This window comes from Dromaius novaehollandiae, unplaced genomic scaffold (genome assembly GCF_036370855.1).
Source record: "Dromaius novaehollandiae isolate bDroNov1 unplaced genomic scaffold, bDroNov1.hap1 HAP1_SCAFFOLD_63, whole genome shotgun sequence".
Lineage (NCBI taxonomy): Eukaryota > Metazoa > Chordata > Aves > Casuariiformes > Dromaiidae > Dromaius > Dromaius novaehollandiae.
Window position 1 is genome coordinate 476,955 of NW_026991442.1, and position 71,394 is coordinate 548,348.

Consider the following 71,394-nt stretch of genomic DNA (forward strand, 5'->3'; position numbering starts at 1 on the left):
CTGCCATGAGGAGGATCAGTTCGTATCTGTGTGCCCGTTGTGGCCATAATGCCTGGGTCGCATATCGTTTAATAGTATCTCCACTTTGTGCGGCACATAAACTGTGACAGGGTGCCCCAGAATGAGAGGGCGGCTTCTCTCTCCCTATTGCCGCTGTTGGCTGCCACCGATTTGGTGCAGGATGGCGCCCCTGCTGCAACCAAATCTAGCTGAGCAGAATATGCTACCGGTCTCTGGTGGGGTCCTACTTTTTGCCTCATTACTCTGCTGGCAATCCCCTTACGTTCATGTACCTATAAATTGAAGGGCTTTGTATATTCTGGGAGCCCGAGAGCAGGCGCGGATGCCAAAGCTCCTTTCATAGTTCTAAAAGCTTGCTCTCTTTCGAGGCCCCACGCAATGGGTTCTGCTTCTTCATTTCTAGTGGCCTCTGTCAGGGGTTTCGCTAATTCTCCCAAACCACTGTTTCTTGGGGCACCACGCAAATCCCTTCTGCCAGCATGAGGAGGAAGGTGACCAGCCCAGATCTCATAGAGGGAATGATGGGGAACTGGAAAGAGGATGGCGAATCATCCTCAGAGAAGGAGGGTGACAACTCGCTGGAGATACCCCCAAAAAGGTAAGTATGGAGCAAGTCGTGCCAAGGCCTGGGGCAGCTGAGTAGCACTGACCCATCTGCAGGGTCAAGGACCCAAATCCCTGATCCGTGGCTCTCCTCTGAGCTGTCAAGCCATGGGGAGACCTGGGGTCAGGAGCCCCCAACTCCAGGTGCCTTTCTGCAGCCCAAAGCAAATGCCTAAACCTCATGCTGTGGGCACCAGTGAGACTCTGTGTGCAGGGCCTGGGGAAGGTGAGAGGCAGGAAGGTTTCAACCAGAGCATGAGAGAGGGTTTCTCCCTGCTTTTGCAGGCACATTTCTCCTAGGAAAATGCAGGCATTGCTCACAGCAGTGACATCTCTGGTGGAGAAGGTCACGCAGGGACAGACAAGAGAGATCAGTAGACAGAGGGATCATGAAGAGGCGGCTCAAGTGAGTAAAGAGCTATCTGCTGCAATGGGGTGTCCCTCTCTCCTTCCACTTCCAGCAGCACCTAGAGGGACTTCTCCTGGCACCTCCCGTGGGAGGGACAGCAGCACACTTTTGAGTCTGTGGCCTTGGTCAGACAGTCCTTAATTCAAGGGGAAGTTGCTGATGACTCAGAAGAAGATTTCCGCTTTGGACATAGGTGGCTGAGGACATAAGGATTTGTCCAACGTTCGGCTCTCCATTTTCAGACTGGCAAGCCTGTCCTACCCTCTCAGAGTACAGACACCAAGACCCTTTGCCCTGGGGGTTGATACCTATTCACTCCATCGCAGGTACTGCCTGACTCAGTTCCCACTTGACTCAGCCCCCGACTGATTAGTTGCACTGGGGACTTCTCACTGGCTTGGGCAGGAGTGCCTGTGCCGTATCACAGAGACCACTGAAATGCTGCTCAAAGCGGCTCCATTAATACCTGGCCTGCATTAGGCCTGCTGTATTTCCTTGCTTTCTTTCTGTACCTAAAACTGAACTTCTTTTCACTTCTCAGGGCTAGAGAGCCAGTCCAGCACAATGTGAACCAGCAACTGCCAGCTGTGCTGCCAAAGCGTTCTTGTGTTGAATAAAACCAAATCTCCAAATTGTTGTGCATCTGTCCTTGGCAAGGTGTGCATTGCTCTGCACTGAGCAATATGCGAGCTTTGCAGGGTCAGGAAAAGGACAGCTCAGAGACAGGGAATGTGTTTCAGTCCCTGCTCTGGGGGCAGTTTAAAGGGTCATTACATAATTCTTCTGCTGGAGCCACATTCTTCGTGGTTAAGGAAAATCCCTCTCTTTCCTGCTCCTTTGCCCCAGAGAGGGGAGGAGTCGAGAGCTGCAACTGCAGTAGTGCAGGAGGGACTGTGAGGTTGGCATGAAGAGTGTGTGCGTGGAGGTTTCTTCTCCCCATACCTTCCTCAGCAACTGAGCTCAAAGCGGAGCGGTGTCACTCGAGCTTGTGCAGGATGGGGCTTTCAGACCCAATGAAAAGGGTCTCTCCTCATGGCCTGTTCTGTGCCCCAGGAGAGAGCTGGAAGAAACATGAGCTTCTAATGGGAGTCAAGGCAATACAGATTGCCCTGCTCGGGGGCTAAAGTCCAGCTTCAGGAAGATAACCCAGGCTTGGAAAGGCTCTGGCCTCAAACAGCATGTCTTGTTTGACTGCAGCATCTACTTTGTCCCTAACATGGCAGTCCTCGTGTAGCATCACATGGCAAAGTGTGGACATAGCTTTCCACAGCCTTATGGGTTCCCTTTTCTGGACAGCCAGCTGTGGAGCCTCCTCTGCTTGCCTCAATGCCTCACTGCCTTGGGAGCGAAACAGAGGAACTGAGGGTGCCTCAGACTAACACCATGGAGTGCTGAGGAACACAAACATACCGCTACCATAGGGAAGCTGCTTAACTAAATCAGCAGGTGTGTTACTGACACCACTGATCTGCAACTTCTCTGTGTTTGAAAGATGACGGAGCATCACTGGTATTCATCCTAGAAAGAGGTAAACTTAAGATTCGTGCAAGGCCAATAAACCTGCTGTTTTCATTCATCACCTGCCCAGCGTGCCGGGAGATGGTCTAGACAGTCAGAACAACAATCTAGAGGTAGAGATGGACATTACCAAACCGGATATACCTTTCACCATCAAATCATGCAGTGAAAGATCAGCTAACTTGTCAGCACTAACATCAGGAGCAATATGGATTTCCAGGTGGCAAGTGAGCTTAGTAGAACTCCCAAGGGGTAGGAGTGCACTACAGGCAGACTTGAGCGGCTGATTTCTGAGCAACAACCAGAAAAGTCCTGTCACACTCCATCTCTCAGCCATGCAGAACTGAAGACAGAGAGGCAAGCAGGGTCCTCACATGTTTCTCCCCATGCTTTGATGTAAGCATCAACATTTAATAGGCTTAAAGGTTCACCTGGTAACAGTACCCGTGTGGCTGTGTGCACATTCTTGCTACAGATGAAATGGTAGGCAATGATGGAGAATACATAGGAACAGAAGAAAATGATGGGAAAAGAATGATAGGGAATATACTGGGAATAGGCAGGAATGATGGAGAAATCAGAGAGTAGAAATTATGGGGAGAAGAAGGCAATGATAGGGAACAGATGGTATAATAGGGAATGGCAGTGAATAGATGGGGAATAGAGACAGAAGTGCATCTGCTTAAAGCAAAGATAGACTTTATTTTGCTATTCCATGCCCCCCACCAACAGGCTGTTCAACATCTATAAACAATAAATAGATGTGCTCTCAAAGTGTTTAATGACCCTCAGTCTTACTTAAAACATAAAAAACTATGGCACAAAAGAGCAGGCTGAAAGAAAGACAATTCTAAATCCACTACTCTGTCTTTCTGGTTCTCACTTTACAGAGATGGCACATGTTTGTTCATTTTCTTCTCTAGATTATTAAGCCCCAACAAAAAACCCTTTAAAGAAATAAGAATTTTAAAAGCAAAATACCAAGAATCACCATCCTGAAGCAACTGTTCCTTCCCTACCCACTCCTGTTCCCTATAACTTCCCTTCAAAGCAACAAATCCAAAGCAAGTGAGAATCCCTTGATACGGCACATGGCACTCAATAAGAGATTTCTGTGGGGCAGGAACTGTTTATCATGGAAAGTGCTCAAGTAGGTTAATAGCAAACTCTCTGCACGAGAAGGCAATGACAAGGACATTATTTCTGAATCTTTCTGCATGAATCTGTTTGAATCTTTTCTATAGCAAAATATTGACCGGAGTAACTTTTTTCTAACTCCAAATCTCCGTTTCCCCCCCTCCCCCCAAGAAGAGCTTTAACGCTCCTCTCTGTTTTGCTTTTGCATGCAAGGTTTCTGTGGAGCTGGTTGTGGTAATCATATAACCACAGAATCACAGAATTGTTGAGGTTGGAAGGACCCTCTAGGAGTCTGTAGTCCATCCCCCTGACTCAAAGCAGGGTCAGCGAGAGCTCAGGACCTTGTCCAGTTGGGCTTTGAATATCTCCAGGAATGGAGACTCCATGGCCTCTCTGGGCAACCTCTTCCCATGTTTGATCACCCTCACAGGAAAAAAAGATTTTTATTATGTTTAAGTGGAATTTCCTGTCTTTCAATTCCTGCCCATTGCTTCTTGTCCTGCCACTGGGTGCCACTGAGAAGAGTGAGGCTCCAGCTTGTTTACTCCCTCCCATCAGGTATTTATACACATTGATAAGATCCCCCTGGGCCTTCTCAGAGCTAAACAATCCCAGATCTCTCAGCCTCTCCTTGCACGAGAGATGCTCCAGTTCCTTAATCCTCTTTGTGGTCCTTCGCTGGGCTTGCTCCAGTAGCTCCATGTCTGCCTTGTACTGTGGAGCCCAGAACTGGACACAGCACTTCAGATGTGGTCTGACCTGTGCTGAATAGAGGGGAAGGATCACCTCCATTGGCCTGCTGGCAATGCTCTTTCTAATGCTGCCCACGATGCTGTTGGCCTGCTTTGCTGCAAAGGCACATTGCTGGTCATGTTCAGCTTGTTGTCCACCAGGACCCTCAAGTCATTTTCTGCAAAGTTGCTCTTCAGCAGGTTGGCCCCCAGCATGTACTGGACTTCTGGACTCCTCTTCTCTCCAGGGCTGCATCCCATGGGTTTCTTCCAAGCAGGGCCCTGAACAGGCCAGAGTCTGCACTCCTGAAGCCCAGGGTTGTGATCCTGCTTTTTGCCTTGCTCCTTCCTTGCAGGATCCTGAACTCCATCATCCTGTGGTTGCTGTTGCCAAGGCTGCCCACAGCTTCCACATCTCTGACCAGTCCTGCCTTGTTTGTAAGTACAAGGTCTAGCAGACTGCCTCTCCTCGCTGGCTCCTCAATCACCTGAGTCAGGAAGTTGTCACTGATGCACTCCAGGAACCTCTTGGCTTGCTTGTGCCCTGCTGTGTTGTTCCTGCGGCAGATATCAGGGTAGTTAAAGTCCCCCATGAGGACCAGGGCTGGTGAACATGAGGCTTCTTCCAGTTTTCTGAAGAAGGCTTCATCTGCTCCACAGAATCACAGAATGATAGAGGTTGGAAGGCACCTCTGGAGATCATCTAGTCCAACACCCCCCCCTCGCCCGCTCAAGCAGGGTCACCTACAGCACGTTACCCAGGACCCTGTCCACACAGCTTTTGAACATCTCCAAGGATGGGGAATCCACAGCCTTTCTGGGCTACCTGTTCCAGTGCTCAGTCACCCTCACAGGAAAGAAGTTTCTCCTTATGTCCTGACGGAACTTCCTGTGTTTCCATTTGTGCCTGTTGACTCTTGTCCTATCACTGGACACCACTGAAAAGAGTCTGGTCCCACCCTCCTGACACCCTCCCTTCAGATATTTAAACACATTCATAAGATTCCCCCTCTGCCTTCTCTTCTCCAGGCTCAACAGGCACAGCTCTCTCAGCCTTTCTTCCTATAAGACACGCTCTAGTCCCTTCACCATCTTAGTAGCCCTTCGTTGCGCTTGCTCCAGTAGCTCCATGTCTCTCTTGTATTGGAGAGCCCAGAACTGGATACGGTACTCCAGATGCAGCCTCACCAGGGCTGAGTAGAGGGGGAGGGTTACCTCCCTCCACCTGCAGTCAATGCTCTTCCTAATGCAGACCATGATGCTGTTGGCCTCTTTTTCTGCAAAGGCACACTGCTGGCTCTTGTTCCACTTGCTGTCCACCAGGAACTGCCAGGTCCTTCTCTGCAGAGCTGCTTTGCAGCACATCAGGCCCCAGCCTCTACTGGTGCCTGGGGTTATTCCTCCCCAGGGGCAGGACTCTGCATTTCCCTTTGTTGGACGTCATGAGGTTCCCCTCTGCCCATCTGTCCAGCCTCTCGAGGTCCCTCTGAATGGCAGTGCAGCCCTCTGGTGTATCAGCCGCTCCTCCCAGTTTGGGATCATCAGCAAACTTGCTGAGGGTGCCCTCTGTCCCTTCATCCAGGTCTCTGATGACTAAGTTGAACAGGACTGGAGCCAGTATTGACCCCTGGGGGAACACCACTAGCTACAGGGCTCCAGCTAGACTTTGCGACACTCATCACAACCCTCTGAGCTCTGCCTTTCAGCCAGCTTTCAGTCCACCTCACTGTGCTCATCTCACCCCTACTGCATCAGCTTGCCTAGAGGATGTTACGAGAGACAGTATCCAAAGCCTTCCTGAAGTCAAGGGAGACGACATCCCCTGCTCTGCCCTCATCTCCCCAGCCAGTCATTCCATCACAGAAGGCCATCAGATTGGCTAAGCATGCTTTCCCCTTGTGAACTGGCATCCCCTTGTGCTGACATCTCCCGATCACCTTCTTGTCCTTCATATGCTTGGAGATGGTATCCACAATGAGCTGCTCCATCACCTTCCCAGGGATCGTGTTGGGTCCCTGGGCCCTCCTTCTTGCCCTTTTTGAAGCTTGGAGTGACATTTGCTTTCTTCCAGTCCTCAGGTACTCTCTTGTTCTCCATGTCCTTTCAAAGATGGTTGAGAGTGGCCTTGCAATGACATTGGCCAGCTCCCTCAGCACTCATGGGTGAATCCCATCAAGGCCCATGGACCTGTGGATGTCAAGTTTGGTTAAATGACCTCTAACCTGATCCTCCTTAACCAAGTCTTCCTTTCTCCAGACTTTCTCCCTTGTCTCCAGGGTTTGGGATTCCTCAGGGCTGGTCTTAGCAGTGAAGACTGAAGCAAGAAATACATTCAGTATCTTTGCCTTCTCTCTGCTTCTTCCTGATCAGGTGGTCTGTAGCAGACACTCACAACAACATTGCCTAGATTGGTCTGCCCATTAAACCTGACCCATAAGCTCTCAGCTGGCTCATCTCCCTTCTGTAGGCAGGGCTTCATGCATTCCAGTTGTTGTCTCACATAGAGGGCGACTCCCTCTCCTCACTTTCCCAGCCTGTCCTTCCTAAACAGCCTGTATTCATCCATTGTAGCGCTCTAGTTGTATGAGCTATCCCACCATGTCCTGATGATCCCAATGAGAACATAGCCCTGTAACTGCATGCACACCTAATTCCTCCTGCTTGTTCCTTATGCTGCATGCATTAGTGTAAAGTTCCTTCTGAGAGGCACTCAGTTCAACCTACTTCCCAGGAAAAGGATAAGAGCTTCCCCCGCAATGCTGTCCTTTTTGTACTTTCTTACTTATGTGTGTGCACTTGGGGTGAACCTCATTCTGCCATGTTCTGTTAATTCTGAGGATTCTCATCTACACCACCCTGCAGCTTTTGCTTGCCAACCCAGTCCAGCACTTTCCCACTTGACTGTGGGTTGTCATCTCCCTCCCCCATCTTTCCTAGTTTTCTCACCAGGTTGGTCAGTCTGTTGGCAGAGATGGAAAACATCTTTGCAGGTGGATTCCATCTCGTCTTATCAGTCCTCAATTCTCAAAAAGGGTCCTGTGGTTTCAAAGCCAAATCCCTGTCATCAACACAGCTGCATAACCAGGTGCTGAATGTCAGGATCCATCCACTCCTCCTTAAGCCTCTTCCCTTCACCAGTAGTATCAAGGAGAAAACCACCTAGCCCCCCATGACCTCACTCCTCCCCCCCAGAGCCATGTAGTCACTCTTGGTACATTCAAAGACTCCTGATAGGATCATCAGTTTGCATGTGAATGAGCAGAAAGGGTAATAGTCCAAGGACTGGACAAGCCTCAGCAACCTCTCTACAGCATCCCAGATCTGAGCCCCCAGCAAGCAGCGAACCTCCCTAGACAGCAAGTCTGTTTTGCAGATGGGCCCTCCGTCCCCCACGGGAGGGAATATATGTAATGAAGTTTAATTATGGGCCATACTGGTTTAAAAATAAATATACATTGCATTAGACCAGTAAAACCAATGGGGAGTTTGATACATTTTTAATAGTAAATATATCTACTTAATACCTAACTTGTATGTACCCCCCATTCCCAGGTTGGTTTCAATGAATCTAGTAGAATTACCTGTCCTTTAGCTCATATGTAGCATCTTGGAAAGACTTTGGCTTTAGTTTCTCAAAACTTGTCAGATTAGGTCATTTTTAACCTCACTAGAAGTGGAGTACAAGGCAAAATGTATACAATCCTATAAAAATGTTGCCCATACAATAGTAGGTGTGACTTGAAACAAGTTAGTCATCCTTCCTGTGATGCTGTCTTCCACCCTTCCTAACTTTACTTTTTCTTCTCTTTCGCCTTTCATCTTTCTCTTCTTTTTCCCCCCTTTTTGCCAATGGCATCCTTTTTGCATGCCGCACTGCTTGCATCCAGAGGTGCTTGACCTCTACTCTTCTCTGCAAAATAAGCCACCATAGTTGTGTAGGTGACCTTTGTTTTCCTAGGAACAATAAACTAGATATAGGTACAAGACTTAAAATGTTCCTATTGTGGCTCAGTTTATCAAGTGTGATGTCAACAGACAGACCAACTCTATCTTGGACAGCAGTGGCTACCTACTTACCTACCTATAACTTCCTAGACAACAATGACCACATACAGGAGTGTAAGGGATACTTGTTTCTTCTTGTAAATACATTTAAGAGTGTCTTAATACTGTGGTTAAAGCTGACTATTAGTTACTTCAGGACTCAATTAACCATTGAGAGTTTTTCTCCTGGGGCACAAAATAAATGCTAATTACACTGCCATCAAGTCAAGAGGAAGAGGACGAGGGAGAAAAAGTAAAGAGAAAAGAGAAAGGAACTGAAAAGGAAAGGTCCTGAAAAGGTGGGGTGAGGGGAAGTTCAGAGATTCTCAGAGTAACAGACTGAACTGCTCAAACTGATCTGAGTTGGGGAATTTCAGGTCATTTTCGATGAAAGACAACCATGGGAGAGGAAAAAGAAATAAAACAACCCCCACACCTCCCCTAAAAATCCCTGGCACCTTAAAATTAAAAAAGAAGGAAGACACTGGTTAAAAAGAAAAGTTTATTACCAAGAAAAAAATCTTGGTACATGAACACACTCACACTTGTTCCACGAATTCTGAAAAATGTTTCCTAGCTGTACTGCTGACTTTATGCTGAAAAACGGACTTAAATTGTACATTACATAACAGTGCCCTGACGGTTCGGTCACAGAGCTTCTGTACTGCTCCACTGAATGCAACACAACAGGCATATGCACAGCTTCAAGAGGACGACACAACTGTGCTTGAAAGGGTGTCACCCAGAACTGCCAAAAACCAGGAACTAAGGAGGAGCAGTGAGAAGACTGAAGAGAGACAGTAAGGCCTCTTAAATTTACTGCTATGCCTTCTGAATAGATACAGGGCATAAAAGATGCCAAGAATAGGTTCAACAGTTTAAAAAAATGTTTCACAGATTATCTGGATAACCTTCCGATGGTACTTATATAATACATACCTTGGGGTTAATAAAAAAAAGAGCTTTTAGAGCTCTGTTTTTGTTTAAAAGCAGCTCTAGAAACAGTTGTTTCTCACTCCATTTATCTCCAACAGCTTTACAGGAGCTGCAGTGGAAGTTCCCAAGAAACTGGACCTCTATTAAAGGCCCCCCACACAGATTTTTTTTTTAATCAAGTAAACATTTGGTTAATACAGGAATAACCATGTGCCTTTACTAGTCATGATATAAATCCCTAGTCTAAATAAGCTTGCGTATTCTGCCAGCTGTAATCATTGCAGAAACTTAACACAGCTTTTGGACAGATAACAGATCAGAAATCTAATCTGTCATCCCCACACCAAATGAAACATATTAATTGACCTTCCCTCAAGCTCAGACTGTCTTGGCCATAGATTTAGATACTAGATCATCTTGAGCAGCAATAAAACAATATGGAAAGACATTGTGGAATACACAGTAGACAAGATATTATGAACAATTAAAAGGGATTATTCACTTCTACAGAAATACATGCATTAGTGTGAGAAAGCTGCTGAAGAGGCGGGGGAATTACTTAACATATTTACCAAAAAACCCCAGTAGTTGGAGAATACTTTATACAGGTCAGAAATTTACAAAGATTTAATACTTATATATTAAAAGAGTAAAAATAAGAATCTGATCTTTATAAACTATTCTGTGGGTTTTCAGGTTTGTTTGATCATTTTTTCTTAAACAAAGGAGCCTGACAGCATTTCAGGGCTCTGTTGTTAGCACTGTTTAGCTGGAATGACTTGACCAGCTTTCTGAGCTTTGACACTTAGGAAAAAACCCACAACCAAAACATTATAGGGCATTTAAACAGTGTTGGAAGGCTCTTCTGGATGTTATTTTTGATGGGAAAAGTAGAGGTAAAGAGTACACTAGCAAGTTCTTGCAGTCCCTGCTCTCTGGAAAAGTCTTTTTTAACTGATGGACTGGAAGTGGTCTATCCACCACTAAAGTCTATCTACCAAACCAGTGTGTAGTGTGTAGCTGCTATACTTCACAGTATATTCAGGACTGTTTTTCTACATCTCCTTCAAAATACTTTCAAAAACATATTAAGTCTGCTGACAGAGATGGTTCCAGTGTGTAGCATCTAGGTCACCATTTCAAGTGTCCCCAGGCTGACAGAAGGCCAAAACTATCAATCTGTTACTCTGTGATATGATAATGACCATTCGCACTTCACAGATACAACATGTCTAAACTGGGCCTATCCTTTCTATCTCCTTCCATTCCTTCTATCGCCTTTCTGTATGCTTTTCTGTCTTTCTGCTCCCTTAGGTGTTCAATTTCTTTCTAGTCCCTGCATTGTGTATCATTCTCTTCTACTCCCTGTCATTCCCATCTATTCAGAACTATTCCTCATAATTTCTTTCTATTCCTAGCTATTCCTTACTATACCCCCTTCTATTCTGCATCTATTCCCTGCAATTTCCTATTATTCCATCTGTTCCCCATCATTTCTACTCCCTAATTTCCCCCATCATTCCCATCTATTCCCAGTATATTCCCTATCATTCTCTATTTCCCATTATTTCCTTCTCTTCCCACGTATTCTCCACCATTGCCTTCCATCTGTAGCAAGAATGTGCACATGGGCTCTATGGTTATCATTAGCCAGTGAACTTTTAACTGTGTTATTTTGGTGCATCCCTTGCAGCCAAGGACGCCCCTATTTTGCATAACTGGTCACCAGATGGTCTGGCAGGGTTCATATGCTTGGAGATGGTGTCCAAGAGAAGCTGCTCCAACAAAACAGTTCAAACAGTCCATCATAACGTTTTTAAGAACAAAAGCTTTCCATTAATTTTAAATAATCATTTTCTTCAATGTCAGTTTTCTTTTTTCTTTGTTCTTTTTTTTTTGTTGTTGTTCATGTAAACAAAGGTGAGGAACTAGAACTCCAGAAAACAGGAAGAGTTTTGAAGAGGAAGATATGGATGGCAGCTGTTAACAGTCACAATTCAGCAGTGAAGACTCAACACCTCACTCACCCAAGCTCTAACTACTGAGTTGCTCAGATGTTCAAAAGCAAAAGGGAAGGACAATGCCATTTAAGCAGTAAGTGCTTCTGCCAGGCTCTATCTTTAGAAGCTCAGTCTTTCATTTTGGTTTCAAGAAAATAAATAGCATGACTTGAAATACACACATCAAGGATTCTTTCATCTGTCAGTAGTTCCAGAATGGATTAACCATTGAAAACAATTTGACTAAGGAACACCTTGTGAGCAAAGACATTTTCACTGGAAGGTATGTATATATTGATTTCATTAGTCAAACAAGCTCAAATGCCTCATTGGTCTAGGAGTTTTATCAGATATCTGATCCTTTCATATTTTAGGAAAATTCCTAATCTTTTCTCAAGTCAAATCTTTTAACATAAATAAGCAATATATTGCCATTAAAGTGGTAAAATCTCTGCTGTTTGTGGGTTGGGCTATAATTTATCAGATCCGACCTGTGCCCTTCAGCTTTATTTGCTGCTTCTGCAGCATCTATCAAGGCACATTCTGCTCCGAACATGTTTTTTTATTATCACTTCATTATTCTTCTCTATCACTTTGAGGATGATGCAAAAATTAAGCTGAGTGGAGTAGCTGCTACTTTGTCTCCATTCCAGTGTCCTGCTTTGACTGGCCCATGATGGTTGCTTAGAGAAGTCAGCATGCCTGTCAGGGTGCAGGACAGTCAGCAACACACTGTGTGCTTAAAGACAGAGTCTGACCGAACTCAAGCTGGTTGGTTACCCTTCTGTGGCATGCACCGTGCCGTTTTTCCAGAAGCCTCTACCATTCCCCCAGATCATTTTTATTGTTTTCTAGTGGTTCCGATTCACAGTCTTCAGGACTTCCCTTTCTAAGTCTGTTCCCATTTCCATCCCAAACATATGAAAAAATAGTAGTAAAAACAGAGTGTTCTGTATACACGTGTTGCAGTTCTCATACATCAAATGCTGTAAAAGCAGAAGTGTGTAAGTGGGTGAAAGGTAGCTTCCAGAAAAGAGTGAAACTCAAAAGCTTTAATTATATGCAGGAGTGTAACAAAACTTTATGAAAGGAACAGGAAGAAGAAAAAGCACTTGATTAAGGTGCAAGGGAAATCTCCCGTTATTAAGAACAGTTTCATTTATTCCCATATAATCTGGGAAGTACACCACTGATATCTTATCTTGGGAAAACCGCTAGAAGATGTTTAGAACCCATACTGATAAGCATGTATGCTTCATATAAATCATCTCCAGTTGGACAGGCCTCACTCCCTTCACAGGTTTTACAAGTACCCAGATTTAAAAGACCCATCCTGGACCGACTTTTTAGTGGCTGGACAGCCACTAAAAGACAGATCAGCCTCAGAATGGCAGCAGTTCCTTATTTATCTTCACATTTCAGATTCCTCATTGTGGCTCATATGCGAGCATCTCATATGGTAACAGCACTTTAATTTCTTGTATAAATCCACTATGCCAGTCTTCTACTGCTGTGTAGTGTGTGCATGTGTATAACGTGTATAATGTCCTCTTTTTTGTCAATGACAAATGTTGCAGTTTACCTGAACCACAGTAGGGTGGTATCAATGATTCAATGCACAAAGGTCAGAAATCTCGTAGATTTCTATTCTAATATGCAGATAGAGGTAAAGTTTGTACTGAAAGCCCCGTTCCTCCTAGCTTGTTAGATGTATTGAGGTTCTTCAGCTTGGAAAGTTGTATATTTATGATTTCAGTAATGAACATTAGTCTTCAGGAGCATCTTCCTTTTGTTCTGTGCTCACCTGAAAGATTCTTCTCTCTTGAAACTGACTGTAATGACACAATAGTAGCTCTCTTAAAGCTGATGGTTTTACAGACACAGCTATTCAAGTGAATAACTGAATTTTTTTTGTTTAAATTGTAACCAAAACACATTTTACTGAGCCATTACAAGGAAGACATTCCAGCTCAGTAAAACATGCACAAACAACTGTACACACATACTAGTGACTGTCAGACCTACCCAGCAATCCCGAACACTCATGCCTATGCCGCTCCTTCCAGGATTTCCTTCTGCAAGCTTCACTGCAAGTGAAGATTTCATGGCAATGAATGCAAGATGTCAGCTGAACACCAACAGAACGTCCGCACTGATAGCAGTATTTAAAAAACGGTGTCCTAGAACAAAGGCAGTTATAAAAAAAAAGCACAATATTGTTTGTTTGAAGTTTTTTCTTAGTCTGACAACGTTTGTTCATCACAGTAAAATTATATCAAAATGGCTCACAATATAGAAATATAAATGTCGTAATATTCACGGATAAAGAAACAGGAGACCCTGCAGCTTATCCTAGGAGTATTTGGGGACCGGGCTGCACACCAGCCCCTAGAAAAGTCAAACGTCCTAGTGAGGAACACTCCCAAGCCTTTACCAAATCAACATCTGCATCCTAGTGCATGGTGTGCTTCAGTTTGCTCGTAACAACCGAGTCTGGAGGTATTCGCTTTCAAACTGGCAGGCAGGGCAGACAATATGCGGCCAGAAATAAAGCCAAGCAGGCAGACTTAAAAAAACTGACAGAACCTACTGGAATATTGCAGAGGCAAACAGGGCTACAGCCAGGTCCCTGCAACACAGCAAATCTGGAAGAAGCAACAAAGAGTGCTTAGGCAAAGATTTTCAGTGGGACTGGGAAGTAGAATGTTACTAAGTGCAAATTGGCCTATGTACCTATATCCTTTTCAGAGCATTTAAGAATCCCTTACAGCACCGATTTCCCTAATGTGGTCTGAGCCAAATTGTTCTGCACTTATGAAATTTGACCATAACATAAAGCCAAAGGTGATTTCATGCAATAGATTCATTCATGTGTTAGTATAATTTTAAAGAGCTAAGAGGCATCAGAGGCAACACTGGATGCATTACACTTAACACCAAATCACATTTTGTAGCATTCTAGTCATGTGACATGGATTCCATTAAATGCCTTGCTAAGGGAGGTAGCAGGCAATGACCCAGACAACTCCTGTCAGTATCCAGTCAAAGCACAGCCACAGTCCAACAGAGGTCTTTACAAAAACAATTCATCCAACTTGAATTGGAAACTGCAGCAACTTTTCTGCAGAGTCCCCAGAAGAGAAAAAGACCAAGGATCAGTTCCCTGAGAGTAACAAATGTTCTATGAGAGGATAGCTACAGTGTGGGCACAGTGGTAGTCAGCAGAGGATAAGCCACAGCTAAATAGGAACAATGATATCAAGGAACTCCAGTTACTGTACAGATAAGCTGGTAAATTGTTCCCATCCTTCCATGGAGCCAAGAACAGAGGGTGGCAAACATGGAGCTTGGGTGGAATCAGGCCTTTGCAGGGAAAGAGTTTCAGGAGAGAGTGGCAGGATCCCTGAAATAATAAGTTGTCTACCAGTTGCTGTCTCCTTTGGCTGTAAATGTAAAGGCCTGTCCAATTACAAATCATAACCTTGCATATTTGCCTAGGGCTGTATGTTGAGAACATGATACAAGTCTTGCACTTGGAAGTTTATGGGAAATTCCCATTCTTGGACTATAGTGACCAGACAGGCAGCTGTTGAAACTAATTGAGAAAACAAAACTTGCACAATTCTGGCAAAGGAAATGGCTAGCAATTTTCACTGAGATCTCTCTGCCTGCAAGTCATCCCTAACATCTATTTGTAAAACGTTTGTGTGCTGCTTTAACCTTCCAGATTTCATTTTAGTTCTTGGTTTACATTCTTCCGGCTATTTCTGCATCTTATGCTACTGTTGATCCATTTTGGTTCAGCAGAAATACTACCTCACAACTTATGCCCGCGAAAAGTGCCTCAGTTCCTGACCATGATTCAAATTCTCACTTGATTCAAATACTGAGACAAAGTTCAGGATGATGAGAGTGCCTTGCTCAGAAGAAACTGATGACAGAGTACAGTATCCTTGAGCCAACTATTTCCTCCGTAACTCAAACCGCTGAGAATGCTACGATTCCAAGACTAATGTTCAAACTCTAGAAGTCTTTCCTGATGTAGAGACCAGAAATGCAAGCCACAAAACTTGTTTGTGTCCATTTCTTAGTATTTGTAAGCTACCCTAAGCCACTGATGTCATGAATTAGCTTAAGATACCAGGCCACACTGCTTATCACGAGAAGACTGAATATTATGCAGACTCTCCTGGCAGAGTCTGAAGCTGAAAAGGAATGATGTGATCAGAACAGAGGAAGAAGCTGTCTGTAGCTGACAAGACTGGACACACTAAAGAGGAAACAATTAGAAAAGAAAAAACATGGTAGGGTGACATTAAGCCTGGTGAGGAAAAAACAGGACATAATATTTTTGGCTAAGAACAGTCAACACTTGCATGCAGTGTCTTCCACCTACCTCACTTCTTTCGCATGATGGCTCCCCGATTTCTTCTTTGAAGCAGATGTACGAATATTTGAATCCACTACACCAACATAAAGAAGGGGGGGAAAAAAATCAGTATTCCTACTTAGGATCTGAGAATTAGAATACTAGTCACAAGACACCTTTCCTTAAAACTCTGCTTAGCCACAGGACAGTTGTTGATCAACTGGGCAAACATAATCAATGTGATGATGTGTATCAGACACACTAAAACAACATCCTTCTTGAAAGTAAGATTATGAAAAATGTGAGACATAATAGTACTAGGTAACATTGCCTTCTACTCCTCATTTGGATATTTTTCACAGTGAATATATGAAACATTTTTCAGATTATAGTGGTATTGGGAGATCTAGAGTCTAAGCCTGGCTTCACCACGTATTTGAGCACTACTCAGGAAGTCATTCAAATGACCTTAATTTACATATTTATTGTCACCACTCTAGGAGTAGAAGAGCATTAATACAGTGGGAATCCCAGGAAAGGACCTGGGAGCAAGTTACCACGGGGAATGGACATATGCTAGCTGTCCACAGTCACCATTGAATGCACACTGCTACCTGCACTAAATACAAAGCAATTCAAAGGTCCATCTGTGAAAGAGGAACAAGCTCACTCAATTACTCCATAACACGTGGTAACAGATCTTGTATAGGAATTCACGAGGAAGCAGTGGATAGGCACTAAGCTTATATTCAAAATTTCCTTCACAGTGACTTGTTCATTCTCTTTAACGTTTGTAGAACCCCTACATCTCCTCACTGCTTATGTAGGACTGGTTTTGCACAGTATCATCCCTGCTTAATCCTGGCACAGGAGATGTCCATATTAAACAGTCTAGTTGTTCCGATTATCTGTTCAGTGAGCACTCATCAAGTTAACTAAAACAAATTTTCTTCAAGGGAGAAGCTGCCGTCATTTTGCAGGGCTCCCCTCCTCTCCCAGCACTTCTGGGAACACAGGAAAGCTTCCTGAAAATGGAAAGACTGCTAGAGGGCACTGTTTGGCCACTATTAAGTTTCTCTGTTTCCCACACTGCTCCCTATTAGTGCCAGCAAGGAGCATATTAAACCCAAGATGCAAAAGCCTAAGGCAGACCAGAGCAAGACAGGAAAGAAGTAAGATACCTGGAGAATGCTGACCAAGGCTGGCCAGTGATTACAACTGCTAATTGTTTAAATTGCATTTCCTATTTGAGGATCAGTTGCGATTGCAAGCCAAAGAATAACAATTTTACTATCCACACGGAACACTGCAGCGGGATGCAGAAAACCACATTAGCTCCAAGTAGGCTGCTCTGCCAGTGAGATACAGTGATGGATCCCACAGTCACAGGACTGTAGTAGCAATGAGCTGTACCCCACCTTAGGAATGGAGGTACCATGTTGCACTTTCTCAAGTAGCTTGAATGTGGCTGCTCTACTGCAAGGTGCCCAAGACTCACCATTACTTTTGTTCTTTTCAGAACATCTACTGTTTATGTCCCAGAGGCAAGCAATCTGCAGTATAACTTGGCTTTCCTTCCCATCCCTGCAGTTTCCTAGTTTAATATATTAAGTAATTCTCTATCTATTTTTTGCACTATTGAACAAATGATTCTCTCAAGAACCAAACCACTTAATCTCTGACGCTGCTAAGAAACAAAGATTCTTTGTCATGTAAATTTTCTTATTCACAATAAAGCTACCAAAAAAATTACTTATAAGACCCAAAGGCAGATTCATTTCTAATTAGAAACTGTTACAGCATCGCAGACCATTTCAAAATTTTTTTTAAACAAATACATCCCCTGCCACCCCCCCAAAAAAAACTGGGCAGAAAATTCTTAGTTCTACTTCATAGGAAGATTCTTTTTATAAGGGGTTAAATAATGATTAAGGATGACTTTAATAAGTGGTTAACCCTTTATTTTGAAGTTTGACTGATCAGTAATTTATTATCATAGCTTATAACATACCTAAATTTATTATCTACTATATATATATATCTCATAACAGCTTTTCCTGTTTTGATTGTAGCCTCATGGAAACACACGTTACTTCCGTTTTTAATGGCTGGATGTAGAATTACAGCTAACTCTTTACAAACCAATTATGAACAGAATCTTACTATAAAATGTGACAACAGGGATTGCCTTCACAGGCAAAACTACTAGAGGTATTCAGTCTTCGGGTGGTCATAAGTTTGGCAGCAAATGAAATGAGTCTCAAGACAAATGAAGGGAAAAGTAAATTTTCAGTGAAAGCTTCTGAAGAAGGCCCTAGACAAATCCTAAGGACACAAGAGGCTGTTTGTTCTGATGAATGCAAAGAACACGGTATCTTCAGTTACGGGAACTGAAGTCATACCTGATAATATTCAAAATAGGCATAGTCGACAGCTGTTCCCACTGCTTTTTGCTGTCCTTCCCTAAGAGTAACTGGTGCAAGGATATCCGCGCCAGCTTCAAGCAGCTTATCAACCTGAAAAAAGAAAGCAAAACATTTGACATCCAGCTTTCTAACTATACTGTGTCCATGCCACAGTTAGAGACAGGGCTGAATATCAGAGCTTAACCTCGATTTGTGTGGCTACTCTGTACCAAATTGTGCATTTCTTCTGCCACTGGAGAGCCGTTGATGGACTGTTAAATCTACATGTGTTTTGTAAATAAAACCTTCTTGGAGGCATTTGCTATTTGTTTCTGGATATCTCACAACCTAATCTTGCAGCAACAGATGAAGCATGGACAATTAGTGACGCAGGGGTAGAACAGAACCCGGCTGGAGAAATCACCTCCTCTCCTAGTGCTCCTCAACGGCAGTTTTCCTCCCCTCCATTCTCAATGAGGTCAGCTCTGTGCTTTATGGGACGAGGGAAAAATGTCCAGTTTTCACAAGGCCAAATGCTTCCATTGAGCTCATCATAGGTGAGAAAGTGCACTTTATCAACTACTTTATATAGCACAATCAAATGCAATGCATCTTTCTTCATGTGGATGCCAGCTGTGTTTACAAGCAAGGGAACAGTCAGATCTGACAGGGCCATGGGCAACCCCCCATCTGCTTTAAATGCAGTGTTTCCTCTTCTACACAAGGAGGTTGCCATCACCTTCATTCAAACATGAAAACAAATTTCCTTACAAAACCTCTATTCCTTAGGAGACAAACAAATAGCATTGGGAAGAGACACAAATGAATTGTTCTGCAAAAAAAAAAAAAAAAAAATCAGCTTGCCCATTAAAGAGAAATGGAACTCAACACACCTGATAAAAATTACTGCTTTTCCTGAAGTTAAAAACAACAAAAAAACCCCACATTTCTCTCACCAAAGCAATCCTCTGTGCTTTTGTTCTCTTCTGTTCATATGTGGTACTGACAGCTGTACAGAGGGCACTTCTTACTGCTCTGCTTAATGGCAGATTTGGATCAGCCCCATGTTTGAGGAGTTCGACCACTGCCTGCAAATGCAACAGATAATTGCTGGAGATGCATTTTGACAGTTTCACAGCAGAAAAGCGATACCCCAGCCAGACCAAGATGCTATAGGGTAGGTTTCATAAAATATACTAAAACCACCTATGTTTTACCATAAAGATAAGGATTAGAGAGGTTGAACGTTTATGGTCTATTAGATCATCACTCCATTGAATGTTAGCCTCTGAGAGGGGCAGGAGAAGCAGTAGAATGTGTTGGATATGGGACTTTCCATTCCATTCCGTGGGAAGTCCTGAAATTTCATCTTTTCTGTACAAACAAATCAAAGATGCAGTAAACTCTTTTTTCCCAGAAAAATACCTAAATTGTCTTTTAAAAGAAACAAAGATAACATAAGGAAAAATGTTCTGGTTCAAACATTTGATACAGAATCTATTTTTTGTTGTATTTGGCTGCATCCATTTCTACTGTATCTACTTCTGCAGTCCATCCTGTAGCTCCCTATTATATTGTATCCAGATGATTGATAACTTTCTACTGAAATAAATATAACTAAAAAGTAACAATACACAGTAGATCTTTTCCATTATGATCTACCATTAATCCTAACACACAGTATAAAACTTGCAGTGACAGAACGAGAGGTAAAATTTTGATTTCATCAGTAACACTGAAAGTGGCTTCCCCTCGCTTTGTTCACATCTGCATTTCCAAGACAATGCCTGACTGAATTATTAGCGTGCTTTTACACAGGAGAAAGTAACCCGAGAAACAGAAATTAGACCCAAACCCTGCCCCTATCAGCTTATTACCTGAACCACTAGGCTACACAGTCACGCTTGCTCCCTTCCAATTGTTCTTCCCCTGGCCTTGTGCTGGCTGGTTGCCTGCACAACGGCTGAGCTTAGTGGGCAGCCTGGGTGCAACTCTTACCCCCTCACTCTCCTCCCTTGTTTTCCACAAAGAAGATGAACCAGGAGCCTGGAGCTGTATTCCAAGAGGAGCAGAGCACTGCAGACACACCACTTTGTCACCATTACCTGTTTTGCTGGTACACTTTCTCTCGCAGCATGCTGGCTGCTGTGGACCCACTCTTAAGGGCCTTGTCTGAGCAGAAGGGAGGCCATTCCCTGCTCAGGGAAGGTAGGTGCTGACTTCACATATTGCACTCTACTGTGTGAGCTGTAAGCCTCCTCTGTGGAGTGCTGAGCCCCGTAATGCCCATTTGGCTGGGATGATTTGAGTGGGGAGGTAGCCTGTAAGAGAACTGCATGTTCTTGTGATTCATAAAAATGGATACTCTTCTCTGAATGCTATACCCTTCTGAATCTTACCAAATATTTCTAGCTATCACTGTCATACTACAGGGCTCCTCTAGTTCAGCTCATGCAACATCCACAGGTTTGAAAGAAAAGCAAATTTAGTACTTTCTCTGGGAATGAATTATGGCAAACATAACTAGTTACCCAAGTCTGCCTGTCATCAGAGAAGGCAGAGACAAATGGAGGAGTACAACACACGTAAAGAGGAACTCAAAGATGCTCACCAAATCATTCCCACTGGCGATTGCTAAGCAAAGTGGTGAATGGCCACTCCACAGTGTGTTTGGATTTGCCTTATGCATTAAAAGGAGGCGGATAACATCTCTGGCATGCTGTGTAGGCAGGTGCAGAAAAAGGTGGAATTAGATCATAATAATGTTAACTTTTAAATATAATGTATATGTAACAATAATGAACAAAATGAGCAGCATAAAACACGTTCAAGCCTTTCACCTAAGCTATGATCCTATAGCAAAAATATACCTCCATTTTCTCATGGCTAAGAACCCCAAGCATGGTAGTGTTATGCATAAACCTCTCCATCAGGTTACCAAATCTCATTAACCCTGCTGCCAAAGGGTATACGTAAGCTTGCCTCTGAAGAAGTACATCTCCTCTCTCAAAAACCTCTCCTTCCTCCAAGTGCACACCTCGTAAATCTGCTAGAAGAATGTTACTACGGTAAAATGCTCAAAGGTTAGCACATGAGAAAACTCAGACTGTCCAGCTTCAAACTGGCCTTGTGAATAGTAAAACTTAATGGCCAAGTCACTAATGGAAACTTAAGCAGAGGAATTTCCTGTGTTAAACAGAATTCTAAAGACTTAAGAAATATTTTTTCTCAAGTGCTAATGGGTTTTTAATCAGTACAACACTAATAATTCACAGCGTAAGGAGTTTATCCCAGGAATTCAATCAGCTCCTTACAGAGGGATGAAAAGTATTCATTCCCCAGATATGTCATTTGGGGAGTTTAGCTTATAAGTACTCTCTATGAGCAGAACCTCGGATGCCATGCTCTTACCTCACAGTTATCCTCTCTTTCGCATGCAATATGCAATGCACTCCTTCCACCTTCTTCTGGAACAGGACCAAAATAGGAGGAGAAGTACCCTTTTGGTGGTCCTGTTTCATTCTTCAGGTGCACAGTGACACCACGGGACAACTGGGTTTCTCTGGTTTGAGGCAGAGGAATCTAGGTGAGATTATGTGAACATTTGTAACATAGCTCAGAGACATACAGAAGAAAATCAACTGCTTGGTCACCCATTGCTCTGGATGTCAATCATGGACGAGACTTGTTCAGCCTCACCAAAGCAATGGCCACCCTTTTTCTACTTCCTTCTTTACATTCAGATTCCATCTGCCTAAATCATCTTCAGCACTGCACATTAAGAAATTTGATTCCACTGGAGGAATCCAGGGAAGGAAAATTTTACAGACAGAATTTAATAACTTTTACTGGGCCAAATGATACAGTGAGGGGTGGAAGAAAGAAGCAAGCTATCAGGCAAAAAGGGTCTTCACTCAAGTTCATTCACATGTCATTCATTTAAGGTGCATGAATATAGGCTTACCAGACCAATATAAAAAAATAAAAAATGGTATGTCAGAAAGTAATATAGCCTGCACTGCATCTGGGCATTTTATAACTGCATACTGTTTGCAAATAGGTACCAAGTCATCCTGATTGCTACTAAAGGAGAAAGTACTGCAATACAAACTGAAGAAGCTATCTAAACCTCCCTGGACTGCAAACAGACATTCACCTTAGCCACTGTCATGACAAGACAAATCTTATCTTTCCTGTTACACAAGCCAACTCATTTTTCAAGTGACTAGGACCTGATGGGATGTCAGGGAGCCCATCAATGTCATTGCAAGGTCACTCAATTATCTTTGAAATGTCATGGCTACCACGTGAGGTTCCTGAGGACTGGAAGAAAGCAAATGTCACTCCTATATTCGGGAAGGGCAAGAAGGAGGATCTGCAGAATTACAAGTACGTCAGCCTCATTTCAATCCCTGGGAAGGTGATGAAGCACATCCTCTGGGAAGCCATTTCCAAAAATACTAAGGAAAAGAAAGTGAATGGGAGTCGTCAGCTTGGATTTACAAAGGGGAAATCGAGCCTGAACAACTTGATAGCCTTCTACAAGGAGATGACCAGTTTGGTGAAAGATGGGAGAGCAGTGGATGTCATTTACCTTGACGTCAGTAAGGCTGTCAAAACTTTTTCCCACAACGTCTGCATAGACAAGCTCCTAAAGTATGGCTTACATAAATGGACAGTGAGGACTGAAAACTAGCTGAACTACCGGATTCAAGGGGTTATGATCAGTGGCATGAAGTTCAGCCGAGGGCCAGTCACCAGTGGTGTACCTACAGGGGTCAATACAAGGACAATACTGGTTAAGTTGTTTACTACTGTTTACTAATTGACCTGGATGAAGGGATAGAGTGCACCCTCAGCAAGTTTGCTGATGATCCCAAACTGGGAGGAGCGGCTGATACACCAGAGGGCTGCGTTGCCATTCAGAGGGACCTCGAGAGACTGGACAGATGGGCAGAGGGGAACCTCATGAAGTTCAGCAAAGGGAAGTGCAGAGTCCTGCCCCTGGGGAGGAATAACCCCAGGCACCAGTATATGCTGGGGGCTGACCTACTGGAAAGTAGCTCTGCAGAAAAGGACCTGGGGGTCCTGGTGGACAAGCTGAACATGACCAGTAACGTGCCTTTGCAGCAAAGCAGGCCAACAGCATCGTGGGCAGCATTAGAGAGCGTTGCCAGCAGGTCAATGGAGGTGATCCTTCCCCTCTGTTCAGCCCTGGTCAGACCACATCTGTGTGTCTAGTTCTGGACTCCCCTGGAGCAAGCCCAGCAAAGGACCACAAAGAGGATTAAGGAACTGGAGCATCTCTCGTGCAAGGAGAGGCTGAGAGATCTGGGATTGTTTAGCTTTGAGAAGAGAAGGCTCAGGGGGATCTTATCAATGTGTATAAATACCTGATGGGAGGGAGTAAACAAGCTGGAGCCTCACTCTTCTCCGTGGCACCCAGTGGCAGGACAAGAAGCAATGGGTAGGAATTGAAAGACAGGAAATTCCACTTAAACATAATAAAAATCTTTTCTTTCCTGTGAGGGTGATCAAACACTGGAAGAGGCTGCCCAGAGAGGCCATGGAGTCTCCATTCCTAGAGATATTCAAAGCCCAACTGGACAAGGTCCTGAGCAACTTGCTCTCATTGACCCTCCTTTGAGCTGGGGTTTTGGACCAGACGATCTTCAGAGGTCCCTTCCAAACTCTCAACTGTTTGGTAATTCTGTGAAATGATTTAAGTACTATAACGTAAAGTAATTCCTCAGGTAACAAATGCCAAAAAGAGCACTTTTCGCTGGTATAGCTCCATCACAAGTAGACAATTATCATAAAAAATGGCAACCCTAACCAAAAAGTTCTGTACTACCAAAAAAGTTTACTGCAGAGCTATCTTTCTGTAACTCTGGGGGCACAGTGAATGCTGCAGGAATCCAGCAGAAAGAGTCTGTGTTCAAGGAAAACAAAACAAAACAAAAACAAGTAGGCAGGCTCCATGGAGATGAAACAAGCAGGTCCCATCATGTATCTGTTTCTGACAGTGGTCCTATGTTCACTGCTCTCATTATACCTTCAGGCATTTATACTAGACTGCCCACAAGAGACTTTTAACCTCTGCCTTAAACGAGGCATGACAGCAAAAATGTTCTGGGGCATCAAAACACATGGATGTGTTTACTGTAACCCAATAATACAGACCTCCAGTGGCTTTTTTTTTTTTTACTTTTTTTTTTACTTTTTTTTAATTTTTTTTTTTTTTTTAAAGGAACATAGTTATTCCAATAGGATGCAAAAATTTCACGGAAATCAAGCAGGCAGGAAGCTCAACTCTCTGCTTATGTATTGTGCAGCCTTCAACAGCTGCAAGAAGCTGAGCTCACAAAGCAACATACCTGGTCTGGACCATATACCTCATTTCCATCTTCTGCCCTTGCATCAAGATCTGGTGCAGAATGCAGGAGGTACTGTGTTATCTGGACTCCTTCCTCCCCAGGAATAGATACAGCTATGTGGAGAGGGGTTAAACTCCCAAACTGAAAAAAGAAACATAGCATTAGACTCCTGTTTATCGCAACTTAAAACAGTACCAAATATTTTCAAAAGAATAATCCCAGCTTCCTCTTCCCACATACTGTGTCTCACTTTCAGCCACCATGAACCTACAAACTGAGTTACAGGACAGTGGAAAGCTCAAGGTACCAGATACACAATGTACCAAAATCACAACAGCTGTTACCAACTTGAGGAGCAGCTTCACAAGCATTCCCCAGTCATTCATGGGCTTGGCAACAAGAAAACATAATGAGGAAGGAAAACTCAGGGAATAAGGAGTTTTGAGTTCTTTCTATAAAATAGTTCTTTGAACAGGATAATCACTTTAAACAGCTTTTTGTCCATTCTAAACCTGGTTCTTACTTGCAGATTTTACAGCAGGACACAGAAGCTGCTGCACTCATCTAGAATCCTACATCATTATCAATTATAATGCAATAAAACCTTGGATGGAAGCCGCACATCAGTCCTGGCTCCCCTTTCTAAGAGGAGTTTCTCTGCTTCTGCATCTGCAGCTTTAATGGCAAGGAAGAGAAGGGGTGCTGGTATCCAGCATGCATTGGGATCTGCACCTCGGTGAAGCAGCAGCTGGATTGTTGCCCATCTCTTCTGCTGTCTAAAGTTGACATGGAAAATACCAGAATCACTCATTAGCATCTTGCAAAAAACCTCTAAATGATGGTGAACTAAGATGACTCCCAGGTGCAGACATTAAAAATGGCATTTGGCAGAGACAAGACTTCATTCTTTAGAGCAGTGTCACAACAACTGCCGTGCTCCACCCAGGCAACAATATTATTACCTGAAGAGGGTATCTCACCCCTCCAAACTAAAAAGGCAGCACTTAAAAGCAGTTCCTTCGGGTTGCATGGGAATGGATAGGCAAAGTAAGGTTCCCTGCATCTCCACTATTCACTCATGTGTCACTTCTAAACGTTTAGTGTGAGACTTGTTTAATGACAGAAACAGACTGACTCCTCCTTCCTGTCATCTAAGACTGTTTGGAGGGTTCTTTCCTCTATCGTACTTCATTCATCCATCCCAAGAAAACAGAGATACTTTTTCTGTGTTTCCCTTAACCAAAGCTGGAACAAGAGCTATGCTGGACTAGGACAGTGTATTTCAGCAGGCTGATGATTCCATCTGTATTTCCATGGAGGCAAAATACACATGCACACCCCTAAAAAAGAAACCTAACACCATCAAAAAAAGCAAACAGTCCTTGGATACCACCCAGAAACTCTACCACATAGTGATCTGGGCAGAGGCTCCTCTTTTCTCACATGGCATTAACTCATTTTTACTCACAAGCCCTACATTCAGTGCATCTTTATATTCCAATGAAAAACATGCAACGCACACACAATATTCATGAGAGAAGCAAGGGAGGTGGCAAGATGTGCCACAAAAGCCAAATGCAAGGGATGAAGGGCAAGAAGGCCAACAGGGAATTTTCATTGTGGGAATTCTAAGACGTCAAAGTGACCTACGCTGGCATAAAACCCAACACAAAAATTTCATCATCTTTGGGGACTGCTCTGGAGGCAAAACAAAAGGCAAGATGTGGCCCTTTGGGGGATCCATAAAAGCAAGACAAAAAGACTACATTTCAGGCCACGCGGCTAAACAGACACCTGTAGAAAACAACCAGCACGGTCAAATGTAGTCAAAACTTCAAAGAGTAAGCTGAATATATTCTTATCTTTCCTCATGTCCACACTACACTGCAGGTGTGCATAGCAGACTGTGACAAGCTGCAAAGTATGCAATCAAGAAATCTTGTCTTGTTCAAGCATGAGGTCCTTAGCTTGAACTACACTTTCCAGCTTCACTCTTCACACTCTGCCAACCTGAATTATAACAGAGCATATAAACGAGTGGCTTCTACTGATATGAACACGAGATTTCTATAGTTAAACAAACAAAAATATACTGACATCTGACTAGCTTTTCCTGCAATAGCTGCACCCTTCTGTGAAATATGTGAAATACTAATTGTTGCCTTCTATGTTCAAAGAGACTTAGGAGACTCTGTCTCCCATTCATAGGGCATAAGTGAGACTTACTCTGCGATTACGCCTTCAGACACATTAGCTGTTTCTGACGGTTCTGATTGTTCGTTCTGCTTGAAGATTAAAAAAATAAAAGAAAGTAGTTACAAAAATGAAAAACCACACTTTCAATGGGTGAGTCAGCATATTCAGTCATCAGAACAATAATACAAGTAATAACAGTAATACAAGAGCATGTAATAATAATGGAATTCAGTTAACAACAGATAGGGAAATCATTTAGAAGTAATTTGTAACTAAGTTTTTTTTTAAATAAACCAAATAACTGAACATTTTCTTGCTCAATTTCCTTTGTGAGTAAAACATGTTTACAAGACTCTTACAGATTTTCAACCTGCATTATTTTGCACGAGAATGTAGAACTAGGACCTCCAAGACCACTGTTTCCAAATCTTCTGGATTCGTATTCAACTCAGAGGAAAAGAGAAAGCAAAGCACATTTTCCTTTCTGAATCTTAGAGACCGTGACAGAAACAAATCCTGTTTATTCCTAATTTCCTTTTCTCACTCCAAAATGAGAAGCAATAGTTTCACACTGATTTTCTGTGAATCTCTGAGCATCTGCTTTATATACATCTCTCTCTCTCTCTTTCTTTCCTTCCCACAAAAGTCTTGCAACTTTGGTAACGGGCCACCACTTAAACATACTCTTGGAACTTGAACAGGTACTTTACAGCAACCAAAAACTATTCTGTAGTTCATTTCCAACAAGTTTCTTGAGGGCATTTAGACCTGTGTAGCCTCTTCTGAAAGCCTCAGCAACATCCTTACATTTCTAGCCTCCTCTGAAACACGTCCAAGACCACACAGTCCCTACCTGCCTAGGCCCCTCTTTGATTCCTTCTATCTTCTCAGACTGTTTGGCGACTCCTGACCCTCTGCTTCACCCTTGTTATCATCTCCTTCCCCACTGCATGGTTTGTACTCTTACAAAATATGTATCATGCTCCTCCACAGGACAATTTAAAGCAGTTACTTCTCTTTTCGGCAGGAGGAAGCCTAGGGTCATGAGTCTTCCTTTGTAAACACTCCCTAAGGGTCAAGAGACTCCTCTGACAGTTGAATTGCTTCTTGCTTGACACTTCAACCATGCCAGCAGGACTCTGTGCTATCGGAACCACCTAAATCCTCTTGTCCTGCTTGGATGCTTTCGTAATTCCCACCAGTTGCCCACTGCATCTTCGCTGTCTTAAATACCTAGCAGACATGGCCTCACATCTGTGCTATTAATACAGTGCCCTATTTCAACTGCAGAGTAAGCTTGTTTCTGCACTGGAGCTTGGTCATTTGAAGTAGGACTTAGTAGTGTAAGAGCAGAGAATACTCTGCATCCTCAGAGTGCAAGATGCACAAAAGTTCTGGCTTTTTCCTAGGGAGTCAACACAGTAAAGTAATTCTGAAAAGTAAACTTACAGCTTGAGACGATAATATATCATGATTCTGACATTTTAGATTAGAAATAAACCAACCTTGCAGCTGTGCAGGTTCCTCTCAGCAATATTACCCTTAAAAGATTCTGCTGGATAATACAGAATAAAGCACATGGAGAGAGCAGATAATCTTTCATCACTACACTTATTCACATCAGCTCCACTATCGAGAAGAAGATTGACAATATCGTTGTGGGAAGTAACCTGTAGAGGAGAAAATGCTTCAGGATGTTATTTTATTTTGTAAACATCTGTACTTGCACATACACTCACGCACTTGCAGGTTTCTACATGGAAAGAATAGGCAGCACAGTTTGAAAGTAGTGACAGCCAACACTGTTGAACTAATTCAGGTTTATATTTGCCACACAATAAAAACACGATACTGAACCATGTCTTACGGGGTTCAGAATGTGTATCTTGGAGCATCCTCAAGTACATCCCTGACCTTCCTCTCTTTTTTATAACAATTTCTACCAGCTTTCACAGGAACTCAGTGAGGATTCACACACAGAAAGAAATATAGCACCCTAAATTATTATCTAAATTTTGCTGGACTTTTACAATGAATGCCAGCTATTCAGGTAGCTGAAAAGGGCACAAAGAAAAGCGGAGGTCATCCTCCCCTACAGCAAGTCATACATGCACAGTTTCTAACCACCACCCCTTGCCAGCAAAAACAAAATAACCCTGTCTGAATGTGATTATGACTGGACAAGAAAAAAACAGTAATAAGGACAGGGTCATACCCAAGAACGCAGATCTAGTCCACTGCATAATCACAAACGGAAAACAAACTTGACAGCTAAAATAATCTCTAATGTTTACTGAAGTGCTTCTTTTTGTAGATTATTATTTACTGTGGGGTTTGGCATGATACCATTCATTACAGATATTCCTCATGCCACACCTGCTCTTTTGTTGTTTACTGAACACTCCCTTCACACTTACTATGTAATGGAACAAGAGAAAAATCTAATCCAGGCTACTACACCAGGAATTTCTCATCATATGGTAAAGAGTCATTCTCAGAGTCTTACAGCGGCAGCAGCAAGTGCTGTGTATCCATGTTTGTCTGCTACGTCCGGATGAGCAAGCTCATCCCTCAGAATCGTATAGACCCCATCAAAGCCTCCTTTTGCCGCTTTCTGAATTAACTGCTCTGAGGCAAGTTCTTTGGGGCCTGGAGGCCCATAAGTACTGCGGACTCCACTGAGAATGAAGTTGACGTCTGAAGTAAACTCTGCTTCACAGCACCTAGCAAAGGAGAAAAAAGCACTGATGCATTTAAGCAGCTAGGTACTCTTAGGCCGCTAATGCAATTAAAGAAAAAACACATCAAGAGCAAAACATGCTGCTGGGTAAGATGCAAAAATATGAACAGCTATCATTTTAAGAACTATTTCAGATAGTATAAGTTTGCTTAAATTACAGGCAGAAAGGCAAACTAGTCTAGGGGCTGCTGGCAGCAGCACACAGATTTTGGCTACAGAACAGTTCATAAATATCCAGCCATCCAACACCTATAAAATTAGAAAGCAAAATCTAACTGCCAAGTGTTTCTACAAACAGAATATTTAGCATGCACATTCATATCTGTTTAGTATCTGATTTATATAACCAGCTTTAGCTATGGCTATAAAATACACACATGTGGCACGTGTTCCCAGCAACAAAGCAAACCAAAACATACTCTGCCTGCCCAAAGAACATCTCCATGTACAAGTATCAAGCTACACATAAACCTAAGGCTCAGTGGGCAGTTACAAGTAGCTGCAGACTTGCTGCAGCATGTTTTCTATAGCCTTGAAGTAGAATAAGAGTTAAGACAACCACAGAAAGGTACCATTGGTATCGCAAATTGTTTGTTTCATTTAAAAAAAATCCTCATTGGCAACCTGTCATCTCAAGACTATAAAAAAACTTTTGGAGAGCAGCTTCAATCATGCAACTTATATTTGAAAATAATAGATATGATTTATAAAAATCCATACATAAAAAACAAATGATCAACAGCTACCTGTGCTTATAAACATGCATCTGCATTCTGACCAGTAAGGGGGTTACTTTGCAACAGGCCAAGGTTCTTCCTCAGGCAGCTTGGAGGTATTCTGAAAATATGAAGCATCACACTCTTTCAGAAAGGTGCAAGTCAAAGTAAGATGATCTGTGTTATGGGAATAGGCAAAAACTCCTTCAGGCAAAATATTCTTGTCATCAAAGGGGAGACGTTTATAGCTACGGAGAAATGGGTCCCCCTCAACAGAAATATACGTCCTTTGAGAACTGGCATCAACATATCTGAAGTGTTCTGGATGATCCGAGACAGAAAAATAACCAGGTACTTCAGTACATAGTTTAATTATTCCTCAGCCACAAGCCAACATCCTGACAGCCATCTGGATAGCTCTCAATTCCCGGTCCAAATCGCTCATCAGAGTTGTACAGCCCCTTAAGAAACGAGTAAGCTCGTTAGTATCAATCAGAGATCAAACAAGTTATACAATTAAAGTCTGGTTTCTATCTCAACTGTTCTGCCTGTGTCTTATTGGTCCATTTCTTATTGGCAGAGTAATAACTGCTGAAGCCATTCTGTACTACAAAGCCTTCACAGTCAGTTTGATTCATTTAATGACAAACCCATTAACTTTTCCAGTACAAGAACAGTGGAAGGCCCTAAATTTAACTACATTGGGATGTTATGTTTAGATGAAATTTCACATAGATTTTAGCCTGAGCAGGATTCTGTTTTATACTATTCTGTATCCAGCTTTGCATTCATTAGCCACACTGCTACTTTTTAGACCAGGATAGATTTTCAGTAATGTTTTCCAAATCAGAAGAAACACCTCTGACACACAACTGCACAGGCGTAGAGTATGGGAAAGGTAGCGCAGTTCCCAGCTATTTCTTTTCTTACCATGGTCATTAACTTCAGGACAACATGGTAATTAACCTCAGGACAACCTTGCAAGCATGACAACACGTTTTTATTTCATGCCAACAGAAGAGTCTCAGACACAAATACAGCACTACAAGACAGGAGTTTTAGCCTCCTTAGAAAACCATCCTAGTTTGATATGACACTATATTAAGCAATGCATGAGCACCGCTTCCAAATTCAAGCAGGCTGATGCATCTCCGGTGTTTCTGGATCACACACACGGCTCAAGGCATATTCACACAAGGCTATCACAACCTCAGAACAGCTATTTGGAACACAAATTAACTGCTTCACTCATTGAACTGTTTAGCTATGGAGATAAAGAACCAGGAAAAAGCACTATGACTGGCAAGAATAAAATTTCAAGTTTGATTATAACCTGAGGGTGTTCTATTTTTCCCTTAGTTTCAGATTATACATGATCTATTCAAATTAAAGTTCTCCTAAATCCATAAGTAGTGCCACATTATCAACATTCAGCAAGAATGTTATGTTGTTGTCGGTCAACTTAATGCAAAGGCTGTATATTGTTTTGTTATATCTGTTGGATTATCTGATGAAGCACTGTTTCCTATTGCAGAGATACCCATGTATCAGTATGAGGGGAGGGCTGCCCTACGCTGGGCACTTTTCAGATACACCTTCTTCTTCTTTGAAAACAAAGAATTATAAACTCTTAGAAAACAAGTTTTCTAGCTTCTACTAGTAGCAGCAGGCCTGGAAATGATACAAAAGAGACAACTAGCTATCTCGATACTCCAGAACGCTCTTTGTCTCCACAGTTTCTTCAAATGCAGTATTTTTCAGTTTCATATTGCTGGCTTCTTAATATGTCTGTTGAGAGTACTGACTAGCTAATGAGTTCTTCATCTAGCAAGGGGAGTAAATACCGAAGACTTCTACATTAGAAACTGGAAAAAGAAACTCTTCCAGGCATCAGATTTTCAGTTCTAGACAGGCAGTATCACATTATCTCCTTCAATATTTCCCTAAGCAAAAGTTGTGTACAGTAGAAGTTGAGTAGTTCAAGAGAGCAATCTAGCTTACTGGAGACTGAAGCATGACACTTTTGCTCTAAACAACCCAAACACTAATGGAGCTGCCTGAAAAAAAAAAAAAAAAACCACTCAAATTTTCCTGTACTCATGCTGACTTTGAAAGGCAGGGAAATCATGGTAACAGCACAACATTTTTCCAGTTACCTGAAATTTTCTGCTGTCCTTCCATTCCTGAGTCCCATAGCCTTCTACGTGGCTGAGAGAAAATGCTCCAATGAATTTGGAACCATCAGGCCAGTAGCATATCCCTTTCCCATGGCGATGGTCCATGTAGAACTGTCCCGTGTATCTCTGTAATCCACCACAAAGAGAAGGGACAGTAAGAATGATACTGTTCAGAGGACAGAAATAAGTGAATTTTTAATTGCCTCCTTAATGCAACAGAGCAGCACTAACAAGGTGCAGGAAACTGAGGATGAAACTGTTACACAGTTAAGAAAGACTAGGCAAAATCTCAACTTCACTGTAGTCACTGTCTTCAAAACTCCACCAAGATTTTACCAGTTGCCACAGCAGCTCTTCCATCATGTAGCAGTCATGGTGGAAGATCATACTATTTTAGCAGTGTTTATCTCATTGATATGTTGCCAAATGATGCAGGCTAAACCAAGACCTATCAAAGTGTTCAACACCTCTCACAAAGACCTGTATCCCAATAAACATTTGGTTGGGAAATTTTGCATCCGACAAAACAGGGCATTCAGCATAGCCATGAAAACACATATTTTGCTAAAAAACAAGCAGCCGAATACATAAAACCCAGTAAAACCAAACGAAAAACACCTAGCTAACATGCTTATAAATCAATTTTTTCATTACAGAAGGAAAGAACCTCCACACATAGAGAATATTCCTACTTCCAAATGACAAAACTCTGCTTGGAGAAAGAGCTATCACTCAAATAAATGCCCAACCCCTACCTTCTGATGAATTTTACTCACCCTCAGCCTAACAACCCATACTCTTAAAGTACAATAAAATGCAGTCTGCAGTGAGTAGTCAAAATAATTTTGTATTACATACAATTATATTTATTTAAAATATAATTAAAAATAATTAATAAATAAAATACAATTAACAATATACTATAAATAAAATATAACTAAAGATGTATAATAAATAAAATAATTATAATATTTAAATAAAACGATATATGTTTATTGCTGTTCTCATGCGTCTTCAGCCCTGCCATAAGGTCTTTAATTTCCAGCTGCAGGTGAAGTCCCTGGAGATTACACCTTTGTGCACTACTTGCTAAAAAGATAAATTCGATTGCTACTCTAAAACTGGCACTTCTGACCCTCAGTAGAAAGTTCTGAAAAAACATCGTATCGTACGTAAACATAGTGCTGAACTGTATCAAGGTGACAGACGCTAAGTCAAAAGCTTGTCCATAATCCCTTTTCTCTTCAGTGAAGAAATCCTTAACTATCAGCCCACTCATCTGATGGATTTTGATTGAAATTTGATCAATCGTGATTGATTGTAGCCACAAACACTTTAAGGTATCCATTATTTTTAAGCAAAAAGACAGACATTTGGGGGACGTTTTATAGAAATTAATCAAAATTTTGTAATTGAAAAAAATTCCCATTTAAATCAAAACCTCAATTCCTTAAATGCTTTATTAAAGGCATTTGTGTGTCTTCAGTGTTATTTCTCTTCAAATTAAATCACCTAAATATCCTAATCAATCATATAGCTTGTCTTTAATAAAAGCATAACTGAAGGGATAGGATGAACCCTATGGAGAACAAAGTAGCCCTGGTATTCTGTAGCATAAACTATGACTATTCTTAGTTTGAATAAACTATGACTATTCTTAGTTTGAAAGAAAAAAGGTGAAAAGTGCTAAGTAAGTTCCCTAAGGCCTCGTCAGAGGATGGTGCCATGGAGACTTTCATTTCTAGGTCACCAATGCAAATTCAGCCCAATCAACAAAACCCGAAAACTACTACCCTCTATCAAGTGAGTTGCCACAATAATCATCACCGAAGACAGGGAGCTGCTGCTACTGCTTCTGCCTGATGCGTGTTAGGACTTTTGCTTAGAACGCGGAGTTTGCCCCCAAAAGACAACAGTGAGGAGCAATGCCGAGGTCTTTATATTGCCAGAATTAAGGCTGTGTTTCTCTGCTAGACCGATTCTTGGGAGCATTGATAGGCAAATGGAGTTCCAGAGGAAGAGAAAAAGAGCTAATTTTAAATTTTCTATCTGCGCAATGGTATAACTCATTAGCGGAAAAATAGATGTCCCACCGTGCAGACAACCGATCCCTAATGGATGATTTCGAGTTACGTTGCCGTGGCAGCTTTCCCTGACAATCAAAACGGCAGCTCAGTACTCACTGGTGGCGCAGAAGAGAAAAACCTCACAAGGGAACCGGAAACATTAGTCACTCCTCATGGTATTTTCACCATACAGGAAGATGCACTCACACTTCAGAGGTTAAACTTTGTACCAAAAGCTCACGGCAGCATCCCCTCCTCCCCTGCCGGCCTCCCGCTCTCCCCACTGGGGTCTGAGGCCACGTTCAGCCATCGACAGCGACCCAGGACTCGGCAACGGCATCACGGCAGCCATCTGCTTACCCTGAGCGTGAGGGCAGACCAAGTCCTTCGAAGCAGGGGGGCAAAAGCATGTTATCTGGGAACCTGTGTCCCGATTTGCATTTTAGCAGCAAATATATTATTAACCTGAACACAGAGCAACAGAATGCCCCCAAAGGGCAGCAAGGGCCAGCGCGCTGGCCGAGCAGGTGCTCGGATGTTGCAGGGGAGCTGGGAAAGCGCCTGCTTTATTAAGAAATAAGGCGAAACCGCCTAGTTTGCCCCAAACCCAGAGGCAGCGGAGAGATGCAAGCCTGGGAAAAACCCGCATTTCAGAGACCCACCTCCTTGCCAAATGGACCGGTGGGGAACACGAAGGCAGAAAGCCCTGCACGGCGCGCTCCCACCGCCTGGCCCGGCTCCCCGGCCCGGCCCAGGCCGGGGGGCGGCGGCGGGGGGCCCCGCTTGCAGCCGGTTGCGCCAGGCAGGGCGCTCCCCGACGGCGGCTCCCCGCGGCCCGCGCACCTCGCCGCCCCCAGGCCCGCTGCCGTCGCCGGGCGCTGCCGCCTCCTCTGCGCCGCCCTCGGCCGCCGCCTGACTGGAAACTCGCTCGGCACCGGCCTCCATGGCGGCGGCCCCCGCCGACGGCTCCGCAGCGGCCGCGCTCCGCCTCGGCGGCGCCCGCGTTGCCGTGGAGACGGTAGCGGGGCGAGGGAGGCGGGGCCGCCGCCGGGCCCCGGCAGCGCCTCCGCAGCGGCGCGGAGGCCCCGGAGCGTCTGCAGCGAAGGCCTGAGGAGGAAAGGCCCGGAGAGTCCTCGCTTCGTGCAGCCTGGGGTGCCTTCTCCTCGCTTACAGTCTGCAGGGGGCCGAAGCTGCTCCGCAGGAGCCGGGGCGCGGCGTTTGCTGGGGCTGCCCCCACCTCCCGCACGGCTCCTGCAGGGCCAGCGGCTCTCCCCGCTGAGGCCTGCGCGCGCGCGCTCGCCTTCACCCTGCCGTGGCTAGCTCCTGAGGAGCAATTTCTGGGAAAGGCATCGTTCAAATATACTGCATCGCACAACCCCTTACGTTCTGCAGGGGAGAGATGAGAGGGGAATTGGCGCAACGCAGCCCAGCAGAGAAGAAACACGGAGCGTCACGGGTGAGGTGGAAGGAGTCCCTACAGTTGGCGTATGGCAAACTCTTCCTGGAGCAGCCCGTCCCTCGACAGCCAGCCCCCGCCTGCCCGCCGCGGCTGGAGCCAGGCCCATCTCCCAGGCCGACCCTCAAACACTCCTGGCGAGCTCGCTCGACCTCATGCACACCGGCGTTACACCGCCAGCACCGCTTCGCAAGTGGTTGGTGAGCTCCACGCTTGCACGGTGAATAACAGCAAGAGCAGAGCTTCATCGTTACTTTAGCACGACCAGCTGTCGCAGAAATGCACCAAGTCTACATCGGTCTAAGTTACCACATGGCCAGAGCAGCGACCGCTTCAGAGCCACGGCTCTGAGACCTCTCGGCCTCCTAAAAGACTTGTTCGCCACGAGCACAGCAGCGACTCCCACCCTGCACCTACTCAGCACAGCCTGTTGCATTACTCTTCTAACCCGCCAGAATTCAGCCACTGCTGGGCAGGTTTTGGTGGCACCAATGCTCTTTTTTCCATCGTTGCTACCCAGACGCTTTGAAGCAGTTGAAAGCAGCCTAGCGTAGCAAATTTGGGTAGTTTACACTTCCTTGTCTTCTTTGGGTTATTCTAATGCCCATGTCGTACAGTTTAAATTCATAATGCTTTGTCTACACTCAGAAGCCAGGAGGGTGGTCACATCCTTTCTTATCCCCTAAAGAGGGGTGGCATTTCAGGTAAAGCCATGGTGATTCTAAGCTGAGATCTGTGGGCAAGAGACATAAAAAAAATGGGAGGTGGAATATCTTTTCCTCTTGACAAAGAACAAGCAGAGAAAGAAAACCCTCTGCCTACTCTTAAAGAGGCTTTTTTCTTGAACCAATAGGTGGTATAATTAGATGCCCTGGCATGCTAGAAAATGTTGACAGTAACATCTCCAGATAACTTGGTTGCAGGGCTCCGTACCAGGAGAGGTTATCATGGGTTGGATTTGTGTTTAAAAAAATCCTCACAAATGCCAGATTTTCCAGCATTATAAAAAGAGCCAGCTAATCAGTTTAAACTTCCCTTTCTTTATGAAAAAAGCGCTGTCAATCTGAAGCTAGTAAGTCAATTTATAGTAAGACAAATGGGGAACTTTTCCTTAAGTCTCGGCTAAGCACTACAGCCCATGAAAGAACTTTTATTTAAAAGTCATTTGAGCTTTAAAAACTTTTGATCTGCATTTTTATTTATTGTTTGTGAAAAACTTACCAGTCTCTGGTTTAATTTCCAGGATTCCTCTTAGGCTGCACCTGCCAGAATTACTGAAGCCATAATCTCCATGACAGAAATTCAGAATGTTGAATCAATAAGGAATAGAAACCAGTGCATTGTAATCTGAAAACAATAGACTGGACATGTAATACCAGGGTATGAAACATCCCGTACAGTAAGTGTACTTCAGATGTTTTTAAGTGGAAATGTACTCTCTAAATAGCTGGTAAATTCTGCTGAGCAGGCCGTCAGGTGTGAATCTTAGGTCACACAGCTCTCAACTATCCTTGTGAGAAATGTGGAGTAGTTTCTATTGTAAGTTGTGATGGGCGGTTATAGTTTATTAGGAGTAAATTATGGATAAGATACTATTTGCAGAAAAAATACAGGACTGGAAGAGACCTTTTGGAATTGCATCCTATCATTTTTTCTTTTAACTATACTGTTCATGCTGCATCATAAAACTAGGTCCTTTGCCCCATTATTCCTGTTTAAAAAGTAGTAATGTCACAGCCCAGCCTGAATTATAAATGGTTTATATATCCTTTATTCTTCTGTTAACATCTCTTCCACTTTGAATTCCTCTTGCCTGGCCAAAATAGCACACACAGTTCTGGGTGAAGTGCCTTCTATGTTTACATTTCCCTATTTTTTCATCTGCTACACCGTAGGATGGTTTCTGCTTATGTTTTATTCCTGAAGCTGTCTTGTGGCTCCTAAGCATCCAATGGTTAGCTAACACCTTTTCCTTGGAGGCAATCTCTGATATCTCCAGCTGTAAGAGTTCTTCTTTGCCCCCACATAACCAAATTGTCACTTGTTAGCACTGTGTTTTGTACCAATCATTCCATTTCCTTCCACTATGTTGGCCGGTGTCACCTGACTTAGTAGTGCCTCTCAGCTTTTTGTCATCAACAGACAGTCACGTACTCTTTTTGTGTCAAGACCAGAAATGAAAATGTTAACCAAAATCAGTCTGACACTTGATCCTCAAGGGAGTCCACTAGTCACCTGTATTCAACTATACAGCACTTTTTTTCAGCATGGATATTTGTTGCTTTCATTTTTTTAGCTCCTCGTGCCCTCCCCATACCCATCGCTTACAGTTTTTTTAGAAAGCTGCACTTTAACCAGAAGATTTTTTTTCCATTGCAGTGCACCAACTCTTTTACTGAATTCCAGTGCGATTAGAGGTAGTTGATCTTTCTTTTCAATGGAATCATTCACCCTATCAAAAAAGATATTAGTTGGGCACAATCTACCATGATAAACCCATGTCATATTTATTGTATTTTCAAAATACTCCCTATATACTCAGAGAAGATCAGGATCTTTATAAAACGCAGCCAGTCTCTTCTTTTTAAATCAGGCCAGTAGAGGGAGTGATGACTGCTATATGTAGAGTACACAAACAAACCCAAGAGAAAAAAATAGGACTCCGTCTGCCTGTCGACTGTCTCACTGCTAATAACCCTAACCATCAGCCTATAGAGTCATGCTTTTTCTAGCAGCCAGGATGATAGCAAGTCCAACCAGTAGAACTAACTTTATAGTCTGATGACAACTGCATTAGAGTGAGAGGTGGGAGAGGTGAGTTTGAACCCCGTCCCACTAAAGTAAGCTTTAAGGTCAGGTTTGCCACTTCTAGGATGAACACACTACAGAAGTATGACAATTCTTTCCTGTAATACCTCTTTAAAAAGAATAAATAACAAAAGAAGTGCAAAGGTCGTTGAGATTTTCATCACAAAGTACCTGGGAAACTTCAAATAATGTATTAAGCAAAATGAATATTTTTCATTTTGATTAATTTTGTAAAATCTTCTGTCCCTCAGAAGATGAGGGCCCTCCTGGGCCCTTATTCTAGGCAAGGTGCAACATGCCCTATTTCTTTTCTATTTCATTCTAACTCAAATCAATAGTGTCAGCGCTTACTGTAATAGTAGTTTTCCAGTGAACAGTAGCCTGAAGCTGGTGGTGTTTGGGTTTTTTTTTTAACAAACTGTTATAAGAATGGGGGCTTTAACAATCACATTTGGTTTACAGTTTATCCATGACCTCTGAAACTGATTTCATTTTTTAAATGCTTATTTCTCACCTTACAGGAACCATACAGGACCCTCCATAATCCTTGAAGACTGATACTATGTGATTGGAACAAAAATAGCACAGCACAGATGGTTAAGGAACGGGACAACAAAGACAGTTCAAGATGCTGCTGGAAGCAAACTACACATTCAGTTAACTGGAGTTTAAGTATTACTTTATGCTCTCTTGCTGTTCTTAATGCTGCTCAGGGCAAGCAGCCTGTGTTGACACAGTGCCCTTTGCTTCCAAAGCTCCAGCTTTGTAAGGTCATTCTCTCTTTGCTAATCAACAAATATAGGTCCACTTTTGTTGTCCGAAAAGCGGATTCGTTGCCTGGTGTGCAATAAGCCAATAATTACACACTCAGCAGAGACATTGGCTTATTTAGTTCAGAGTTGTGCAAGCCTGGGTGCTCGGTGGTTTCCCACAAATCAAGCACCCCCCTCCAACTTTTCAAGTAGCATCAAGACAAACACATTGCCAGGTTTGCAACTTTCCCTTTTGCACTGATTGGTTAGTGATTTCTTCATTCCCTGGCTCCCACCCCTGCCTCTCAAGGTCCTGATGAGGGGAGATAGTAATTTCATCAATTGACACTGCCCCAGCAGGGTCAGTAGGTGTTATCTCCCAAGGTCCTGACGAAGAGGATATAATCCAGACCCCTTAATTAACATTGTTTCAACAGTGAGAGGAGGCTTTGCTTCCCAAGGTCCTGGCGCCCAAGCAGGCCTTATTTCAAAGCCTTGACATCCTCCCTTTCGGAGAGTGGGGCACAGGAATGCAGACTGCTTGTAACTCCCTTATCTTTCCAGCCTGCGCCAGCTTTGGGGCCCATTCTTACTGAACTAGGAGCACGGCCTAAGGCTTCAGCAAATTTAGCTACTCATGCTGCACAAGTGTGCGGCCTAAGGCTTCAGGAAATTTAGCTACTCATGCTAAGCAAATTTTATCTAAGTGGCTACCTCTAGACAGGTTCAGTTTTTTAGAAAAGAGAGATAGAAGTTATCCTAATCTACCTACTTCAAACATTCTTTCTGAGCTTCCCAGGGTTGTCTTGTAACAATTCCCCCTTTTGAGACTTAGGTGATCATATTAGTCTCACTCTTTTAAAATCTTTCCCATATTACATTTGTAAATGCATTGAATCACTACATACACACATACAAGAACTAACAACACTTTAATTTATTACTATTACCATGGGCATGTATAACCCCAAAGGCGTATTCTGACTCTGTAAACACATTGCTGGCAGCGATCTTGCTTCGATTTCTTCTTCCAAAGTGACAACAGCATCTCCAGGCCTTCTTTCTCCCTTTATTATAAAACTGCTCCCGTCAGTAAATAATTCCCAATCTGGATTCTGCAATGGAATATCTCTCGAATCCGGACGGCTGGAATACGCTCGCGCAAGAGTTTGCAGGCAGTCATGAGCCAACCTCCCCTCCTCATCAAGTGGTAATAAAGATGCCAGATTAAGGGTATTAGACACTTTCATGGTTCCATCTTCTGGCTCAAGTATTACTGCTTGGTATTGCACCATCCTACTCGCGGATAACCAGTGATGCCCTTTCTGTCCTAAAACTGCTGCAACAGCATGTGGCACATAAACAGTCACCTTTTGTCCCAACGTCAATTTTCCTGCTTCTTGTATCAACAACACAGCAGCTGCAACTGCTCTCCAGCATCCTGGCCACCCTGCACTCACTTTATCCAAGTGTTTTGGAAAGTAAGCCACAGGTCTTTTCCAGTTTCCTAAAGTCTGTACGAGCACTCCCAATGCATGGTGCCCTCTCTCATGTACGTAAAGGTCAAAGGGCTTTGTTAGGTTTGGAAGTCCTAATGCGGGAGCACTCATGACAGCAATCTTGATTTCACCAAATCCTTTTCGGCATTCTGGAGTCCACTCCAGCAAGTCTCCCGGCCCCTTAACAGCTTCATAGAGAGGCTTTGCCATTAATCCAAAATTAGGTATCCACAGGCGACACCCCCCGGCCATTCCTAAAAATCCCCTAAGGTCTCGTCTTCATTTTCGGGGGGCGATCTGACAAATCGCTTCTTTCCTTTTGATTCCTAATTTTCTTTCCCCCTGGGATATTTCAAAGCCTAGATAGATTACGCTTTCCTTCGTGATCTGTACTTTTTTCTGAGACACCCTATATCCTGCTGTTGCCCCCAAATTTAATAAACTGATGTTTTTTTCTCTACATTCTTCAGTCGTGTCTGCCCCCAATAAGATATCGTCCACATACTGTAATAAGGTAGTGGTATCTGTCTTACCTTGCCATAATTCTAATTCTCTTGCGAGTACCTTACCAAAAATTGTAGGGCTGTTCTTGAATCCTTGTAGGAGTACTGTCCAGCACAACTGCTTTTTGCGTCTCGTTGTAGGACTTTCCCAGTCAAAGGCGAATAATTGTTGACTTTGTTCCTCCACAGGGATACAGAAGAAAGCATCTTTTAAATCCATTACTGTAAAATAGACATTTGAATCATTTGTTGTCGTTAACCAAGTGTGTGGACTGAGTACCACTGGGTGCACATCAGTCGCTATCTGGTTAATAGCTCGCAAATCCTGTACGAGACGATATTCTTGTGAATGTGGTTTTTTAACAGGCAGGACTGGATTATTGTACTCGGATTGACAGTCTCGCAACAGTCCCTACTTTAAGAAATTAGTAATGATAGGCTCCGGTCCAACACGGGCCTCTAACTTCATGGGATGCTGTTTTCGCCTTACCGATTTAGCTCCTTGTTTTAAGTCCACCTGTACCGGTTCTACATATCTGGCTCTCCCAGGTTTCTCCGTTGCCCACACAAAAGGGACTACTGTGTCCATTACTTCGGAGGGAATTGCGCTTGGTCCACTCTCCACCTGTTCAGAATCCAGTGCTTTCTGCAACATAGAGGCTTGTGCTTTCCTGGCGCCATTTTGTGGAATGTGCACCTGAACTTTGTTTTTATCAAAGGTTATCTGTGCCCCCAGTTTATTCAGTAAATCCCTCCCCATTAGGGGTAATGGGCATTCTGGCACATATGAGAATTCATGTGTTAACACTCTATTTCCTATTTTACATTTAATTGGTTGAAAGAAAGGTTTGACCTCTCGCTTTCCCGTGGCCCCAATTGCTGGCATAGAGAATTTACTCATTGGTCCCTTACAGCTGTCTAATACCGAATACATTGCTCCAGTGTCTACTAAAAATTTAACTGTTTCGTTCCCCAGCTTTACTGAAAGCAGGGGTCCGGCTGGGGAATCCAATTTCTCAACCCCCCGGTCCCCGTCAGTCTGAATCTTCTTTACTGATCAGGAGCAAATCTGCCTCTGGAACAGATACAGACAGAGGTTTCCAGTGATCTGATTGTTTCTTCGGGCACTCACTTCCCCAGTGCCCCTTCTCCCTACAGATCGCACGTCGGTCTCTCCTCAGTGAAATTCTGTTTCCCAAATTCCTTCCTACTCTATGCCCTCTGCCACATCCTCGTCCTTTTGGAAAGCCTCTTCCCCGAGAGGAAGTTTGTGCCTGGGCAAATGCAGCTGCCAAGACTGCAGCATTTTGCCTCTTATCTTTCAGTTTCTCCTTCTGCTTTTCCTTTCTCTCTGCTTCTTCCCTGTTATTGTACACCTTAGATGCAATTTCTGTTAATTGCGACATTGACATCCCCGACATACCATCTGCTTTCTGAAGCTTTCTCCTTATAGCTGGTGCCAATTGTCCTACAAATAATGTAGTAAAAGTCGTCTTGTTCGCTTCGTCCTCGGGATCCAAGTCTGTCCATTTTCGGGCGGTTTCACATAACCGCTCGTAAAATGCAGAGGGATCCTCATTCTCACCCTGTGCGACTTGATATAGTTTTGCAATATTCTTGGGCCTAGGTACTCCATGCTTTACCCCATATAATATTAACTGTTGCTACTGTTTAGTCATTAACCTGCCTGCCCCTGTATTTTGATCCCAGTCTGCTTCTTGGGCCGGCAGAAAACGGTTCGCTCCATCTCTAGCACTTTCTCTTTCATTTTCCTCTCGAGCTGTGTCCAATACCAGTCTCTTCTCCTCAGCTGCAAGCAAAGTATTTAAAAGCACCTGTAAATCCTGCCAGGCTGGGTTATGATTCGCAATTATCATTTTAAAGGATTGATACATCTTTTCTGGATTTTCTCGGTACGACCCGGCAGACTCCTTCCGATTCATTCAATCTGGAGTTGAAAAAGGCACCTTCGCATCTACAGGCAGTCCGTCTGGTCCCACTGCTTGACGCAGCGCGGCCTCAATCACAGCATTTTGTTGAGCCCGAGTAGCCCGAGTTCTGCCTGCAGTTGGGCTACATGCCTCACTTCCCTTACCTCTGCCATCGACACTATCTTGATCTCTTTCCGGAGAGACCAATAATTGTACATCCTCTTCCTCATCACCCACTTTTAAACATCTTTTCCCAATACTACAAGCAGAGCAACACCGAGGCATTTTCTCTTTGTCTTCCATCATCATTAACACATTGGAGTCAGAGACCAATAGCTTACATTTTTTTCTTCTTTCATGATCATTTCTCAGAGAGAAAAACAAATCCACCTATGGGACCTCATCCCATTTGTTCTGTCTTCTGCAAAACAACAGAAGTGGCAAAATTGTATTCTAGTTTAGTGTTCCCATTTCTGGCCATTTCCCCTCATCCTCCACTTTATACATTGGCCACCACTGAGTACAGTATTCCCTTCATTTTCTCCTTGTTAAAGGATCCCCACCAAACTTATCCCAATGTTTCAGGATGCATCCTAAAGGAGAACAGGGGGATACCCCTGCAGATTGTCCTGTTCCCATATTATTACCCTTAAAAGAACATTCTTACCAATTATGCTTTCGTACACTCCAGTCGCACTGTCCAAATGTGTACAAAGCTTACACTGGGTTACCACAACCAATTGCCCCTATATCATACCCTCGATGCAATGTCTCTTAATGATTACTGCGTTGCACCTTTGAGCCGCTTAACCCGCTTCGACCGGGGAGGGTGCGCGTGGAGTCCCCGAACAAAATGGTCGGTGCGCGCTGGAGTCCGAAGAGCAGCATCTCCCCGCCGGGAACTGGCAAGATGATCCGGGCAAGGCTTTACAGGGAGGGTCCCATCTGGGTCACCAGAAAACTGCTGTCCAAAAAGCGGATTCGTTGTGCAATAAGCCAATAATTACACACTCAGCAGAGACATTGGCTTATTTAGCTCAGAGCTGCGCAAGCCTGGGTGCTCGGTGGTTTCCCACAAATCAAGCACCCGCCTCCAGCTTTTCAAGTAGCATCAAGACAAACACATTGCCAGGTTTGCAACTTTCCCTTTTGCACTGGTTGGTCAGGGATTTCTTCATTGCCCGGGTCCCGCCCCTGTCTCTCAAGGTCCTGAGGAGGAGATGGTCATTCCAGCAATTGACACTGCCCCAGCAGGGACAGCAGGTGTTATCTCCCAAGGTCCTGACGAGGAGGAGATAGTCCAGACCTCCTAATGAACACTGCTCCCGCAGTGAGAGGAGGCTTTGTCTCCCAGGCTCCTGGCGCCCAAGCAGGCCTTATTTCAAAGCCTTGACATCCTCCCTTTCGGAGTGTGAAGCGCAGGAATGCAACCTGCTTGTAACTCCCTCATTTTTCCAGCCTCCACCAGCTCCGGGGCCCTTTCTCACTGGACTAGGAGTGCGGCCTAAGGCTCCAGCAAATTCAGCTAGTCATGCTAAGCAAGTTTTATACAAGTTGTGCGAAGCGGCTACCTCTAGACAGCTTCAGTTCAATACTGATACGTGGACCGCCAGTTCTTTTGCCAAATTGGCAATACGTACCTAGAAATAAAACATTTTGATTTAATGTTTCTTTTAGGGCTTTAGCAGTTCTAGGATGCCCGTGATTAAAGAATGCTTCTTTTCAGAAAATAAGAAGTTATCCTAAGCTACCTAGTTTGAACATTCTTTCTGAGCTTCCCAGGGCTGTCTTGTAACAGTTTCCCACAAATCAAGCACACCCCCGGCCTTTTCAAGTAGCATTTTTACAAACACATTGCAAGGTTTGCAACTTTCCCTTTTACACTGATTGGAGAGTAATGTACAGACAATTATACTACTGCTTACACACCAATTTACTGTTACACATGCTCGGGGAGGGGTCTTCACCCGGGCGTGGGGCTTTTTGGCCTATGGGAGTGATTTTTTGTGTTTTATGGAGGACAGTTCAGTTAGGGATAGATGCACCTCCAATTCTTTTGCCAAACTGGCAACACGTACGGAGAAATACAGCATTTTGATGTAGTGTTTCTTTAGGGCTTTAGCAGGCAGAGTCCCAGCGGGGCGGGGGAGGAGAGCTGGGGCACAGGCTTGGCCCTGGAGCCCCCCCGCCTGTCAGCAGCTGCCCCCGGGCCAGCTCCAGAAGCGCAGAGCTGGCGCCGGCGCTGGGGCAGAGCGGCGGCAGCGGGGCGCGAAGGAGAGCAGCGAGCGAGGCCGGAGCAGGCGCTGGCGCGGAGCTGCCGAGCAGCGAGGCGAGCGCAGGGGCGCGAGCGTGTGGGCAGAGAGCCGGGCTGCCCCCGAGGGGCTCCTCGAGGGCGGCAGCAGCACCCCCGGCCGCCAGCATGCCCGGGCTGCCCGCACAGGGCGGCGCCGGCGCCGGCGCGCGGAGGGAGCGCGGGCCGCGGCGGGGGTGCGCGGCCCCCTGCGCCTCCCGCGCGGAGGGCGCCCCTGAGCTCACAGAGGGGCCCCGCGCTGCGCTGCGCTGCGTCGTGCTGCGCGGTGTTGCGCTGTGCTGCGCTGCGCTGCGCTGCGGTGCAGTGCGGGGCTCTGCGCTGCGTCGTGCTGCGGGGCGGTGCAGGGCGGGGTGCTGCAGGGCGGGGTTTTGCGCGGGGCTGTGCCGCGCCGCGCCCCGCAGACGCCGCTCCGCGCGCGCGTTGCTCGAGGGCGCCGGCGGGGGGCGGCTGCTGGCGCCGGGCAGCATGGTGCGAGCGCGGGGGGCGTCCGGCGCCGGGCGGCGCCTGCTGCTGCTGCTCGGGCTCCTGGCGGCGCTGCGTGCCCGGGACAGCCGGGCTGCTCCGCGGGCAGCGCCGGGCCCAGGTAGGGCGGGCGGCGCCGGAGGCGGAGGCGGAGGCGGCGCGGCAGGCTGGGGGCGGCGGGGCCGGCTGGCGAGCGGCCGGGGCGGCGGGAGGCGGCGTCGGGGGCCGGGAGCGGCTGGGCGAGGCTCGTGGGGCCGCGGGGAGGGGGGTGCGCTGGGGGGCGGCGGGGGCCGGGGGCGAGAGCTGTGCCTGGAGCGGCGCCTGGCGCTGGCTGACGGGAGCTGTTGTCCCCGCGGGCGGTTGCAGCGGTGCCCGGCGGCGATGGCGATCCAGCTGCGTGGCCGGACGCCGGCGCCGAGCCTCGCGGACAGGCTGGAGGTGAGTCCTCGGGGGACCTGAGCTTCCCTGGCAAGAGCAGAAGCGTGCCTTTCCTGGCGCCGCTTTGGCCTGGCGCTGGCCGGGGAGCTCTCGTGCCCCCGCAGTGCGAATGCTGCTTCGTGTCCTCCGGCGCTGAGGGTTGCCCCTTTGCAGAGCGCTGGCTTCCTTGGTGGAGGTTAGAGAGCTCCGCGGAAGAAGGGGCCGAGGGGCCGCGTGTTTGTTTGTCTTGGGGGTGCTTGGGGGCTGTCTGTGGCAATACATGATGAGAACTGCTCCCATCGGTGGTTGCTTACAGATGTGGCTGAAGCTGAGGATTATCCAGCTTCTCAGCTGCATCCCGTTGCCGAGCCTCCAGGTCTTCCCAGGGGTACGTAGTCAGTTTTTACTTCCCTGAAAGAACAAGAACTTTCCTTGTGCTATTTTGCTCCCATGAAATTGTGCTTCATACTTCCTCTGGGGTCCAAGGGCCTTACAGCCGCAGGGGAGTCCCAGGGGTAAGTTGTGAGCATTTCTTTCCTTTGAGAGCTGCCAGGCAAAAGGTCCTCTCTGCCCCTCCACAGCTTTGGGACTATTGACCTACATATATGTCCCATGTGATGACGTGACCCCCCCTTCCATTCATTACAACTGCTTTGTGAAGAAGTTGGTAGCAGCTTCTAAGGAAAACTTGCCACCTCTGTGCTGGGTTTCTGCTCTGCCTGTAGGCTTTGGTGATCCAGCATTTTGGCTGTTTCCTCTTCCTGACCCTCAGGACGATCCCCAGGGTAAGTACTGAATATGTATTTGCTTCGTAGAAGAAGCTTTTACGTTTCCAGCTTTTCCTGGTGGTGAGTGTAACTGAATAAGTCGTTGGCTGATGCTCAGAGGCACAGAAGAGCAGAGTGGGACTCGGGAGGCCTTGAGAGATGTGCCCCGGGGTGCTTTGCCTTGCAAAGTCTTTGTGCTGCTTCCAAAGCCTGCTGCAAAGCCAGCGGGCTTGCTGGGGTTGAGTTTACAGCTTGTGTGAACTCCGGGGTGTGCTCTCCCGCAGCAGCTCTGTGCCTGCTTAGATTTATGGCCGTACGGTGCCACTGCAGACACCCGCTAAGCGTTTGCAAGGTGCACATGAGCAGAAGTATGGTGTAATTGTGTGTTCCCCGTCATTCACCACCCTTCAAATCCGAAGTTGTCTATGGAAATACATGATGAGAACTGCTCCCATCTGTGTTTGGTTACAGATGTGGCTGTAGTTGAGGTTTCTCCAGTTTCTCAGCTGCATCCCGTTCTTGAGCCTGCAGGTCTTCCCAGGGGTATGTAATCAATTTTTATGTCCCTGGAAGAATAAGAACTTCCTATGTACTATTTTGTTCCTGTGAACTTGTACTTCCTACTTCCTCTGCAGGTGGTTCAAGCGCTTCTGTGGAAGTATGTTGCAGCACGTAATGAAAACTTGTCTTGTCTGTGTTTGCTTACAGGCCTTCCTGCAGGCAGGGGCCTTCCAGCTTCTCAGCTGAATCCTGTTTCTCAGCCTCAGGAGCATGCCAGGAGTAAGTGGTGGAGATGTATTCCCTTCCTGGGAGGAGCCTGTGGTTTCAGAGTTGTGTTCGTGGGCCGTGTAGCTTCAGTCCTTGGCCGAGGCTCATGCCTGCAAAAGAGCAGAGCGGGCTTTGGGAGGGCTTCAGAGATCTGCGGTGGGTGCTTTGCCTGGCTGCTCCAGCCTTGTGCTTTTCCAGTGCCTACAGCAAAGCCAGCAGGCTTGTTGGGGTTGAGCTTAGAGCTCAGGTGAACTCCAGGGCATCCTTTCCCAGCATGCTTGGATTTGTAGCCACGTGGTGCCTGTGCAGGCACCCGATAAGTGTTTGCCAAAGACTCAGGAGCGGAAGGGCAAGACGAGTGCCTTGCTGTAATGAGACATTCCATGCTCATTCGCTACCTTTCAAATCTGAAGCAGCATATGGAAAGAGGTAACGAGAGCTCTGCTCGTCTCTTTGGTTGCAGATGTGGCCGCAGGAGATGGCTATGCAGCCTCTCGTCTGGATGGCCAGGCAGAGTCTGTGGGGAGTCGTACAGGTGAGTCGTGACTCTTTGCCTACTCTTTTGGGTTATTTGAAAGAAGCAGCATTTACTTGTGCGGATGTTGTTCATGTGCAATTTAACTTAATACTTTGTTTAGGTCCTCAGCGCAGAAAGTACAAGGCCCAGAGCAGAAAGTCGTCTGAGAAATATTCTAAACTCCTTCAGGACATCTTGAAGGACTTGGAGAGAGCAGCTGGTGGGTAGATTTCACTCTGTGTTAAGGGAGATCATTGTAAACGTGAGGTTTTAGAAACAGCTATGGATAAGCTGTGGCTTACGCAGGAGAAAGGGATGGATCAGAGCCTCGCCGCAGTGACGCACCACGTCACACCTTGCAGGCATTGGCAAGCCGCAGAGCTTGTTGAGGGTCTCTTCTGCAAGCGTGTTCTTCACCGCGTTTGTTAATGTTAAGGTGCTAGAGTGTGGGAAGTGTCCTAAAGCAAGGCGGGAGCGGCTTTCTGAAGATGACCTTTGTCTCTGGTGTGTGGAGATGCTTGCAATTAGTCTCTGGGGAATCCCAGAGGTGAGGCGTGACTCTTGGTTTACTGTGAGAGGCGCCGTGTGCCTAGCCAAAGGTCAGGCAGGCCCCTCGGCCGCTGTGCGAATCTAGACCTACCCAGGGCATGGCAACATCCCTTTCAGTGCACTGGAGTTCCTTTACAAACACGTGTATTGCCCCAGGTATTCTACCCTTTTCTCCTCCGTGTGTAATTACAGATGTCCCTCAAGTCACTGAAGCTTCTGCAGCTTCTCAGGGGCTGGAGCCTCTGCTCGAGCCTCAGGGAGATCTCAGGGGTAAGTAGTCTGTCTTCCTTTCCTTTTGATTCTTCTATTAGTATTTTCTCTTTTTTCCTCTTTTATTGCCCTCCTGGGGAATCCAAGGTGCCCAGCACACATGCCCTCCCTGAAGCCCAGGGGCACAGGTAGGGGCAGCGCTGGTTCAGGCTTTCACTGGCCAGTGGGCTCTTGCCCCTGAGAAGTGTCAGTGAGCTTTCTTGTCCGCCGGTGCCAAGAGACCAGAATCAGCCATAGTAACACCACGGCATGTAAAATTGCCTGGGAGTCCCAAACACGCAGTGAGATTATCAGTCCTGCAGAAGCCAGGGATGTATGGGATTGTCTCCTTTCGTCCAGGCCTTGCTGGTGACAAAGATGCTGAGGCTGCAGCACGTTTGTGAATGCGCCCTGAACACAGTGGCAAGAGCTTGGGGCTCAGTGTACCGTATGTGACTGTTACGCGTACTGTGTGGTGGAGTTGGCATGATGAGCCTTGGTCCTCAGGAGGCCTTTTTCCCCAGCTGAACCGGCTACAGGTTTTTCCTGCCCTCTTTGAAGGAAAGGATTCAATGTCATCTTGCCAATTCTCAAAAAGGCACCAAGTGGCATGAGAATGAGAGGTTCCCATGCAATTGTCTCGTCTCCCCACCCGTACAGCAGGTGTTGCTGCCTGTATTGGTTATCTGGAAGATTTTGTGCGCTTTGATTTTTCTCTACAAAGGACACATTGGGCTAGTGAGCAGGTGCCCACCCCGAAATGCCAGGTTTTGTTTCTGAGCTTTTTACTGAAGCCTTTTGAAAAGGATTGCCTCCTGAAGATACCATGCGGAAGTGATGAGGATCAGTTCCTTCTGATCAAGCTGTCTGGCTTTCTTTCCAAAGAGAATCATCAGGAGAGCCTGGAGAAGGAGACCTTTCCGGCAGGAGGCAGTCACAGCCTGCCAGCCTCTGATGAAGAGAGAGAGGCAACTCAAGCAACAGGCATGCCAGGTACTTGCTGTCCATTGTCATCCGCTGTAGGAAATCAAAAGCCCTGTGTGTCTGCAGGCTCTTCCCTTGGGGCCTGCTACTGCACAGCATGTCAGCGGCCAAATGTTAAAGTCTTAGGGCATTGGAAGTGTTCTAAAGCAAGCCAGGAGCGGCTTTCTGAAGATGTTTTTTGCCTCTGGTGTGTGGAGATGATTGCAATTAGTGTGCCAGACATGTGCATATAAACCTTTGTGGGTCCTATGAGATAGCCTCACTTCCCACACCATGCAGCTCCCTGGGATTTCGGAGCTTTGCCGTTTGGGGAAGGAGGCAGTTTTAACCACATTGAGCGCAAGTTAGGAAACACGACTCTTAATCGACTAGACCTCCTGCCCCACCTGCATCTCAGAACTTGCAGGGAGTCCCCAGAGGCCCTAGGCACAAAAGGAGTACCAAGTGGGATCCCTGCTGTGAAAGGAGGTCCTAAATGATGCCCTGATTCACAGGCCGGGCAGGGGTTTGGAGGGAACCTCATGCCTCCTTCTGCATGCTGTGTGCCTGAGCAGTGCTGAGGCTTTACCTCTCTCTGATTCTTGACAGCGCTTCCAAGTGTGTCACAGCCCGGAGAAGCCCTGCACGACAGGAAATACGCCTTTTTTCCAAAGCACCGAGGTACTGAGCAGTCTTGCAGGGATGCCTAAGTGAGAGAGGAGTCCTGAAGACTGGGAGCATACGAGTGGTGTTTGGAAGACCAGAGGGCGAAGGAAGGGGAGGTGGTGCCTGTGCTGGAGAAAAGGCAAAGGGAGAGAGCCAGGTTCAGGTGTCGTCTTTGCCGCAGGCTGCCGCAGAGGTGCCCACCCTGGCTGCTGGGCTGAGCAGCGCAGCCAGCACCCACCATTTCGGTTGGAGCCGGGACGTGGTGTAGCCCGGAATAGCAGTGTCACTGGCTATGGAAGCAGGAGCCCAAGAGAGCCGGACTCTTTTCCCTTGGGGCAAGTGTGCTGACCTGGGAGGGAAGAGTCAGGGTGGCACTCCCTGGACCCGGGATGGCTTTTGTCCACGTCGCTCAGAGGAGTTACTGGTAAACCAGATGAGCACCCCTGTGTGCTCTCCTTCTGGCCTGATGAGTTTTGTTCAGTGGGCTGACTTGTCTCAAAGTGTCAAGAGGATGCCTCCGTGAAACAGCCCTTTTGAGCCTCAGAAGGGCGAGGGAGCACCAAAGGGATTGTGGGATGTGAAGGATTGCCAGAAAGGGAGAGCAAACCCCTCCAATTGGGAAGCCTGGATTATGGCCATCCCAGAAGGTAAACAAGGCTGAGAGGCTAAAGAGAGACTCCAAAGCGTGCTGATTTGCAATGACCTGGGGACTTTGCTGCTACTGAAACCAAGCAAGTGTTGCCGTCCCCGAGATTTCCCTCCTTCAGAGATGCTAAGAAAGGGAAAAAGAAAATTTCCTGGGAATGTCAAACAGACTGTGAGATTATCAGCAGTGCAGAACACAGTAACATATGGCCTTGTGTAATTTCCTCCAGGTTTGGCTAGTGGGAGAAGTGCAGCTGCCGCAGAGCCAAAAGACATACAAAAGCATTGCACGGTACGCACTGCAACGGTCTTGGGTATCCTCTTGGCTGGAGCAGCGTTGTGTTGCCTAGTTATTTGGCTGATGAGGAGGAGGAAACGGTGAGTTCACTGTTTTTTTTCCCAAAATTCTGTATTAGACAGCTGCTATTAGTAAGGAAGAGTTTACAGATGTAGTCTTCTGGAGGGCAAAGTTAGCTGCTGACAGTACTCTGTTGAGATTTCTGGTGTAAGAATTTCTATTTGAGCCCTTAGTTCATAGCAATGAGTATTCTTTTCTGAAAGCCATTCTTACTGTTGCCAGTATTACCTAATACTGACACTGTTGCTAAAAGAGAAGACCCAGCCATAGACGAAGGCAAAGCCAAGTCAGGAAGAGAAACAAAGAAGGGTGAGATTGCCATAGCAAGTAAGAACTGCAGTAGCTACAGTCCACTCTGAGGGAATTTGGGAAGAGAAATCACCTTGTTATCTAATGCCATTAATTCCAAATGTGCTCCTCAGCCTAGCTGTCGGAGCAACTCAGGTGATGGTGATGACTTCTTCCCAGCTCTAGGCATGGCTCTGGGAAAGGACGCTGTAACATCTGAACCTGGACACTCCCAACGAGTGTGTTTTCAGGGCAGGCAGTGATTTTGTACTTTGGATACATATTGCGAAGAGCGTGTTAAGGGCATTCATGGCAGAAGAAGTTGTGATCTTGTTTCCTCGAGGATCCCCTGAGTAGTCGCTGTCAGTCAAATACTATAAGTTGAGTGTTGGTCTTTGTCAGGCACACTGCGAAGTGAGACTCTGCAGCTCTCCTAGATTCTGGCAGACTGTGCACGTACTTCAGTGTCTGCTGTTTCTCAAACGTAGATCCCCTTCCCAGCATGTGCAGAGAAGGCAGGTCAATGTGGTATGGGCCAAGAAGGACTTGAGAGGCCCCTGGGCTTGGGTGGCTGGTGCAGAGAAGCAAAACCAAAGCTGTGCGGGTGCAAGTGTGCCCTGTTTGCTACTTGTAGCTTTCAGTACCACGCTGCTGCTACTCAGAGGCAGGGTGCCAGGCCCCACGGGGGCTGCACGCCGCTCCCCCGGCACCCCCGCGTCAGCTGCGGCCCGGCCCAGCCAGGCGGCCGACGGGGCCCAGAGCTGCGGCCCTCGGAGCCCGTCCACGCCGCGGGGCTGCTGCAGCCCTGGCAGGTCCAGGCTCTCCTCTGCCCTGGGACCCACAGCCCGCCTGTCCTGAACAGCCACCTCTCCCCGCAGGAACCTCCGCGCAGCCCAGAGATCCAGACCAGATGCCGGCGGCCGCCTCTCGCGCCAGGACAACCGGCCCACCCGCCCCGGTGCTCCGGAGAGCCGGACGCAACACCAGCGGCCGCCACGCGCACCTGGAAGACCGGCCCGCCCACCCTGGCGCCCCAGAGACCCGGAGCCCTCACGCGCGGGCAGCCGCCCGCCCCGCCCGCCCCCCCCACGGCCCTCGCGGCCCCCCAGCGCTGCCCCAGCACCTGGGCACCAGCAGACCGTGGCTGCAGCCCAGATGCAGCCGCTGCCACCCGCTGTGCCTGGTGCTGCCCGGCGCCCTCCCAAACTGCCTCCCCGGCCCCCCAGCCCCCTGCCTGCATTTCCCTCCTGCCCCCCTGGAAGCAGCTGGCTCTGGTCAAGACCCCGGTAGGGACTTTGGTCCAGTTGCTGAGGCAGCCAAGGATTATATAACAATAAATATTTAGAAACTACCCTGCTGCAGCAGAAGGGACACCAGTTTTCTTTTCTTCTTTTGGCAAAGTTAAATTCAAACCCAAATACTGCTACCTGTGTTACTTTTGTTTGCTTTGAGCCTCTGTTTCCTCCATCCCCAAGCTGTAAGGAGTAGAGCTGTGCACTGCTGGGGTTTAAAGAATGATGAGACTGCCCAAGCTTCTGAAGAAGCAGGGAGGTTTCCAGAGGCAGGGCTTTCCCTCCCCCAAGGGCTAAGGGGAGCTGGCAGGGATTTGAGAACCAGCAAGGCAGGGAATGAGTACAGAAAAGCTGGGGGGAGAAAACGCAGCATGAGAGAAGTGACTGCAGGAGGAGAGGAAGTACTAAATCATTGTTTTCACCCCCTTGCCAAAGAGCTCCACAGCAGAGAAGGCAGCTGCAGAAACCAGTCGCTCACACACTGCAGCGTCTCCAGCACACCCAGCTCAGCCTTTTAAGCAGAGCGGTGCCCTTGCCCTGCTGGGACTCCCCAGCCTGTCCTAGGGCTCCCAGGATGGGACTGCAGGGGAACTGCCCCTGCGCCACTGCCCCAAACCTGCCGGGCCACCCCGTAAGACTTTGGAGACCGCTCAGGACCCAAGCCACGCAAGCAGGACACCTCAACATGGTCCCAGGCTGCAGGAACAAGGCCGGCCAAACCAGCCTGAAACCACTGCTTGCTTCCAAAGGACCTGTTTGCGCTGGGCCGCTCCTACAGCAGCAACTAGCACCGCAGAACAGCAGAGGGGGGCAGTGGGTGCTGCAAACCCGGTGACATTTCTAAGGGGCAGCTGGCACAAGTGAGCAAGTTTTGGCAGCTCTGTGCACATGCAGAGGATGGGTTCTTGACATGCTTTCCTCCTCCTGCTCGCCTCTTCCTCTTGGGATGCACTTACACCCCTTGGCCCTACACAGAGACCAAAGGAGGAAGAGCAGCAGCGTCACATGATGCAAGAGACTCGCTGGGCCCAGGGAGGCCCCTGCCTAAACCACCGTGTTCACACAAGCCAAGCATCGCCAGAGCAAGCCCGACACAAAGCCTCTGCTATTGCAGCTCTCAGTCCGCTCGGCACCTGTGCAGCACGTGAGACCAGCCAAGGTGCATTAATGACCTTTACAAAGCCTTTCAAAGCCAAGTTGCAGGAGTTGTTCTCACATTCTTCCTAGGAAGACAGCAATGTGAGGCTAACGCAGCAGGTGAGCCTCCCTCCAGCACCATACTTCCCACGGACAAGCAGTAGGGATACATAACACAGGACTGTTGAACTGAAATGGTTTTAGGCAGAGTTTGGGAGGCTGTCCTGAGAAAGCCCAGAGGCCAAGTTGGAGGGCAAGTGTGACGGGACTGGGGCATTCGTGACTCCGTCCCTTCTGCTCACCTACAGAAGGGGATGTCTTTGTTGCAGAAGGGTAGTGTCAAGATAACCATCAACGGCCTAATTCTCTGGTATGCAGATAGTCAACGTTCTGGAAGTAGGCAGATGTCTGGGGAGAGGAAGTCCTCTCTCTGGACAGCTGCCAAGGTGACTGTGCCACTCTAGGCGAGCACTGAGACTGCTACTGAAGCAATTCCGCACTTTCCTGCAAGGCAGCACATGTCTTTGCCCACACACTCCCCTTTCTTGGGGGCACACACCCAGAGAAGCCCACGCTGGCCTCCTTCGGCCAGCAAGAGCTACAGAGGCCTGGCCAGCATCCTAACCCCCCGTGCTGTTGAACGTGCAGCCAAAACAGAAGGCGGTGAGCAACGCAGCTGTTATCTGCAAACAACTGCTCCGCGGCAAAGCAGAAGAAATGCCTCCCGGCAAGGGGGAAATAGGAACACAGACCAAACTGCCTTCTGAGGAAAAACAAGTCCCTAACAATGGGAGATGGTTCCAGCTTGAAAACTCTGGGGCGAGGAAAATTAAACCGGTCGCCTGCCCCCTCGTCTCAAAGGAGTCCGCAAGGGAGAACACCCAAGAACACTGGCTTGGAGTCAGAGGAGCGCTCACTGGGGACAGGGAAATGACAGGAAAGGAAATGGCATTTCCCAGGAAGAGGAAGGAAACGGAGTCATGCCACGAAGTCCCACAGACCAGCCCACTGCACAGGAGCCTCTTTCCCAGCCACCTCCAGAGGCAGAGGCGTTCTTTGCCTCCTCAAGTCTAACAAAGCCCACAGCAAAGTATCTCAGAGCTGAAGAGCAGCCTTGGCCTCTGCAAAGAAGGAGGCAACAAGCTCCGAGAAGAGCTTGCACCATTTGCATAAAGCTGCCTCCCTGCCTGTGCACGTTCTTCTGGGCCACCGACTCTTTCCTCGCAGACCTTTCCTGCCTCCCCTGCACCCAAGCTTTTGCCACTCGGGAATCACTCAACATCACCTTGACAGGGTCAGTGCTTCTGCTAGAAAACCCGGAGGGGCAGCTGGGCAGACTCAGCTCTGCTGCTCCACCACAGCCCACAAATCCCAAACCTACCAGAGGACAGGAAAAATGGAGGAAGCTCCCTGCCCTTCCTTTCTCCTTCCTGCCCTTCCCAATGGTGATGTTGCCCTCATCACCAGGGCCACCAACACTCACCCCTCTCTCAGACAGACATCTACAGGCCAATACCTTCTTGCCAGGACTACAAGCCATCACTTGACTAAACCACAAGTGTCCCAGTTCTTCAAAGGACACAGTGCTATGGAAAATTATGCTCGCCAGCCACCATAACAGGGTCCGACCCTAGGTTCCCACTGAGAAGTTCAGAGCCAAATCAAAGCATACTTAATACAATTTAATGATGCATGTGCAGCAATTACAGCTCGAGCTGGCTGCCTCCCAAGAGGCACCCCAAACAAAGAAATCCCTGGGCAATTATACCCTCACAAGCTAAGCTCCCCACACCCCATGCAAAGCTTCAGACCAATCACCATATCTGGCTCTGGGGGCTTCGTGTTCTTCGGTGGCTCCCACTGCTGTCTCTAGGCAGCCTGGTTTGCCTTATCTTTACTGTGGTGGCTTCTGCTGATGGACTTAGCTTCCTCGTAAGCTTCCTTATCTTTCCACCTTGAACCAGCCCTAGGGCCCTTACTTACTGGACTAGCTGACAGTTCCTCACGTTATCTGAGTGCAGCCTAAGGCTTCAGCAAATTTAGCTACTCATGCTAAGCAAGGTTTATATAAGTTGTGCTAAGCTGTTACCTCTAGACAGTTCCAGCTCAATATTCTTTAACAGTCCTCCCTTTGTTTCTGGTAAGCATCCCTGCTAATACCTTAAAAAAGAGTTCTCAAAGGCTGTCAAGGCATGCTATCACTTTCCATAATCTAATGTACAATAGGATCGTAAGTAATAGGCATAACATGGTTAAACTTAACACAACTACTCCTGGGTACAACACGTGAGTATGAATCCCTGTTGCAGTTGGTGATCATCCCAGAGGAGTTTCCCAACCATGATGTGCTCCGTCCTGCTTCACCCTTTCCAAGACATCCTGTATCTCCTCTGTATCATGATGAGTGGTGATTAGAGCTTTTTGTCCATTGTTTTGGATGTGCTCTAGCAGCTGACGCAGCTCATCACGTTGCGGTAGTTTCTCCACCAATGTAAGATCCATTCCGATGGGGGGTAAGCAGTCACGCTTGACTCAGTGTGTAATTAGATTGTAACAATGGATAAGACGTACCAGGAGCTGAAGAACTAAGTTACCAACACAACTATTTGAGTGATTACTTGTCTTTACAGCAATGTCCACTATGAATATAAGACTACAAAGGGTTCTCATACATATGCAGCCTTTCCCAATATATACAAGTACAGTCTAACTTTAACAGCAAACTTGGAACATAGTATGACAGTATATGGCCTGTCCCATTTGGGTTTTAACTTGGATTTTCATAAAAATACTTTTACTAAAACTTTATCCCCAGGCTGTGTAACAGGCACTTGTATTTCAGGTGGTGGGGACTGATACCACTGAGCATATTTTTTAAGATTTTCAAACCTTTTTTGCATACTTAGATCACACTGGCTTAGTCGTTCATTTCCGTCTAACAGGCTGCTCTTAGCTGGAATAGAAGTCCCTCGTATAGCTAAAGGTCTCCCACAGAGAATTTCAGCTGGTGGTAGTCCTGCGGGTTGTTCGGGAGCATTTCGTACGTCCCACAGAGCAAAGTTTAGGGCTTCTGGCCATGTTAGGCCACTGTGTGTGCATGCCTTTGTGATTCTTTCGTCTAATGTCCTGTTCGTTTTGCAGCCACGTATATTCCTGCACTGGCCCAGACTTTCTGTACTTGCCTAGCTACCGCCTCTGCTCCCCCATGAGCTTTCTCGTGAAACCACCTAGCTGTAGGAACTGCATTTTGGGGAGAGGCAGAATTGGTTTTCCCCCTAATTGTCCATATTTGTTAAAGAATAGCGAACTGAAACTGTCTAGAGGTAGCCGCTTAGCACAACTTATATAAAACTTGCTTAGCATGAGTAGCTAAATTTGCTGAAGCCTTAGGCCGCACTCAGATAAAATAATGAACTTTTACTTAGTCCAGTAAGAAAAGGGCCTCAGAGCTGGTTCAAGCTAGGAAGATAAGGAAGTTACAAGCAGTCTGCATTCCTGCATCTCACACTCCGAAAGGGAGGGCGTCAAGGCTTTGAAGTAAGACCAGTGCAGGGCATTAGGACCTTGAGGGACAAAGCCTTAGCTCCCTGCTGGGGCAGTGTTAATTGTTATGATTTAGAATCACCTCCTCCTCAGGACCTTGAGACACAACAGTAAGACCCCACAAAAACAGACGTACAACCGTCATCAGAGACTGCAAAAAACAAAAATAAGGAGAAAAACAGCTTGCCTCAGAATGACGATGAGACCCAATGAGGAGCAGGAGACCCCAGACCAAAAAATTACTATTGGTCTAACTACCATGTGAGGGGTGGGAAATGTAAGTTGAAAAAACTATAATTGGCCAGGATTTGTTTATGTTAGGGTCCCTCTTCAGAGGCACCCAGCTCGAGCTGTAATTACTGCACGCGCATCATTAATATTTAATTATTTAATTTGTTTTGATTTGGCTCTGAAATTTTTCTGCGGGAACCTAGGGTCGAGCCCTGTTATGGTGGCCGACAAGCCTAATTTCCATAACAATATTCCATCATCATCTTGTTCTACTTCCCTTTGTTCCCATTGTTTCTTCTCTTCCACGGAGCAGGCCTTCTCATACATGGTTCTGGGGTCCATGACATTTGGCCATTCACTTTGGTTCATCATTGGAAGTGCCACCACACGGCCTCTCAGAGGTTCATGGGCTGCAGCCTTTGCAGCGGCGTCAGCTAAAGCATTTCCTTTACTGATTTCTGTAGTGTCTTTAGGATGGGCTGGGCAGTGTATTACAGCAATTTCTTTGGGCCTTTGGACTGCTTCCAGCCAATTACGTATTTTTTCTGCACTAGCTGTTTTCTTTCCTGATCATGTAAAAAAAAAAAAAAAAAATCCTCGTTTTTTCCATAACATCCCAGTTGCCTCACATATCCCAAAGGCATATCGAGAGGCACTGTAGATGTCAACTTGCTTCCTTTTCCTAGGTGCCCTGCACGTGTCAAGGCTGCTAGTTCTGCGCCTTGCACACACATTCATGTGGGAAGCAGTTCGGCCTCCATTACTCGTTTTTGGCTGACTACAGCACACCCAGTTTGACGTTGTCCATGTGGGTAGCAGGATGAGCTGTTTACAAATAGAACCAGATCTGGTTTTTGCAAAGAAACATCAGTTAAATGGGTTCTCAGCTTACTGGAAGTGTGCATTACCTGCTCACATTGGTGATGTTTTTCTCCATCATCAGGCAGAGGTATTAGAGTTGCTGGATTCAGGGTATTGCATCTTTTTAGGACTACATTATCTGCCATGAGGAGGATCAGTTCGTATCTGTGTGCCCGTTGTGGCCATAATGCCTGGGTCGCATATCGTTTAATAGTATCTCCACTTTGTGCGGCACATGAACTGTGACAGGGTGCCCCAGAATGAGAGGGCGGCTTCTCTCTCCCTATTGCCGCTGTTGCTGCCACCGATTTGGTGCAGGATGGCGCCCCTGCTGCAACCAAATCTAGCTGAGCAGAATATGCTACCGGTCTCTGGTGGGGTCCTACTTTTTGCCTCATTACTCTGCTGGCAATCCCCTTACGTTCATGTACCTATAAATTGAAGGGCTTTGTATATTCTGGGAGCCCGAGAGCAGGCGCGGATGCCAAAGCTCCTTTCATAGTTCTAAAAGCTTGCTCTCTTTCGAGGCCCCACGCAATGGGTTCTGCTGCTTCATTTCTAGTGGCCTCTGTCAGGGGTTTTGCTAATTCTCCCAACCCAGGAACCCATGGTCTGCAACATCCCACAGCTCCAAGGAATCCTCCTAACTGTTTCTGTGTTACTGCACGGGGGAGTTTTATGATAGCATTTACTCTCTCTGGGTGTCTTCTCTTAGAATGAACCCCAAGTACTCTACCTCTTTTTGACACAGCTGGAGTTTAGACGGAGATGCCCAGTGACCCTTTTTCTGTTAAAGTAGGACACAGATATGCAGAGTCCATTATACAGGTATCCTCATCCTTACTCGCTATCAGTAAACCATCTACATATTGCCTGAGAGTTGACCCACCCGGTAATTCTACATCTTTTAAATCATTCCTTAACACTTGTGAGGAAAGGGTGGGAGAGCCAGTGAACCCTTGTGGGGGGTGGGAGGTGTGTCCACGTCCGCTGTTGCCCTTTCCATGTAAAGGCGAACAAGGGTTGACTACTTTCCTCAAGCGGGATCCTAAAGAAAGCAGCAGTTAGGTCAATTACAGGGAAACATTTTGCCCAACGTGGCATTTGTAAAAGCACTGTGGAAGGATCAGGCACTACTGGGGGAGGGGTCACCACACGTTGATCGATTGCTCGCAAATCTTGGACAAACTGGTATTCTGGATCGCCATCAGAATCCCGCCTGTGCTTTTTAACTGGCACAATCGGAGTGTTGTATGGGGATTCACAGACTCTAAGGAGACCCAGTTTTACATCGTGATCCGTTTGCTTTCAGATACTCTTCTTGGCTTCTTTTGGGGTAGGGTATTGTTTAACCGTGGCAGGCAATCCCCCCTTTGCTTTTATCGAGACTCAGCTAGCTGATTTCAACAGTCCACCATCCATTCCTCAAGAGCTCCATAACTTCCCAGGAACTGATTCTAAACCTATGGGAATTTGCAGATTAGTTGACTCTGGCTCTGGTGTCTCAGCCACAACACATGAGCCCATTAGTACTAATTTTATCCCTCCCGGCTGTAAGCAGATCTGCGTATCCAAGGCTTGCGGGAGATCTCTCCCTAAAAGGCAAGAGGGTGAATCTGTGGAAATCATGAAATGTCCCCACACTCCTTTACCTCCAACAGTGAGCAATAAGGGCTTAGTTAACACTCATTTGCTTTTTCCCATCTCTCCTTGTACTATTATTTCATCTGACGATTTGCATCCTTTAGGCTCAAAACTCAAAAGGGAAAGAGTAGCTCCGGTATCCACTAGATAGGGCACTTCTAGACCTTCTAGACTTGCCACTATCTGCCCCCTGACATCCAAATCTATATCCCAGGAATTTACCCCAATTTCCACAGGATTCACTGTTCACACCTGATGATCAAAGGCTCCCTGCGGCAGCCATCCTTCCGCCGGGTTACCCTCCTTAGTCACCAACGGCCAATCCTCCTGACATACTTGGATCAACCCTTTTTTCCTTTGATTCTTACTACCATCAGTCTTACTCCAGTTTTGCAAAATTTCAGCCAAGGGCCACCCCTTCTCTAGGCCAGAATTATTTCCCACATTGAGTTCCTGAAAAGTGCATCCTATGGTGATCAGATATGCCTTTTTTTTCTTTTTCTTTCCTCTCCCCCCCACAATACCTGCCTGCAGCTGCTGTGATCACACACTCTCTCTCTCTCTCTCTCTCTGGGAACCGCACTCACACCACCCGAGGCTTTGACTGCTAGGACTGCAGTCCCGTCGCAGTGGGCAGCTTTAGCAGCCGACGGGTGCTCCCTTCGCTTCCCAGGTTATACGCACTCACACACTCACAGGACTGTTCACACTCACACCAGTCACAGCGACTCCAGATTTCTGTCTCTAGAGTCTGGCGGTGCGCCTTACGCTGACCCGGCTGCGCACTCCCCGTTCCGGCCGGATCGAGACGGGACTCGAATCCACTCAAGGAAGCGGCAGTTAGGTCAATTACAGGGAAACATTTGGCCAATGTGGTTCATCACGTTATCTGCGTTATCGGCCTAAGACTTCAGCAAATTCAGCTACTCATGCTAAGCAAGGTTTATGTAAGTTGTGTTAAGTGGTTTACTCTAGACACCTTCGGTTCAATATTCTTTAACTACAGCACAAAGAGGAGTGTTTCGCCTGCACCAGCGTTTGCCAAAGAGCAGAAATTCCTTAACATTGGTGACCAGGAAGCGTTTGCATTCCTTCTTCAGGTTACTGATAGGAAAAGAGCAAGCTTGACTTTACTGCCTGCCATTACTGCTTTAAAGCATTACAATCCCGGGTGTTCATATGGTTTGGGAATGGGCATCAACATAAAGAGGGGAGGCTGGCAAGACACACAAGCCATGCTCACAAAGTCCAGCCTCCGGGGCCAGGATACATGTGAGGGCGTCAGCACCTCCTCCTTGCTGAGAGAGAGAGCACCCAAAGCCACCAGGAGTGTTGTCCAAAACGCGGATTCGTTGCCCGGTGTGCAATAAGCCAATAATTACACACTCAGCAGAGACATTGGCTTATTTAGCTCAGAGCTGCGCAAGCCTGGGTGCTCGGTGGTTTCCCACAAATCAAGCACCCGCCTCCAGCTTTTCAAGTAGCATCAAGACAAACACATTGCCAGGTTTGCAACTTTCCCTTTTGCACTGGTTGGTCAGGGATTTCTTCATTGCCCGGGTCCCGCCCCTGTCTCTCAAGGTCCTGAGGAGGAGATGGTCATTCCAGCAATTGACACTGCCCCAGCAGGGACAGCAGGTGTTATCTCCCAAGGTCCTGACGAGGAGGAGATAGTCCAGACCTCCTAATGAACACTGCTCCCGCAGTGAGAGGAGGCTTTGTCTCCCAGGCTCCTGGCGCCCAAGCAGGCCTTATTTCAAAGCCTTGACATCCTCCCTTTCGGAGTGTGAAGCGCAGGAATGCAACCTGCTTGTAACTCCCTCATTTTTCCAGCCTCCACCAGCTCCGGGGCCCTTTCTCACTGGACTAGGAGTGCGGCCTAAGGCTCCAGCAAATTCAGCTAGTCATGCTAAGCAAGTTTTATACAAGTTGTGCGAAGCGGCTACCTCTAGACAGCTTCAGTTCAATAACTGACAGTCCAGGTCCCAAGGTCTTCAGTTAGGGATACGTGGACCGCCAGTTCTTTTGCCAAATTGGCAATACGTACCTAGAAATAAAACATTTTGATTTAATGTTTCTTTTAGGGCTTTAGCAGTTCTAGGATGCCCGTGATTAAAGAATGCTTCTTTTCAGAAAATAAGAAGTTATCCTAAGCTACCTAGTTTGAACATTCTTTCTGAGCTTCCCAGGGTTGTCTTGTAACAGTTTCCCACAAATCAAGCACACCCCCCGCCTTTTCAAGTAGCATTTTTACAAACACATTGCAAGGTTTGCAACTTTCCCTTTTACACTGATTGGAGAGTAATGTACAGACAATTATACTACTGCTTACACACCAATTTACTACTACACATGCTCGGGGAGGGGTCTTCACCCGGGCGTGGGGCTTTTTGGCCTGTGGGAGTGATTTTTTGTGTTTTATGGAGGACAGTTCAGTTAGGGATAGATGCACCTCCAATTCTTTTGCCAAACTGGCAACACGTACGGAGAAATACAGCATTTTGATGTAGTGTTTCTTTAGGGCTTTAGCAGGCAGAGTCCCAGCGGGGCGGGGGAGGAGAGCTGGGGCACAGGCTTGGCCCTGGAGCCCCCCCGCCTGTCAGCAGCTGCCCCCGGGCCAGCTCCAGAAGCGCAGAGCTGGCGCCGGCGCTGGGGCAGAGCGGCGGCAGCGGGGCGCGAAGGAGAGCAGCGAGCGAGGCCGGAGCAGGCGCTGGCGCGGAGCTGCCGAGCAGCGAGGCGAGCGCAGGGGCGCGAGCGTGTGGGCAGAGAGCCGGGCTGCCCCCGAGGGGCTCCTCGAGGGCGGCAGCAGCACCCCCGGCCGCCAGCATGCCCGGGCTGCCCGCACAGGGCGGCGCCGGCGCCGGCGCGCGGAGGGAGCGCGGGCCGCGGCGGGGGTGCGCGGCCCCCTGCGCCTCCCGCGCGGAGGGCGCCCCTGAGCTCACAGAGGGGCCCCGCGCTGCGCCGCGCCGCGCCCTGAGCTCACAGAGGGGCCCCGCGCTGCGCTGCGCTGCGTCGTGCTGCGCGGTGTTGCGCTGCGCTGCGCTGCGCTGCGCTGCGGTGCAGTGCGGGGCTCTGCGCTGCGTCGTGCTGCGGGGCGGTGCAGGGCGGGGTGCTGCAGGGCGGGGTTTTGCGCGGGGCTGTGCCGCGCCGCGCCCCGCAGACGCCGCTCCGCGCGCGCGTTGCTCGAGGGCGCCGGCGGGGGGCGGCTGCTGGCGCCGGGCAGCATGGTGCGAGCGCGGGGGGCGTCCGGCGCCGGGCGGCGCCTGCTGCTGCTGCTCGGGCTCCTGGCGGCGCTGCGTGCCCGGGACAGCCGGGCTGCTCCGCGGGCAGCGCCGGGCCCAGGTAGGGCGGGCGGGCGGGCGGCGCCGGAGGCGGAGGCGGAGGCGGAGGCGGCGCGGCAGGCTGGGGGCGGCGGGGCCGGCTGGCGAGCGGCCGGGGCGGCGGGAGGCGGCGTCGGGGGCCGGGAGCGGCTGGGCGAGGCTCGTGGGGCCGCGGGGAGGGGGGTGCGCTGGGGGGCGGCGGGGGCCGGGGGCGAGAGCTGTGCCTGGAGCGGCGCCTGGCGCTGGCTGACGGGAGCTGTTGTCCCCGCGGGCGGTTGCAGCGGTGCCCGGCGGCGATGGCGATCCAGCTGCGTGGCCGGACGCCGGCGCCGAGCCTCGCGGACAGGCTGGAGGTGAGTCCTCGGGGGACCTGAGCTTCCCTGGCAAGAGCAGAAGCGTGCCTTTCCTGGCGCCGCTTTGGCCTGGCGCTGGCCGGGGAGCTCTCGTGCCCCCGCAGCGCGAATGCTGCTTCGTGTCCTCCGGTGCTGAGGGTTGCCCCTTTGCAGAGCGCTGGCTTCCTTGGTGGAGGTTAGAGAGCTCCGCGGAAGAAGGGGCCGAGGGGCCGCGTGTTTGTTTGTCTTGGGGGTGCTTGGGGGCTGTCTGTGGCAATACATGATGAGAACTGCTCCCATCGGTGGTTGCTTACAGATGTGGCTGAAGCTGAGGATTATCCAGCTTCTCAGCTGCATCCCGTTGCCGAGCCTCCAGGTCTTCCCAGGGGTACGTAGTCAGTTTTTACTTCCCTGAAAGAACAAGAACTTTCCTTGTGCTATTTTGCTCCCATGAAATTGTGCTTCATACTTCCTCTGGGGTCCAAGGGCCTTACAGCCGCAGGGGAGTCCCGGGGGTAAGTTGTGAGCATTTCTTTCCTTTGAGAGCTGCCAGGCAAAAGGTCCTCTCTGCCCCTCCACAGCTTTGGGACTATTGACCTACATATATGTCCCATGTGATGACGTGACCCCCCCTTCCATTCATTACAACTGCTTTGTGAAGAAGTTGGTAGCAGCTTCTAAGGAAAACTTGCCACCTCTGTGTTGGGTTTCTGCTCTGCCTGTAGGCTTTGGTGATCCAGCATTTTGGCTGTTTCCTCTTCCTGACCCTCAGGACGATCCCCAGGGTAAGTACTGAATATGTATTTGCTTCGTAGAAGAAGCTTTTATGTTTCCAGCTTTTCCTGGTGGTGAGTGTAACTGAATAAGTCGTTGGCTGATGCTCAGAGGCACAGAAGAGCAGAGTGGGACTCGGGAGGCCTTGAGAGATGTGCCCCGGGGTGCTTTGCCTTGCAAAGTCTTTGTGCTGCTTCCAAAGCCTGCTGCAAAGCCAGCGGGCTTGCTGGGGTTGAGTTTACAGCTTGTGTGAACTCCGGGGTGTGCTTTCCCGCAGCAGCTCTGTGCCTGCTTAGATTTATGGCCGTACGGTGCCACTGCAGACACCCGCTAAGCGTTTGCAAGGTGCACATGAGCAGAAGTATGGTGTAATTGTATGTTCCCTGTCATTCACCACCCTTCAAATCCGAAGTTGTCTATGGAAATACATGATGAGAACTGCTCCCATCTGTGTTTGGTTACAGATGTGGCTGTAGTTGAGGTTTCTCCAGTTTCTCAGCTGCATCCCGTTCTTGAGCCTGCCGGTCTTCCCAGGGGTATGTAATCAGTTTTTATGTCCCTGGAAGAATAAGAACTTCCTATGTACTATTTTGTTCCTGTGAACTTGTACTTCCTACTTCCTCTGCAGGTGGTTCAAGCGCTTCTGTGGAAGTATGTTGCAGCACGTAATGAAAACTTGTCTTGTCTGTGTTTGCTTACAGGCCTTCCTGCAGGCAGGGGCCTTCCAGCTTCTCAGCTGAATCCTGTTTCTCAGCCTCAGGAGCATGCCAGGAGTAAGTGGTGGAGATGTATTCCCTTCCTGGGAGGAGCCTGTGGTTTCAGAGTTGTGTTCGTGGGCCGTGTAGCTTCAGTCCTTGGCCGAGGCTCATGCCTGCAAAAGAGCAGAGCGGGCTTTGGGAGGGCTTCAGAGATCTGCGGTGGGTGCTTTGCCTGGCTGCTCCAGCCTTGTGCTTTTCCAGTGCCTGCAGCAAAGCCAGCAGGCTTGTTGGGGTTGAGCTTAGAGCTCAGGTGAACTCCAGGGCATCCTTTCCCAGCATGCTTGGATTTGTAGCCACGTGGTGCCTGTGCAGGCACCCGATAAGTGTTTGCCAAAGACTCAGGAGCGGAAGGGCAAGACGAGTGCCTTGCTGTAATGAGACATTCCATGCTCATTCGCTACCTTTCAAATCTGAAGCAGCATATGGAAAGAGGTAACGAGAGCTCTGCTCGTCTCTTTGGTTGCAGATGTGGCCGCAGGAGATGGCTATGCAGCCTCTCGTCTGGATGGCCAGGCAGAGTCTGTGGGGAATCGTACAGGTGAGTCGTGACTCTTTGCCTACTCTTTTGGGTTATTTGAAAGAAGCAGCATTTACTTGTGCGGATGTTGTTCATGTGCAATTTAACTTAATACTTTGTTTAGGTCCTCAGCGCAGAAAGTACAAGGCCCAGAGCAGAAAGTCGTCTGAGAAATATTCTAAACTCCTTCAGGACATCTTGAAGGACTTGGAGAGAGCAGCTGGTGGGTAGATTTCACTCTGTGTTAAGGGAGATCATTGTAAACGTGAGGTTTTAGAAACAGCTATGGATAAGCTGTGGCTTACGCAGGAGAAAGGGATGGATCAGAGCCTCGCCGCAGTGACGCACCACGTCACACCTTGCAGGCATTGGCAAGCCGCAGAGCTTGTTGAGGGTCTCTTCTGCAAGCGTGTTCTTCACCGCGTTTGTTAATGTTAAGGTGCTAGAGTGTGGGAAGTGTCCTAAAGCAAGGCGGGAGCGGCTTTCTGAAGGTGACCTTTGTCTCTGGTGTGTGGAGATGCTTGCAATTAGTCTCTGGGGAATCCCAGAGGTGAGGCGTGACTCTTGGTTTACTGTGAGAGGCGCCGTGTGCCTAGCCAAAGGTCAGGCAGGCCCCTCGGCCGCTGTGCGAATCTAGACCTACCCAGGGCATGGCAACATCCCTTTCAGTGCACTGGAGTTCCTTTACAAACACGTGTATTGCCCCAGGTATTCTACCCTTTTCTCCTCCGTGTGTAATTACAGATGTCCCTCAAGTCACTGAAGCTTCTGCAGCTTCTCAGGGGCTGGAGCCTCTGCTCGAGCCTCAGGGAGATCTCAGGGGTAAGTAGTCTGTCTTCCTTTCCTTTTGATTCTTCTATTAGTATTTTCTCTTTTTTCCTCTTTTATAGCCCTCCTGGGGAATCCAAGGTGCCCAGCACACATGCCCTCCCTGAAGCCCAGGGGCACAGGTAGGGGCAGCGCTGGTTCAGGCTTTCACTGGCCGGTGGGCTCTTGCCCCTGAGAAGTGTCAGTGAGCTTTCTTGTCTGCCGGTGCCAAGAGACCAGAATCAGCCATAGTAACACCACGGCATGTAGAATTGCCTGGGAATCCCAAACACGCAGTGAGATTATCAGTCCTGCAGAAGCCAGGGATGTATGGGATTGTCTCCTTTCCTCCAGGCCTTGCTGGTGACAAAGATGCTGAGGCTGCAGCATGTTTGTGAATGCGCCCTGAATACAGTGGCAAGAGCTTGGGGCTCAGTGTACCGTATGTGACTGTTACGCGTACTGTGTGGTGGAGTTGGCATGATGAGCCTTGGTCCTCAGGAGGCCTTTTTCCCCAGCTGAACCGGCTACAGGTTTTTCCTGCCCTCTTTGAAGGAAAGGATTCAATGTCATCTTGCCAATTCTCAAAAAGGCACCAAGTGGCATGAGAATGAGAGGATCCCATGCAATTGTCTCGTCTCCCCACCCGTACAGCAGGTGTTGCTGCCTGTATTGGTTATCTGGAAGATTTTGTGCGCTTTGATTTTTCTCTACAAAGGACACATTGGGCTAGTGAGCAGGTGCCCACCCCGAAATGCCAGGTTTTGTTTCTGAGCTTTTTACTGAAGCCTTTTGAAAAGGATTGCCTCCTGAAGATACCATGCGGAAGTGATGAGGATCAGTTCCTTCTGATCAAGCTGTCTGGCTTTCTTTCCAAAGAGAATCATCAGGAGAGCCTGGAGAAGGAGACCTTTCCGGCAGGAGGCAGTCACAGCCTGCCAGCCTCTGATGAAGAGAGAGAGGCAACTCAAGCAACAGGCATGCCAGGTACTTGCTGTCCATTGTCATCCGCTGTAGGAAATCAAAAGCCCTGTGTGTCTGCAGGCTCTTCCCTTGGGGCCTGCTACTGCACAGCATGTCAGCGGCCAAATGTTAAAGTCTTAGGGCATTGGAAGTGTTCTAAAGCAAGCCAGGAGCGGCTTTCTGAAGATGTTTTTTGCCTCTGGTGTGTGGAGATGATTGCAATTAGTGTGCCAGACATGTGCATATAAACCTTTGTGGGTCCTATGAGATAGCCTCACTTCCCACACCATGCAGCTCTCCGGGACTTCGGAGCTTTGCCGTTTGGGGAAGGAGGCAGTTTTAACCACATTGAGCGCAAGTTAGGAAACACGACTCTTAATCGACTAGACCTCCTGCCCCACCTGCATCTCAGAACTTGCAGGGAGTCCCCAGAGGCCCTAGGCACAAAAGGAGTACCAAGTGGGATCCCTGCTGTGAAAGGAGGTCCTAAATGATGCCCTGATTCACAGGCCGGGCAGGGGTTTGGAGGGAACCTCATGCCTCCTTCTGCATGCTGTGTGCCTGAGCAGTGCTGAGGCTTTACCTCTCTCTGATTCTTGACAGCGCTTCCAAGTGTGTCACAGCCCGGAGAAGCCCTGCACGACAGGAAATACGCCTTTTTTCCAAAGCACCGAGGTACTGAGCAGTCTTGCAGGGATGCCTAAGTGAGAGAGGAGTCCTGAAGACTGGGAGCATACGAGTGGTGTTTGGAAGACCAGAGGGCGAAGGAAGGGGAGGTGGTGCCTGTGCTGGAGAAAAGGCAAAGGGAGAGAGCCAGGTTCAGGTGTCGTCTTTGCCGCAGGCTGCCGCAGAGGTGCCCACCCTGGCTGCTGGGCTGAGCGGCGCAGCCAGCACCCACCATTTCGGTTGGAGCCGGGACGTGGTGTAGCCCGGAATAGCAGTGTCACTGGCTATGGAAGCAGGAGCCCAAGAGAGCCGGACTCTTTTCCCTTGGGGCAAGTGTGCTGACCTGGGAGGGAAGAGTCAGGGTGGCACTCCCTGGACCCGGGATGGCTTTTGTCCGCGTCGCTCAGAGGAGTTACTGGTAAACCAGATGAGCACCCCTGTGTGCTCTCCTTCTGGCCTGATGAGTTTTGTTCAGTGGGCTGACTTGTCTCAAAGTGTCAAGAGGATGCCTCCGTGAAACAGCCCTTTTGAGCCTCAGAAGGGCGAGGGAGCACCAAAGGGATTGTGGGATGTGAAGGATTGCCAGAAAGGGAGAGCAAACCCCTCCAATTGGGAAGCCTGGATTATGGCCATCCCAGAAGGTAAACAAGGCTGAGAGGCTAAAGAGAGACTCCAAAGCGTGCTGATTTGCAATGACCTGGGGACTTTGCTGCTACTGAAACCAAGCAAGTGTTGCCGTCCCCGAGATTTCCCTCCTTCAGAGATGCTAAGAAAGGGAAAAAGAAAATTTCCTGGGAATGTCAAACAGACTGTGAGATTATCAGCAGTGCAGAACACAGTAACATATGGCCTTGTGTAATTTCCTCCAGGTTTGGCTAGTGGGAGAAGTGCAGCTGCCGCAGAGCCAAAAGACATACAAAAGCATTGCACGGTACGCACTGCAACGGTCTTGGGTATCCTCTTGGCTGGAGCAGCGTTGTGTTGCCTAGTTACTTGGCTGATGAGGAGGAGGAAACGGTGAGTTCACTGTTTTTTTTCCCAAAATTCTGTATTAGACAGCTGCTATTAGTAAGGAAGAGTTTACAGATGTAGTCTTCTGGAGGGCAAAGTTAGCTGCTGACAGTACTCTGCTGAGATTTCTGGTGTAAGAATTTCTATTTGAGCCCTTAGTTCATAGCAATGAGTATTCTTTTCTGAAAGCCATTCTTACTGTTGCCAGTATTACCTAATACTGACACTGTTGCTAAAAGAGAAGACCCAGCCATAGACGAAGGCAAAGCCAAGTCAGGAAGAGAAACAAAGAAGGGCGAGATTGCCATAGCAAGTAAGAACTGCAGTAGCTACAGTCCACTCTGAGGGAATTTGGGAAGAGAAATCACCTTGTTATCTAATGCCATTAATTCCAAATGTGCTCCTCAGCCTAGCTGTCGGAGCAACTCAGGTGATGGTGATGACTCCTTCCCAGCTCTAGGCATGGCTCTGGGAAAGGACGCTGTAACATCTGAACCTGGACACTCCCAACGAGTGTGTTTCCAGTGCGGGCAGTGATTTTGTACTTTGGATACATATTGCGAAGAGCGTGTTAAGGGCATTCATGGCAGAAGAAGTTGTGATCTTGTTTCCTCGAGGATCCCCTGAGTAGTCGCTGTCAGTCAAATACTATAAGTTGAGTGTTGGTCTTTGTCAGGCACACTGCGAAGTGAGACTCTGCAGCTCTCCTAGATTCTGGCAGACTGTGCACGTACTTCAGTGTCTGCTGTTTCTCAAACGTAGATCCCCTTCCCAGCATGTGCAGAGAAGGCAGGTCAATGTGGTATGGGCCAAGAAGGACTTGAGAGGCCCCTGGGCTTGGGTGGCTGGTGCAGAGAAGCAAAACCAAAGCTGTGCGGGTGCAAGTGTGCCCTGTTTGCTACTTGTAGCTTTCAGTACCACGCTGCTGCTACTCAGAGGCAGGGTGCCAGGCCCCACGGGGGCTGCACGCCGCTCCCCCGGCACCCCCGCGTCAGCTGCGGCCCGGCCCAGCCAGGCGGCCGACGGGGCCCAGAGCTGCGGCCCTCGGAGCCCGTCCACGCCGCGGGGCTGCTGCAGCCCTGGCAGGTCCAGGCTCTCCTCTGCCCTGGGACCCACAGCCCGCCTGTCCTGAACAGCCACCTCTCCCCGCAGGAACCTCCGCGCAGCCCAAAGATCCAGACCAG

The 71,394-nt window shown here is 47.4% G+C and overlaps 3 long non-coding RNA genes and 1 pseudogene across 3 annotated transcripts; 2 read left to right on the plus strand and 2 right to left on the minus strand.

Annotated features, from left to right (window-relative positions):
• Window positions 1-12,873: 12,873 nt before the first annotated feature.
• Window positions 12,874-15,856, minus strand: LOC135326540 (uncharacterized). The gene is made up of 3 exons (XR_010386893.1): window positions 15,796-15,856; window positions 13,425-13,579; window positions 12,874-13,231 (listed from the first exon to the last, which is right to left on the minus strand). It is a non-coding gene; the product is annotated as an uncharacterized LOC135326540 (long non-coding RNA).
• A 2,266-nt stretch (window positions 15,857-18,122) lies between these two features.
• Window positions 18,123-35,390, minus strand: LOC135326537 (ankyrin repeat and MYND domain-containing protein 1-like; annotated as a pseudogene).
• A 13,992-nt stretch (window positions 35,391-49,382) lies between these two features.
• Window positions 49,383-51,994, plus strand: LOC135326547 (uncharacterized). Its single transcript, XR_010386899.1, has 4 exons — window positions 49,383-49,455; window positions 50,320-50,427; window positions 51,007-51,078; window positions 51,939-51,994. It is a non-coding gene; the product is annotated as an uncharacterized LOC135326547 (long non-coding RNA).
• Window positions 51,995-67,512: 15,518 nt separating this feature from the next.
• LOC135326545 (uncharacterized) lies at window positions 67,513-70,124 on the plus strand. Its single transcript, XR_010386897.1, has 4 exons — window positions 67,513-67,585; window positions 68,450-68,557; window positions 69,137-69,208; window positions 70,069-70,124. It is a non-coding gene; the product is annotated as an uncharacterized LOC135326545 (long non-coding RNA).
• The last annotated feature ends 1,270 nt before the right edge of the window (window positions 70,125-71,394 follow it).